This window comes from Medicago sativa, chromosome 2 (genome assembly GCF_051527215.1).
Source record: "Medicago sativa cultivar Bolivia chromosome 2, Bolivia_mono, whole genome shotgun sequence".
NCBI classification, from domain to species: Eukaryota; Viridiplantae; Streptophyta; class Magnoliopsida; order Fabales; family Fabaceae; genus Medicago; species Medicago sativa.
In genome coordinates, this window is record NC_140750.1 from 56067502 (window position 1) to 56139590 (window position 72089).

At 32.4% G+C, this 72089-nt stretch overlaps 5 protein-coding genes, 1 long non-coding RNA gene and 1 pseudogene across 12 annotated transcripts in view; 4 read left to right on the plus strand and 3 right to left on the minus strand.

Moving 5' to 3' along the window:
* Nucleotides 1–7747: 7747 nt before the first annotated feature.
* Nucleotides 7748–8469, plus strand: LOC146949125 (cysteine proteinase inhibitor 5 pseudogene; annotated as a pseudogene).
* Nucleotides 8470–15439: 6970 nt separating this feature from the next.
* Nucleotides 15440–16904, minus strand: LOC146949126 (uncharacterized). Its single transcript, XR_015025381.1, has 3 exons — nt 16572–16904; nt 15961–16307; nt 15440–15646 (listed from the first exon to the last, which is right to left on the minus strand). It is a non-coding gene; the product is annotated as an uncharacterized LOC146949126 (long non-coding RNA).
* A 3074-nt stretch (nt 16905–19978) lies between these two features.
* On the plus strand, nt 19979–33057 carry LOC146949127 (S-adenosyl-L-methionine-dependent methyltransferases superfamily protein). Of its 6 annotated transcripts, none has more exons than XR_015027147.1 (13): nt 19979–20124; nt 20213–20308; nt 23534–23617; nt 24492–24566; nt 24738–24818; nt 26189–26328; nt 26657–26896; nt 27387–27561; nt 28483–28559; nt 30478–30655; nt 31086–31291; nt 32023–32235; nt 32512–33057. XR_015027147.1 is itself a non-coding variant. In XM_085745219.1 (13 exons), exons 3-12 carry the CDS (start codon nt 23582–23584, stop codon nt 32224–32226), a joined length of 1419 nt encoding a protein of 472 aa, XP_085601345.1. In that variant the 5' UTR covers nt 19979–20124; nt 20213–20308; nt 23478–23581; the 3' UTR covers nt 32227–32235; nt 32512–33057. The 6 variants fall into 6 exon arrangements, 5 of the variants coding, with proteins under 5 accessions (XP_085601345.1, XP_085601341.1, XP_085601343.1 ...); XM_085745219.1 differs by having other exon boundaries at nt 23478–23617; nt 28476–28559; XM_085745215.1 differs by having other exon boundaries at nt 28476–28559.
* A 6091-nt stretch (nt 33058–39148) lies between these two features.
* LOC146949128 (uncharacterized) lies at nt 39149–40126 on the minus strand. Its single transcript, XM_085748485.1, has one exon. The coding sequence runs from the start codon at nt 40124–40126 to the stop codon at nt 39149–39151; it is 978 nt and encodes a 325-aa protein (XP_085604611.1).
* A 2876-nt stretch (nt 40127–43002) lies between these two features.
* Nucleotides 43003–44655, plus strand: LOC146949129 (uncharacterized). Its single transcript, XM_085745221.1, has one exon. It carries the CDS (start codon nt 43061–43063, stop codon nt 44414–44416), a length of 1356 nt encoding a protein of 451 aa, XP_085601347.1. The 5' UTR covers nt 43003–43060; the 3' UTR covers nt 44417–44655.
* A 12217-nt stretch (nt 44656–56872) lies between these two features.
* Nucleotides 56873–62339, plus strand: LOC146949130 (NAC domain-containing protein 21/22-like). The gene is made up of 3 exons (XM_085745222.1): nt 56873–57121; nt 59985–60259; nt 61211–62339. Exons 1-3 carry the CDS (start codon nt 56956–56958, stop codon nt 61691–61693), a joined length of 924 nt encoding a protein of 307 aa, XP_085601348.1. The 5' UTR covers nt 56873–56955; the 3' UTR covers nt 61694–62339.
* Nucleotides 62340–64285: 1946 nt separating this feature from the next.
* LOC146949131 (DExH-box ATP-dependent RNA helicase DExH12-like) overlaps nt 64286–72089 on the minus strand; it is an 8426-nt gene continuing 622 nt past the window's right edge. Inside the window, exons 3-8 of one of the 2 annotated variants that reach the window (XR_015027148.1) lie at nt 70204–71715; nt 68867–69256; nt 67480–68620; nt 65246–67334; nt 65108–65144; nt 64286–64580 (exon numbers count right to left, since the gene is read on the minus strand). Coding sequence is in view for 1 of the 2 variants with exons in the window: in XM_085745223.1 (XP_085601349.1) it covers nt 65272–67334; nt 67480–68620; nt 68867–69256; nt 70204–71715 (5106 nt within the window). In the remaining variant the exon portion in view is untranslated. The remainder of the gene's footprint in view (nt 64581–65107; nt 65145–65245; nt 67335–67479; nt 68621–68866; nt 69257–70203; nt 71716–72089) is intronic. The other variant, XM_085745223.1, reaches the window with a different exon arrangement.

Genomic DNA, 72089 nt, shown 5'->3' on the forward strand with positions numbered 1-72089 from the left:
TGAACTTTTGTGGCTATTTTCTATTCCTTACATACTGCTTATGATTTTACATGACTATGATTTAGTTTTTGGATTATTATGAGATGTTTTGATGAGGCCTTCGTGTCAAGACTAATTATGTTGTTGAATTAAAATCCGCTGCGAAGTTTTTGAATATTTATGCTGACCAATTTATGAAGGATGAATTGTTATTTATTCCATTTATGATTTTTAAGAAGTGTAGCATTCCGTTTATGTTGAATGACTCTGATTTATATGTGAAATTTTTATGTTGGGAAAACGGGGTGTTACACCCCCCTCAAAAAAAAATAATTTATTTAATATAGATTCAATGGAAGAAATTATACCTGATGGAGCTTTGAAGAAGGACTGAGCATAGACAGGATGTGCAGTCAGGATGGACTTTAGAAAAACCAAGCGACCACCGAAGAAAATAAACCGACTTTGCCAAACAAACAATCTAGTTTTAATAGGATAACGACAGGCTCCTAAAACGACAGCCGACGCAGATTGCCACCAATAGGCAGCCCCATTTTATTTTTTAGGGACAAAAATAAAAAATTCACTAAATTTTTAGGGGTAAAAAATTTATTTATCCCTTTATTTTATATCGTTAATCACAAGGTACCGTGCCAATTAAATATATACTCCATCTGATCATATTTATAAATAAATATTTCTTTTTCAAATTTATTGAATGATCAATGTATCTGCATAGTCTAAATATATCAGTTATTCAATGAATCTGAAAAAAGGATATTTCCTTGTTAATGTGATTGAATGAAGTATTTATGAGATGGTGGTAAATTGACTTAATCTCCTAACTCTTAAATTTTGATTCAGCTTATCATAAATATCATAGGTTTAGTAGCGTCTATAATTTGAATTAGGCTAAAAATTCTTACCCAAATACGTAGGACACATATTTGCCCATAAGAAATTTCTACCATCTACTTATTTTAGTTCTTTTAATCTTTCGGTTATAGGTGGAAGGACATAGTTAATTTAAAGTTTGGTTGTGAGATAAGTATAATCTAGTGAAAAGTTATTTCCATCAGGAATTGAATTAAAGTTCTCCTAAACGATTCACCATTTGGTTGAACTTATTGTTAACTACTTGATTTGACTTATTTAATAAGCTTATGATTAAATGACTTATGCAAATAAATAGTACACCTTAGGATCCGTTTGAATTGACTTATTTTTGGGCTTTTGAAAAATAACTTATGCAAATAAATAAACTTTTATGTCAATTTATAAGTTTTCATTAACGAAAATTGTATCTTTATAAACTGTTTTTCCACAAACCACACTGACAAACTTATGAATAATACATAAAAGATTATTTATTTGCATAAACTATTTTATATAAGCTCAAAATAAACATAATCTCATCAGACCCTAGTTTTATCATATATTTGGGACAAAAATGAATTTCAATTTTTTTAGTATATATAGGCCAAAGGTAGTAGTTTCCACCAGGGAGGTCCTAGGAATTCTCTAGATGTTACAAGGAATAAATTTCTTCCTATAGAACATCACTCTTTCTGTTTTTTTAGGTGGTCATGGTTTGAACTCCGAACCTTGCATATGGTATGCATTGTCCCTATCAAATGAGTTAAGCTCATGAGAACAAGGGTGAGACTTTAGCAAATAAAATTTAGGATTAAATATGTTTTTGATCCTTATAAATATGTTAATTTTTCATTTTAGTCCCTCTAAATATTTTCTTCAAATTTTAGTCCTTCAAAAGTTTTTCATATTGACTTTTGGTCCCTCTTTTAAAGTAAACTCATATGTAGAATTCATATTTTTTAATAAATTTTTTGCAAAAACATTTATAATCTCTAAAGAAAAAAATTAGAATTTTTTAACAAAACATGAATTAAATGAGTTTTTATATTTTTTGAGGTTACAAATTCATATTTAATTTATGTTTTGTTAAAAAATTCTATTTTTTTAGGAGATCTTTTTACAATTTTCTACACATTTCCGAATAATTTAATTAAAAAATACAAAATTTGACTTAAAAATAGGGATCAAAAGTAGTGATTGAAAATTTTATAGGGATTAAAAGTTGAAGGAAAATTTTAGAGAGATTAAAACGAAATTTTTTTGTATATTTATAGGGATCACAAACATATTTAACCTTAAAATTTATTTTAAAATAAATGTTATTCTAGTTTTTCAATGTAAAATCAATTTTTTTTTCCCCAATGTGCCATCTAATTATTATTAGTACACTACTTTTATACTTTTCTTTTACATTTGTGATGATGGAAAATCCATTAAAGTTAGTTTAGCAAAAGTTCCATGTCTTTTGAAAACTTATTTATAGTTTTTAATTTGTGTATAACAATCTTAAACTGTACTCATTTTAAAACGAATGGAAAACTCACAAATAGTAATGTTACACGAACACTTACTTTTCTTTTTTAGGTAACGAACACTTACTTTTTGTGCACTCATACAATATCTGTTTAATCACTTAAAAAATGTATTCAATTTATTTGAATAGATCATTAATTCAATTCATGACTCAAGTTGTGGCTAATTCAACCACATTAATTAACCATAATTTTCAATGTGAATACCATATACTCAACTAAATTAATCATATTTTTGCCTATGAGTAATATGAAAAAAATGGGTGTGCGGCACACAATTTTGTCTCTTGAACCTCCCCCAACTCGCCTCCGAAGTCCAAACACAAATACAAGAAGACACCACTCACTCACTCACTCTTATCAAATTCAAAACCAACTTTTCTATCATTTCATTTTTCCCTTTGTTAGTTTCTATCATGCTTCTCAACATGATACCAAGTCACGACGTCGATGTCAACGAGAACACTTATTGTTTACCACTGCAACAATATGGTCATTTGATCTCATTGCAATGAAATGGTTTAATTGTTCACCCAAAGTTTGTAGTAGTGGTGTTACGAGGCAACCTTGCAGCCAACCAAATGGACCACACTGTCTATCAAGTGGTCTAAGAGGCTCTTAGTATGTTTGACTATAATGTGGGATATGCCAACTAGCTATTCTTTAGTTATCAATTCCATGAATGATGCAATAGGTTGAGGTCTTATAGGGGCTAAATATTCAAACTGACCAAGTGTGCAAGAGATAATAGGAAATTAACCATTGAACACGTTGTAAGATACTCATGATAGGTAGTGTAAAAATACGCAACATAGATATTAACACGAGTACATGTAATTATCCGCAAAAATGACATGTAATTATCCGCAAAAATGAGCAAGTATAGGTACATTAGTTGCCACCATGTCCCATGTGTGTATGTGTGAGCGAGAGGATTTTTGTCCCAAATATGTCAAACTTAACACAATTACACTTCTAATAACCGTGTAAAATACAAATTTCGCAAATACAACCAATAAATCATGTTTAATTATCTTGAAGTTTTTTAATTTATTTAACGTGTCTAGCTAAATTATCATTTTTTTATTCTTCTTGTTTCTATCCGTATCGTTGAATTAAAACAATATTATTCATGGTTTTTTTTTTTAAGATTATGATCATGATTGATGATCAAGCAAAAAACATTATATTTGTGTTGTTTGGACTTTATTCTAAAAAAAATTGATGAATTTATTATCTGGATACTTACAAATTTAATATGTTTTAGATGTTAGGTTAATTAAATAATTAGTCTGTGGTTTTAAATTATGACTCAATTTTAAAATGTTTTGAATGATTTTTTATTCAGTTACAATAATATTTTATTATTTATATTATAATTTAAAGTTATGGTAAGAGTACAGGTACTTGGTTTGTAAAAAAAAAGTACAAGTACTTGGATATATCCAATAGGTATTTTTTTTTGAAGGAGGATATATCCAATAGGTATTGAAATTGTTATCAGCGCGGGTACCGGTTTGTGTACACTAATCACTTAAAATTTCATTTTTATATAAGCAAAAACTTATCAATTGGAGTACACGAGATGCTTGAACCCATATACACGTAAAGAAGAAACTAAACAAGAAATAACACCACGCCATGTGCCAATTTGGGTGAGTTAATTTAACTTCTTTAAAATAAAAAACACTACTCTGCAAATTGACTAAAATGACATTCTTTTCCCCACTTAAAATTTCATGAGAGTAATATTCCTCTGGTTTAGTGTAATATATGATGCAGTGATAGTTTGGACGAGTGAGTTCTACCAATTCTAGCGGATTTATTTGGAAAAATATTCATTGTAAATTTGTCTCTTATCAGCTACAATATTCATCGTTTGCTTATTAAAAAAAAAAAAAGTTACAATATTTTTTTTGGACAAAATTTACGAGAATTTTTAATTATTGTTGGTTTGTGATCTTATGAAACAACAAACCGACCATAATTCAGCACTGATTATTGGAATGTACAAACCAGCATAATATACATATTTAATAATTAATTGACAGTGTATGTGTAGTGTACTACTGTCTCAGTTTATAGTAAATGGCAAAACACCAAGCTAAAGGATTTTACGTCTTCAATAAAAATGTTGCCGAGTTTGGGAGAACTGAGAGCAACAACTAACTAAAGATAAGTACGATTCGTTTTCTAACATAAAGAAAAGCATGAAAATTTTGTTGGTGATCTTTAATCTGATGACCAAGGTAACATAAAGAAAAGCATAGTACATTTGCCTGTTTTATTTATTGATGTTCTAAATTTAGTTTGGTAAGTGCAGCAGCTTGCAAAGATATTTGATATGTTGGACGTTATTGCCGCATTAAAATAGAGAAAAATAAAATAAAATAAAGTTTACGTAAGTTGAATATGAGACTCACCAAAAATGTTCAAAGATTACTTTATAAATAATTCACCAACGAAAAATTTACATGTTGAATGTTGAACTCATGTAATCATCTCATTTAAGTGTTCAGATTTTATTTCAATTAAGTTATTTTGCAATTACTTTTGACTAGTACCTTTTATTTTTACAAACATTTTGCCTACTACTTGTCACCATTCCCCCCTATAAAAATGTTAATGTCGTGCGACAATTCAATATGAAAGTTCGTAGACAGCATAATTTGATGAATAAAACAAGACAAATCAACATTCAGAAAAACATATTCATGAGAAAGAATGAAAATGAATACAGCCAACATAGTGTTGCAACTAGTGTTCCAGCATAACATATGATGATGCATGCTTTAGATATTTAGAGATATACGTGAAAGAAAATTAAAAATTATGAATACAAAAGTGATACCGACAACGGAAACAGTGATAATGCAAAATATTGATGTTTATTTAATGAACTTTTACGTGACATTATTCCGACAAGGACAATATTTATGCCAAATGGACAGCTGAAGAGTCTCTTTGGCGTTTTATCTAATAATATAATCTATTTGAGGTAAAGAATCCTCTCATGTCTAAATTTATAAAGAGTTTTTTTCACCATTGAAAAATTAAGAAAAACACATGAGAAATTTAAATGAGATGAATTTGAATGATGAAATATCATACATTTTGTTTAATCGATAAAAGATCGCACTTTACTCGTTCATGTGCTAATTATAAATGAGACGATTCATTTCTCCATTTGAGCAATATACATATATGAGGGACGACAAATATTTTTCTTTTTTTTTTTTTTGAAGGAATGAGGGACGACAAATATGATAATTATACATGAAACGATTCATTTCTCCATTTGAACATTATGTACATATGTGGGACGGCAAAAAAGGAAAGGTTTTTTTACAAATATTTAAAAAATAAAGTAAAGATTTTTATTTTTTGAAATCCTGCGTAGTTAAGACATTCAACATTGCATCCACCATAGTAGCCTTTGGCATCTTAATTAGTTGGGACTTCAGTGTAAAAGTTAAGACATTCAACGTGATTTCTTTTCTTATAATTTATATGAGATGTTCTATGAACTTTTTCTCTTCAATAATAAAAAAAGAATGTTAAGCACACTTTTCATTGTTCATTTGATTTGTTTTTTTTTTTCCTTTCTTTTTTTAGTCTACTTTATTTTGTTCTCACACATGACGCATAAACAAAGCATAACCGACATACAATAAAAATAATTGTAAGGTTTAAAGATATGTTGCTTTGTGATTAGGGAATGATACGAACCCAATCTTAGCTAGGTCCAAATTAGAGCTTACATAGGTTTGGCCCAGACAGCATGAATAGAAGCATAATAATTGTGGTTAATTCTCATGGGAGGACCTAGCTTGAAGAGGGTGACCATGCTGCCACGACAACACAACTTTAAATTAGAAGACTCATCCAACAGAACAAAACTAGTATTAACTCCTTAGACATTTGTTGAAGAATAATACATTAAGCTAAGAGACTAGATGTGCATTGAATTAAAGCCAGATAATTTTAAAGGAAAACATTTTGAAAGATCTCAACTGAGTTTTTACATTGAGACTGACATTCTTCCTGCAAATGTCACATATCACAGAAAGCTGCAAGAAATATGGCTATCAAAATCATAATGCAAGATGACAATGCATTATAGTAATCGAATTCTGTTGGATTTGATCAAAGTGAGTGGATTGATATGTTGGTAATGGCATGCAAATTTGTAACAACCATTCAATTTAGCCCCTAAATATTTTGAAATAGCATGATAGGATTCTCACGATAGGTTTCAGATCAAGAAACTAGGATTCAATTTGTGTAAATCAAATCAAGAAATAGCACGATAGGATTCAATTTGTGTAAACTAGGATTTCACGATAGGTTTCAGATTAAGAAATTTGTGTAAACTAGGATTCAATTTGAAACTAGGTTTCAGATCAAGAAATAGCACGATAGGATTACCAACGATAGGATTCTCACGATAACAACATGATCGATGTGCCTAATAACAGCAGGATTCTCACGATAGTGTAAATCAAATCAATAAGAAAGATAAGTCACGATACCTGATGTGATTTTGGAAACAACGGCGATTCTCACGATGTCTGGAATCAAACGGGTTGCAGCGATTCTTACGATAATTGGATTGAACAATCAAGATGGGAAGAAGAATGAAGAAGAAATTGCAGGTTATGTCTGTTCTAGGTTTTGGAATGGAACAAAATTTATGAACGTATTTGATGTGAAATTTTAATTCTTACAAGCCCTATAGTGTAAATTAATTAAGATTGTATATTTGATGTGAAATTTTAATTCTTACAAGCCCTATAATGTAAATTAATTAAGCTTGTATACCTAAATATAATTAAATAAAAATTAAAAGTTACCTTAGGATTAAAATTGTGTTTTTTATTTTAAAATAAAATAAAATTTGACTCATTTATTTGACATTAATGTTACATTTCTATATTGCATTTTGATTGGTTGATATGTTGAAAGGGTAAAATACCCTCTATACAAGAGAGGGTAATCTAGTTCTCACCCATCAAAATCAATCTAATAATTAATTGTTTAATTTTTTACATATTTTTACAAATATACCCTTATAAAAAATTGTGGTATCCTTATTTATTAATTTTGTTACGTCTGCAGCAACTTAACCTAATTTTTTCCCGCTCATTTGCTTTATTAGGTTTACAATTATTTAACCTAACAAATTTCATCTAAAAAAATGCATTGCACACAAATTTCATTCCTATCCGCTTGCTTTTTTTTTTTTTTGAATCAATAACAAACTATACTAAATCAACAATGCAACAATTTATCTATAAAAAAAAATGTAACAAACTATACTAAATCAACAATGTTGTTACCATAAAGTAAGCTTAGGTTGTTACTACCAAAGGCAAGACACACACATATTGAGTGTATATAAATACTTGGAACAGCAATACAACAATCGTAACCTATTAACATTCAAACTCTCATACCTACCGTGTACAACACTAGCGTACCCTTATCGAATTTTTGAAAAGATAACACTAAAGTCATGAGGATCCAATTCCTTCTCCTCCTCCTGGTTGTTCTAATGGCCTCAGCGGCTGCGTGGGAGCAATGGGAGGAATTTGGGTTAGGTGGTTATAGCCCCATCAATGACATCAACGATCCTCAAGTTACCAAAATCGCCAATTTTGCCGTCACCAGGTACAACAAGCGAAGTGAGACGAAGCTGAAGTTTGAGAAGGTCATCAAGGGTGAATCTCAAGCGGTTGGACTGACTAACTACAAACTCACCCTTTCCGCTAGCAACGGTTCGGTTTCTAATACTTACGAAACTGTTGTGTATGAGAATTTATGGGGGGACTACGTGCTTACTTCCTTTGCACTTGTTCATGCTTGAATTATCAAATGTTATTATGTGATGATATCTTATAGCATCATTCACCTCTATGTCTTATTATTTTATACCAATAAAACTTGATTTTGACGCCATTTTGAACTTATTTTCATGGAAAATTATGAAGTTGATTGTAATTATTAAGTATGATTGTCCCTTTATTTTTGTGTGTATATTTCTATTTGACTATTGAAGTATCTTGTTGGAATTTATGTTTAATATATTGATTTTCAATCTTCACAATAGCGGTTACCTCTTATCCGCTATACCAATTCCACTATAACATTTTTTGGGGTCGGCGTTACCCGCCACTATATGACACTAACAACATAAATTTGACTCGCATAAGACTTCTAAAATTTCAACGAGTTGAGTATGCTATTAAACTTATCCTCAATTTAGATTTTAGCCGCACATGAAAATCCTAACCCCTTTCCAAAGGTGTGTTTTGCGGGAATCTAACGTTAGTCCTTACACTCACAAACTCATGTGTGTTGATAATATTCATCGTTTGCTTATTAAAAAAAAAAAAATGTTACAATATTTTTTTTGGACAAAATTTACGAGAATTTTTAATTATTGTTGGTTTGTGATCTTATGAAACAACAAACCGACCATAATTCAGGACTGATTATTGGAATGTACAAACCAGGGCCGTCTTAACAAATTCATAGGTCCGGTTTTAATTTTATAAGGGATGCAAAAAAAATTAAATTCCGGGCCCCAAAAAAAATAAATAAGCCATTTTAAAAAAAAAAAAATTATAAATCATACTTTGGTGGGTCTTGAACTCTTGAACACATGACCTCACACTCAACAAAAAGTGGCCATGCCACTAAAGCAAGCTGTACAAACTGAAATAATTTGCTTTTATTAGATATATAACCATTATTTTCGTGTCTTACATATAAAAAAAAAAAAAAATTTTGGGCCCCAAAAAATTGGAGGCCCGGTGTCGTCGCCCAACCTCGACGGGCTATGGGCCGGCCCTGGTACAAACCAGCATAATATACATATATAATAATTAATTGACAGTGTATGTGTAGTGTACTACTGTCTCAGTTTATAGTAAATGGCAAAACACCAAGCTAAAGGATTTTACGTCTTCAATAAAAATGTTGCCGAGTTTGGGAGAACTGAGAGCAACAACTAACTAAAGATAAGTACGATTCGTTTTCTAACATAAAGAAAAGCATGAAAATTTTGTTGGTGATCTTTAATCTGATGACCAAGGTAACATAAAGAAAAGCATGGTACATTTGCCTGTTTTATTTATTGATGTTCTAAATTTAGTTTGGTAAGTGCAGCAGCTTGCAAAGATATTTGATATGTTGGACGTTATTGCCGCATTAAAATAGAGAAAAATAAAATAAAATAAAGTTTACGTAAGTTGAATATGAGACTCACCAAAAATGTTCAAAGATTACTTTATAAATAATTCACCAACGAAAAATTTACATGTTGAATGTTGAACTCATGTAATCATCTCATTTAAGTGTTCAGATTTTATTTCAATTAAGTTATTTTGCAATTACTTTTGACTAGTACCTTTTATTTTTACAAACATTTTGCCTACTACTTGTCACCATTCCCCCCTATAAAAATGTTAATGTCGTGCGACAATTCAATATGAAAGTTCGTAGACAGCATAATTTGATGAATAAAACAAGACAAATCAACATTCAGAAAAACATATTCATGAGAAAGAATGAAAATGAATACAGCCAACATAGTGTTGCAACTAGTGTTCCAGCATAACATATGATGATGCATGCTTTAGATATTTAGAGATATACGTGAAAGAAAATTAAAAATTATGAATACAAAAGTGATACCGACAACGGAAACAGTGATAATGCAAAATATTGATGTTTATTTAATGAACTTTTACGTGACATTATTCCGACAAGGACAATATTTATGCCAAATGGACAGCTGAAGAGTCTCTTTGGCGTTTTATCTAATAATATAATCTATTTGAGGTAAAGAATCCTCTCATGTCTAAATTTATAAAGAGTTTTCACCTATGAAGCCCGGATACTCCAAAATGGTGCCGTACCCGTGTCGGATACGTATCGGATACCGATACTCCGCGGATACTCCCGGATACGTATCCCAGAAGTATCCAAATGATTTAATTTAATTTTTATTTAAAAATATATTGGATACCTTAAGGATACGTTAAGGATACTCCCGGATACGTATCCCATAAGTATACGAATGATTTAATTTAATTTAATTTTTATTTGAAATTTTTATTTGTATTTTGATCACAAGTATTAATTTTTGTAAATTGGGATCATTATATTGACCATTACTTGAAAAGGGTGACTATCTTCATACTACCTTAGTATCATCATGGTGCAGGTTGTTTATATGGTATGTTTTGGTTTAAAGGATGCTATCTTAGTTGGTGAATGGTCCATTGTATTTTGACTTGGTGTAATTAGTTTTAAGATTTCACGCTATTTATTTTTTGTGCGTTTATGTCTAATATATATATATATATATATATATATATATATATATATATATTAAAAAAAATTGTAAACGTATCCAAGCCGTATCGTATCCTAAATTTCAAATTTTTGACGTATTCGCGTACCCGTATCGTATCGTACCCGTATCCGTATCCGTATCGGGGCTTCATAGGTTTTCACCATTGAAAAATTAAGAAAAACACATGAGAAATTTAAATGAGATGAATTTGAATGATGAAATATCATACATTTTGTTTAATCGATAAAAGATCGCACTTTACTCGTTCATGTGCTAATTATAAATGAGACGATTCATTTCTCCATTTGAGCAATATACATATATGAGGGACGACAAATATTTTTCTTTTTTTTTTTTTTGAAGGAATGAGGGACGACAAATATGATAATTATACATGAAACGATTCATTTCTCCATTTGAACATTATGTACATATGTGGGACGGCAAAAAAGGAAAGGTTTTTTTACAAATATTTAAAAAATAAAGTAAAGATTTTTATTTTTTGAAATCCTGTGTAGTTAAGACATTCAACATTGCATCCACCATAGTAGCCTTTGGCATCTTAATTAGTTGGGACTTCAGTGTAAAAGTTAAGACATTCAACGTGATTTCTTTTCTTATAATTTATATGAGATGTTCTATGAACTTTTTCTCTTCAATAATAAAAAAAGAATGTTAAGCACACTTTTCATTGTTCATTTGATTTGTTTTTTTTTTTCCTTTCTTTTTTTAGTCTACTTTATTTTGTTCTCACACATGACGCATAAACAAAGCATAACCGACATACAATAAAAATAATTGTAAGGTTTAAAGATATGTTGCTTTGTGATTAGGGAATGATACGAACCCAATCTTAGCTAGGTCCAAATTAGAGCTTACATAGGTTTGGCCCAGACAGCATGAATAGAAGCATAATAATTGTGGTTAATTCTCATGGGAGGACCTAGCTTGAAGAGGGTGACCATGCTGCCACGACAACACAACCTTCTCTATCACGTCTTAGTCGAGTGTATTTCTAAAATTTAGAAAACTTAACTCTCACGATGTGGTCTTTGTTGACCAGTCAAGTCTTTTTCATTCAAGTAGAAAATGATGGTTTCTAGTTTATCTTTAAAACACATCATCACGATTAGAAAAGTAGCTGGGGTTCGTCGTATTAACTATTATCAATCACGCATCATCTTTGGTTAGCATAACCCTAAGTTAATTTATTGAGATGGAGGGTCCACTACATAAATCTCAGAAGTTAAGTAGAATTAGTAGAGCAAAACCAAAGACTTTCAAGAGCTTTAGCGTGTGTTAGGTTTCGCGAAAAAAAATTGTCAAATTAATTTTGTAAAATTATTTTAGATTAAAAGTGGGGTGAAGGTAAAGTGATATATTCAAATAAAAGTGAATTGAATACTAAATTTGAGCCTAAAAAACAATTATAGAATAAAAAACTTCAAATTCTAGTTTCAAGTTAGAATCAATTATGGATGCAAAACGGACTCTCTTCGAAAGCAACAATTGAACTTGTCCAAATCAATCTTACATTATTAGTAGAATCAAACATACAACATCTAAGAGTATAGGAGATGTTTAATGGAACTACTTTCCATGTTTAACACCAAACTAAAACCACATTTAGGTGTTAAAAATTTTTATTGTAATTTTTTTTATGTCCAAATTTTTTATTGTAATTTTTTTTTTGGATCAAGTTGCATAGTAACTAAATTCGCACATTAAGAAGTGAAGAATCTAAAGTTCAAACTCCAACCTTTACAAATAATGATTGAGTCCAACTCGTCCTTGAATTTGCTATTTCGATAAATTGAAGAACGAATTTGGTTGATCCTAGCAAATTCAAGGATGAATTTGAGTATTTACTCAATGTTTATGATATTTTGAATGAATTGCCTCTACTCTCTTCCTCATGCGAATTCCACATGGAGTTGCTTATTGAAATATATTGATATGAAATTATTCCAAAAACAAATATTGATATGAAGTTACCTTTGAGAGTCATTGTACCAATTTTTTGGAGGGTCTTAGTTGGAGTACTAGTGATATGCACGCCAATAATCATCTGATCACTCTTTGTTTGTTTCTATTTCTTTCTTCTTTACTTATTGGTCTCACTCCTCATTTTTTTATCTCTTTTTTGCAACGTTTTTAATGTACACTTTTAAACTGCAGGATGAGACCCCAGTGTTCATATAAATTTTAGCAGAAACGTGTTTGACTCATAGAAAATTGAAGACAGGCGTGACTACTATTCACTGTAATAAAGAATTTGTACATGCACAACAGTGCAGCGAGACAGACAGTAAATAAACCATAATCGAATTAAACACGAGTTGGATGTGACAGGCACGTAAACAATACATCATCATACATTCATACTAGTTAATTTAATTTCGCAAAATAGTTTTAACCCCATTGCAAGTATTATAGGCTTGTTGGCAGTAAAATTAATTTTATCTCAATGAGATATTATAAGATGGAGTCCAAAGTTATTATATTTAATTAAATGTTTTGGATTTGATTTAAGGGTAAAACTAGATCGCCGACCCGTGCGCCGCACGGGTCTTATGAGCTGAAATATTTTGATACTCAATAAAACGTAATATTTTGGAATGGAACTTAAATTATTAAACTACGTAAAGAACATTACCAGAGTCACAAAATGTATCGTTTGGTGAAATATCATATCGCCAACCAAGAATGTTACAACAAAATACATAATAGGAGGTATTACACATTTCAAAATACTTCTTCATACATGACGTTAGACTGGATGCACGGGAAACTTTAGTATTAATTAAATTAAAAATAAAATATTTTATATTTAAATTTGTTTGATGGAATTTAAGATAAGATTGGTAAGTATATTATAAACTTGAAATTTCAAACACATCACATCAAAATAAGATAATTTTTAAGCTCCATGATGTATCTAAAATAAATTTAAAAAGTCATAGCAAAAGATGTGTAAATAATAGGGACGATAATGATAATTGTGTTCTATAGATGTTGGTGTTCAAAGATGAAAATACCTAATGCATATAAATTGGAAGGGAGAAAGAATGATCCAAAAGCACAACAGAGAAAATCAAATACATGTACGTACTTGTTGTATACATTAGAAGTTATGATACAAACTGGAGAATTGGTCTACAAATGCAACAAATTTACTTTCCTAGAACTGTTCAATGAGACATATTTAGCAAAAATGTCGAAAGAATTAGGGCCCACACGTTAAAATATTGCATGAGAATTATAGTATCAATCAAGTGAGTTGTAAAATATATTCTTCAAGCAAATAAAAACATTTTTTTTGGGGTCCTATAAATGTGAAATTTATAGTAACTCTTGCAGAAGATAACAGAGAAATTACTCCTGCAACAAAGCAATACAACCATGATTTTTCGTTACAATTTCTATGTTCATAGCTCTAAAAAATGTGACTGTCCAAAACCAAAAGTTAGTAGTTAATATATATGAAAAATGCAAAATCATAAAAAGTTTACCTATATACAAAGAGATACTCACAAACTAAGGACAATGCCTAATGAAACTATCCATGCAAAAAAAAAAAAAACAAAACAGAAAATGACAATTATATTGATAAGCACAAAGAGGAAAAAGTTTAATGTTGTAAAAAAAACAAACCACCGATGTTGATATGTGAGGATTTTCATACAAATATAATGCTCAAGCAGCCAATTATAGAAAATTGAATCTAAGATTTCTGAAATTCTACTATGTGGTCTCATGATGATCCATTATACAAAGAAGGTAAAGAGTTAAAACATAGTAGAGTGTGGTTGCATGTGCAAGTAAGTAAATAAATAGTCACTCTTTAATTGAAAATAAAAACACCAACCTATGATCATTATTAATCAATACCAAAAAAAAAAAAAAAGGAACCGTAGTCACATATAGATGCTTCCAAAAATAGTTGCAAAACCCCATTGCCATAACAGTTGGAGATAAACCCAGCAGATCTCTTGCCCAATTTTTCTGCAAAACATACACAAAAGAACTTACTAACCAAAATAGATGTTGCATATGATGCGGACTATGCAAAATATACACAAAAGAATTTATATAATCATTAATCTCCATGTCCAAAAATGCACTGAACTATGTATAGTTGACATCAGATCAATTATAGTTAACCAATTATACATTATTTTCTACTGTCAATTTCTCTTTGATCTCCTTCAATTTTGAAATTCCATTAGTTGGAAAGCTGCAGGTACTTCAACTGTTGAATCCCTTATTTTAGGTCTAGAGCAAGATCCATGTTTGGGAGCTTCTCAAATACCTGACTTCCATTAGGAACGGAACCCACACTATCAAATCAAATGAAACATAACAGAATTACAAAGTATACAAAAAAATCATATGTTTTCATGAACTGAAAAGTCAAGCACAACTCAACTCACATTCTTTTTCGGGTGAAAATAGAAGGATGAAAAACACAACATCATGAAAAAATAATTATCTTTTTCGGGTGAAAATAGAAGGATGAAAAACACAACATCATGAAAAAATAATTATGTATTGTCTTATTAGATAAAAGTAGAGAAGAATACAAACATAAAAACAACACTAATATTAGCTTATTGCATGCATTCTTACAACATTATCATGCAGATGCTCAAATGAACTATATAAAATTCTTTTAAGAGAGTTAAAATACCTGTTATCCCAATGAACAACATCATTCTGAACTTTGGTATTAGAATATGATGAACCACCATGAACTTTGGAACTTTGATCTATAGAATATGATACTGTGAAACCCAGTTGCTTAGTTTCAGCAGAAGCAGCAATATCACGTAAAGGCAAGATGCCAATCATCCCTTTCTCTTCTCTTTGCCACAGTTCTTGTTCCACCAACTTCACACTACATTCATTAAGGAAACAATCTCAGAATCCACTATTACAACATTTTTCGTGAACAAAAAAAATCACTTTTTTAAACAAAATAATCACTTTCTAAAAACTTTTAATGCCCTTGATACATATTTTCCACAAAAATATCAGATATGAAACAGAAAGATTCATAATGTCAAAAATACAACGACAAATTTTACTAAAATTGATATTCAATAATTGTATGAAGTAAATTAGCATAACTAAAAAGATAAAAAAAAAAAAAAACACAACTATATCAAATTCATCAATAAGCAGAAGATTTTATTTTTAGAGAAACCATACCCAGATGGTTCAAACCATGATTAATGAATAGCTGCAATCATGAGAAATAAATCTCCATGAATTACAGACAACACCAAAGAATCCAGACCGGATTGCAGCAAAAAAATCAACCACTTTCCTCTGCTTTCTCATCTCAATTGAACAATCACATTGACATTCACAAAGAGGGACAGCCACCGTATTAGCTTCCTCAAACCCAGCGATCAAGAAATATGATCAACCACACTCGATCTCATTCATTTTAGCTTCGTTATGATGTCAATTCATTTTCAGCCATGCAAATCGCAGAGAGAGAGAGAGATATGAATATAAAAAATTTCAAAACCTAAACAGATCGGTGCATAACCCTGCAAAATCACGTTTATTCAGTTCAATCTAATTACATAAACAATCAAAATCGAAATGAAAAAAAAAAATTGAAAACAAAATCTTCGAATTGAAGAACACACTTATTCAGTTCAATCTAATCACATAAACAATAAAAATCGGAATTTTTTTTTGAAAAAAGAATATATCTGAATTGAAGCTACATGAAGAACACACATATTCAGTTCAATCTAAATGCATAAACAATAAAAATTGACCAAAAAAGAATCTGAGAATTGAAGAACCTGAAGATTATTGGAACTGCACCAGTCGAAGATTTTTCGGAAGAAATCACGGAATTGACCGAAAGCAAATAGCAAACCGTAATTAAAATATGTTGTGAGATACAGAATTGCTATCATCTTTGCCGGAGAGAGGAGGCGGTGGTTCGCGGCGGCTCGCGGCGGCGGTGAGGGATCGTAGATCCGAACTCGAATTGGTGAGATGGTGGGAAGGATGTGATTGATTTCATGCAGAGAGAGGAAGTGAAGAGATAATTTGGGGTATGGATAGATGGAGCGATAGCTCTCTTTCCTCACATTTGATGAGAGAGAAATTGAGCATTGGAAACTATCACAGTAAACAAAATGCTAAAACCAAGTTTAAGTTAATAATGGCAAGGCAAAATTTGAAATTCAAATATAACAGAAGGAGGGAAGGTTTTTAGGGTTAACCTAATTGGCAATTAATGCAGCAAAATTAGAGGCAAAGTTGTAGGGTTAAGCAATTGCAATGCGTAACAGCTTTTAAGAATAAGGGATTGATTTATAGTAATATTTTGAATTATATTTTACCTTTCCCTAGAACCAATTTCTATTGAAAGTGTAAAAAAAAAAATTAAAATATTTAAACGAGTAACTATTATATTTTTCTATATCATATTATTAAGTACCTCTTAACCAAATTTTAGATTGTCGGTGTTAACCTCATCTGAGAACATGAGAGTTAACACAATTTTTTTTTATTAATTTTAAATATAATTACACATTTCCTTCAGATATGAGTAATGATAGCTACACATGAACAACAATAAATATCAACTAAAAATAAATAAAAAAAGTTTACTGATAAAAATGGTTGGCATTGACATGTGTAAGACACATGATTCAGGTTCTTTTGGACGGTGCAACTCGTAAAAGGAAAAAAATTTTGTATGTCCTTTTTTACTGACAATAGAACTACTACATATTATATTACCGTGCAATAAGAAAGTCCATGACCGACATAATCATCCATTTATCTAGAGGTGCAGACCCAATTCCATCAGAAGTCAGAGTGTTATTAGCCTGGTTGAATCATTTATATGTTCCAATCAATCGGAGACAACGATCAAGGTCACTGACTAGCTCTCGTGAAATATCAAGATAGATAATGTGACGATCATCAACATACATATGACTACTTGTAAGGTATTATCCTAACCTGTAAATACGGTGGTGTTTAAGGCATTATCAAGTGTTGCACGTCGTTCCACGATGAGATGTCTCTTGAGGTGATGACATGATCATGTGATGCATCATGCAATAAGAGTAGGTGTTCACCTCGGTGGACTTGGATATGGTTCGTTAAGTGACCTTAATGTCATATTCTTAAGATGATTTCTTTTTCCATCCTACTGGTTTCTCATGCGACCCTCTTGTTTCAGATTATATGATATGAAAAGTGTAAAAACTCACTCTAAAACCCTCCAATTTTATAAATTTCATAATACGAAGTAAGTTTGAAGGGTGCAAAAAGAAATTTTGTATTCTTATGAGCTTTGTTATTGAATGACACAAAGAATGATTTGGTCAAGCCTTTTAGGCCCATACCATTTCAAACCAACTATTACTTTTCCCACCCTATTTGTTTCACATGCGCCCTATTTTCCTCCCAAAATACCCTTTGTTCGGATTATATAATCCAAACTGTGTTCGGATTATATAATCCGAAACTTTGTAATTCTCATATTTACATAACATCATTGACGTATAATATTAAGAAGTCATAATTGAAAATGACAAAAAATGAATCAATTTCTCATTTTATTAATAGATCATATCTTTCATAATACATTTACATTAACATTGATGCTTATTATACAACATTATTAACACCTAACGTTAAACTTGTGGTGCAAGAAGATGGAGGTGGAAAAAAGTTGAGGTAAGGCTTATTTCCTTTCTTGGAACATCTTCCCTTTCATCATATCTTATGCTATTTACGTTGTGAAATGATGTTGTCTAATTTTTCTTGTGTCGTTTATTTTTTTTATGTGTTATGCACCATGCAAAACCCTCCAAACCTCAAGCTTCAACATAGTTTGGGACGATTCATATTATATAACCCGAAATGTTTTTGACAATTTCATCACCGCCTTTCCTTTTTCTCTTTCTCCTTCACATCCAAATCTTCCTTCCTCAATGTAGCATTTGGTTATGGTGGTGAGTAGATGACTTAGACATCAACATCTCCTCTTGTGCCGGATCTCTCGACATCGATTTGTTCTTGTGGGAAACTGTGTCGTCGTCCGCGGTTGTTGTTTTGGGCGTTGTTTCGTCGATGGTCTAATCTGGTTTGGGCGTTGTTGATCGGTGGCTCAAGCCTCGGAAGTTTTTCATTCTTGTGCAGGTTCGATTGGATCCAAATCTGTTTTTTTTGTTCTGTTTGTTTGTTGTTGTTCGCAGGCTTGCAGGTTCAAGGTTGTGGGTTTTGTTATGTTTGGAGGTCCCTTTTTTTTGGCTTGTTGAAGTTGTGGTGTTTTCCTATGGCCTTTGGCAAACTTGGTTGGGATCTCCATGCTTTTGTGTTTCTGTTCGGCCAACTTTGTTGCGTTTTCCTGTAGCTCTGTTGGTTATGTGTTTTATGTTATTTGTTATGTTGTTGCTTATGAGATTGGGCGTGGCTACATGTTTGTGACCTATTTTACGGTGGTTGGATTCAGAAATCCGAAAGGGTCTGGTTCGTTTAACCTGAAAGGGTCTGGTTACTTACATATTGGACTCATCCCTCGATCTCAATTCTTACGCGTGTTTGCTGTTGTGTTTGGTGATATGATTTTTTCGATTCAATGATATTCCAGATTTGTTAAGATATGTAGGTTTCGAGGGGTCATGTCTACCTTCACTTTGTCACTGCTCGAAAGATCTTTCTATGCTTGCTGTTGATCAGGGAGTTGTTGGCACTTGAATTTTGATACCGTGTTAGCGGTCGATCCGTTCGCCATTTTTAAACTCTGATTGTTCTTTACAAACGTTTTCTTTTCATACTTTTTTGTAACTTAGTTTCGCGGCCGAACACGAGTTTACTGGGTTACGTAGTGAATCTTGCTAGGATAGATTAGAGTTGATCTACCGAACTGATTTATCACGATATATATCCGTTTGAGTTATTCCCCAGTGAGGTCCATGCCTCCATTTTGCACCTCTTTCTTTTTATTTAATTTAATTTCTATTTTACTTAAAAAAATCCAAACCAAACCAATCACAACTTAAAGAATGAAATTTCCTTAAAAAAACTAAGAAAAAAAATTTACAAAAATTAAACTCATTTTAATCTTCAAGTGAGTCAATTGAGATCTAGTGTAAAAATGATGGGGATTAGTTTTAGCTTGAAGTGAGTAAAGTGAGTGAATTAACCGTGATAAAAAAAGAAAAAGAAAAATAGAGTGAAGTTCCCGTTGGAGCGGCAATGGGCGATGAGCGCAGGTATTCATGCGAAACAGCAGCCGATACACGGGCATGGATCAACGACATCATTCAATTCCTCACTCCTTACTTCTCCTCCTTCATCAACCCTCACGTCGTTCATTTCTTCAAGGTTCCTCCTCCATCTTCTCCCAGCTCAAAAAAAAAAAAACTCTGTTTTTATAATTACTACAATTTAAACCAGTTTGTTATGATTTCAGGATAGACTTTGGGAGAATGTTAATGCTGAATGGATCGATTGCCTCAGAAGAGAACCCGTTCAAAATCTTCTCTTAATACCTTCTGGAGTACTGCAGGTTCCTTTACTTTACTTTCTTCTTCTTCTTCTTCTTCTTTTATTTTCAATGAATTTTTTCCATTTTATTTAGTTATTCATGTGGAATCTGCATTTAGTGTTTAGTTATTCAGTAAACCGTTATTTTGATCCTGAATGTATCAAGTGGTGTCAATATAGTTGTAAGCACGGACACCGACATGCCGACACTGATAAATTTTTTAGAAAATGACATCGCTTTTAATTACACTTTTAATTCAATGTAATCACAAGTGTCGGTGCAACATAACTCGTTGAATATATAAAAATCATTGGATGTGTGTTTTTTATTTATTTTTTGAAGTTACTTTCGTTCTCGAATGTGTTTATTGTTAGTTAGTTTGGTCTTCAAAGGATTATAATGATATCTTTTCGCACATTTAGTGACAAAAATGACGATTTACTCTTAGTTATTATTTGCTGAAACGCCCCCCCAGTTGGTTTGGTTTGGGTTGGTTTATAGTTGTAAAATGAAGTATGAAGAGGTAAACAGTCATTTTTGTCCTTAAATGCGTGATACACTATTAAAATAGTCTCTGAATGTATTGAAACTACAAAAAGCATTTTTGAATGCGTCTTTGGTAAGTCAGTTTGGTCCTCGAATATGTCTTTCGTTAATTAGTTTGGTCTTCGGTTGTGTCTTCCGTTGGTCAATTTGGTCCATAATGTCACTAACACAAAATGCACCTGGGTTCATTTTTGTAGTTTTGATACATTCAAGGATTTTACGATTATAGTGACTGTGTCTCATATATTTATTGACTAAAATGATTATTCACTCGAAATATGAATAACTGAATAGGATTTGTGGCCATTTATTATTGTCCTGCTTTTGCTAGCTTCTGAACTGTGAAGAGCTAGCCAGCTAGGGTTTGTTATTTTACGTTTGCTTAGTCTGCCCTTGTACGGTTGGTACCACAAGAGCTGAAAAATTAATGCATCGTGTTCTAATAATTAGGATTTGGTAGTGACAACTGAGGGCCTGTTGTTTCTGTTTATATTTTATGCTTTTGCTTTTAATTTCAAAACTGTCACCTTGTTGTCTATTTTCATAGATTTGTACAGGCTACACTAAAAATAGAAAATTCTGTTTTGAGTGTTTCATGCAAAAAACTTCGAAAACATGGCAGTGGTTTGTAATTAAAAGTGAAAACTAGAAATGAAAGTTGGAAATATTTTTTCAAAGTAAACAAGCAAGTTGGTGTTGTGTACTTGTGTTTGGGTGAGCATATGTCAAATTTGACTTTGTGAATTATTTTGATTTTGTAAAATTTATTTGGTTAAAATTGAGTTTAAAGTGAGGTGATCTGTATTTGGATGTTTTTACTCTAAAAGCATATTTGCTGTAAAATTTTAGTGTGAATTTTGCAACTCATTGCAAAATCCACTTTTTATCACTTATTGTCAAACCTAGGTTTGAAGGTGGAATCCGTTTTTTTTTGGGTGTAAACTGGGAATCCTCCGCGCGCGCAAATGCGGAGACTAATCCCTCGAGCCTTGTGGGATCCAAATGGGCGGCAAACTCTCCCTAAGAGTTACAGTAGCCAAACACCCTATTTTTTTTTTTATTAAATACCACATTTGCTAGAGATAAATTCAATTCTAAAAATTTCCACGATGAAGCAACACACACTAAGGCTTTGTTTGCGAGTTTGGAGGGGAAGGGAGGGGAAGGCTTGGGAAAAAAGGAATGAGCAAGTGGAAGAAATAGAGGAAAATGGGAGAGGAGGGCTTTGGGGGGTTAACTTTTCTTCATAATACAAAACCCTCCTCATTTGGAGGAACTAAAAAATTGTATTGGAGAATGGTTTTGGGGGGTTATGGAGGGTTAATAAGAATTCTTCAAATTTAATTTATGTTGTTATAATATTTTTAAAATTAAAAATAAAGTAATCATATGCATTAATTTATCATTCTCTAAAAAACTACTCTTTTAAAATTTTTGTAAGATTTCTCTATTTTTCTTCATATTTTGCACCCCCTCAAAGTCTTTCCTTTCCTTCCCCTCCAAACTCGCAAACAAAGCCTAAGTGAAATAATTGTCATTTGACACGGTGTTGGAAAACTTTGTAATTGCGCTGCGAGTTATCATATTGGTGATGGAAATACTAAATTGTGGCATTGTATGGCATTCTTAGACACAGTTGGGCAATTCCATGGTGGCCTTGGTTTGTTACTTAATTATTATATGTTTTTAATTTGTATTTCTTGATGGTGAGATCATAACTATCTCATCAGGTTTGCTTCCTTTTATCCTCTGGTTTGTCGCGTATTGAGCACGGCATTGATTCTTGATTTTGGCCTTGATAGGATTCATAGACCCGTGGTTTTCTGTCTTTACGTTTGTCCTTATTGTTGGAAGGAAAACTTATTTTCTTCCTTAGTTTGATAGATTTTGTTCAGTTAACTTCTGATTTACACCAAAAGGTTCGGGCTTGGGATCCTTCCCCGTGTTGATCCTTGCAACTCTCTTCTGTTTTCGTTATTTGCCTTGTGAATTGGGGGTAACTTCTTTCTTTTGGATCCTATTTTGATAATTCAAGGTTTTTGCCCTGTGTCTTGCTCTATTGTTGTGAATGCGATGCTTCTGCAATCCAATCCTTTGCTTAAAAATAATAATTCATTTTTTTTTTTTTTTAATAATTTTGTCTTTAATTTGGACCAATATACTTAATTGGATCATTAGTATAAATTACTTTTGCATTGTGTTTTGTTGCTCATAAAGTGACTGTCATTTACTCATTTATTGTTAAACTGTTAAGTAGCTTGGTGTGTTTGATATAGTCTTCTTGGCTTGTTTGGTGAGTCTAGGTGGTCTCCTGCAACATTGAAGTAATAGGTTTTAGAAGTATCAAGGTGGAAAATGCTCTATTTTGTTGTGCTTTGTTTGTCCCATTTTGTGCATTTTACTGAGGTATTAGGCTGGATTTTAAGCTGAGGTTTTTTACCATTATGCTTGTTACTAGCAGAATAGTTTATTTGGTTTTTATGCTATCGGTCAATTGCTGTGTTTAGACGAGTTCTTAGAATTATATGCCAGCTTATTGGAGGTTGTTTTTTGTAATTAAGTTATCTAAATTTTATTTGTCGTTTGTCTACTGTTCTTCGTCGGTTTGGACTTTGAAGGACACCTTATTTTCTATCTTTTATAGGTATGTTTTGCTTTATTGATAGTATATGAATTCTCTACCGAAAATCTTGGTGGCAGGATCACTGGCCTACTTCTCTGAAGGAGTTTATCCTAAAATTGAGGTCTATGGTGTTTTGTAGAGAACAAGCAGATATAAACACGGTATATAACATTTACCAAGTCGACCTTCATCCTTGTGAAATCTGAGAAAATCTTGAAAGCACTTGATTGATAATAATGATGAACAAATGCTATAACATTCTATTTGGTCTCAGACAATAGTATCCATATGACAGTTCACCGTTGGCAGTAATGCTTATTCTTCATTTGTCCTGGGGTACTTATACCATGTAGTAATATCAAAATCTCAATTAGCATAGTTTTGTTTCGCGACAAGACAACAACGTAATCTTTCAGTTGGTTGGCTATATCAATCCTTAATGAGCAATTCTTCATGTTTATTACCTTTTGATATTTCTTTGGCCATTTGATTGGAGGTGCGTTTATTTTGGCTTAAAAAAATGATGATTTTGTTTTGAAGTAATCTAGAGATTTTTGATAAAAGTTGAAGCTAATTTCCGTTTGTTTACTATTATAAAAATCATTTTTTTTTTTTAAGATTTGAAGCTCTTACACTTAAGTTCTTTGTTTTTAGAAAAAATAGATTTTGTAAAAGCTACTAGGAATAGCTTTTCATTTTGAGGCTAAAAATGAGGTTTTTAACTAAATGGATTTTTTTTTAAAATCTGAAACAAACCCTAGAAAAATCATAAAAGTGATTTTTTGGTTATAAAAATAGATTTTTTTAAAAGAAATTCAAAACAAATGGGTCCTTAGTATGACCTCGTTTGGCCTTTATTTTTGCTTGATGGCAATTTATGTGGGTTCCTAATATTTGTGAAAAGTTTTTTTTGAACTTATAAGAAAGACAATTTGAAGGCTCTATACATTTCGTTTGCAAGATACATTTATCTGAAACTTCTGTTTTGAAGGTTTTGCATTGAGCAGTCTTGATATATTTGTTTTGTACTTGCAGGCATTACCTGGTGTGCAGATGACTTCAATTAACAGAGTTATTGCCCAGGGCATGAATGGGAAGAAAAGGCATGAAGTGAGTCCTTGATTATCATATATTTGTAGTTTTGCCTTCTTTATATTACAAGATGTTGCTTTGGACCTAAGGTTTTAGCCAAGCAAGTTAGGAGTCATAGATTAATTTTCTTTTGCATCTAGAAATTTATTGGCCTTCAATATCTCAGATAGAAACATTTCTTGTGTGCAGGTAGAAGCTCTTTCTGCTGTTGTAAGTACAGTTGCAGATAGTGTGAGAGCTGATGCCATTGTTGATGTTGGTGCTGGTCAGGTAGAGCTTCATTTTCTTTTGATTACTGTTCTGTTAGTCAAGTTACCGAAGCAGGGTCTTCTTGGCACGTTGAGTGGACATTGCATGGTTGAAATTTTTTCATTTGAATCTTAGGGTGGGCCGTAGTTTCTTTATACGACATGTAAGAATAAACAGTATTAGTCAAGATAATGGATGTCCGTTTATTTGGTGACACTTAGAGTATATGAAGAGGATTTCTAGTTGATAGTTATAGTCAGGCAAAACAGTTTAATTAGCAGAAGCAATAGAAGAAAGGCACTCAGGAACTTAGGTGTGATTACTGAGTAAAGGCTTTTTTTTTTTTCTCAAAGAAGATTTTCCAACTTCATTCTTGGTATAAATGGTTCATTTTTTTTGATTATTTCTTTAAGTTTTCCATCTTTTTCACAATCGAATCCCTCCCGACACACATACACACGAGATCCAACACATTCATCCAAATTAATAGGAATCCATGAAAGAGAAATTATTGAGGGAGAGTACTCAGAGAATTTCCCCTTCAAATAAATGATTTCCCTTGTCATGCAAGAATCTAAGCTAATTAAATGACTCCCTCCATTCTGATTACCCTTTTTTATCGAACTATTCCCCTCTAAGTAACTGACTAATTGTTCCAGTTGTCCTTAACTACCTTCCACTTACCTTTTCTTCTAACATTGCCTCAATGTCAAAAATGGAAGTCCGTATATTGGTTGAGCGTGAGCATAAGTTATGCCTTCCCTTAGAATTAGATCCCTTTGTCAGAATAGAAAGTCTGAATATTGTTTGAGCAACTAGCTTAATTTATAATATCTTTTTGTGATATGCTTGTCTTTGAATATACTGCTCTATTTTTGAATTACCTCTCTCAATATCAGAGATGAAATTTTTATATTGGTTGAGAATCCAGCATATATTTTTTGCCTTCACTGGTAACCAGAGTCGAACCTTTCATGCAAATGGGGTAGCCATTCTTTTATTTGAATAATTTAGTACATTTTGCAATTAGCTACCCCAGTAATATCTGCTTAGCTTCCACAAATGAGTTTATTTGTCAAAAACTAGTAGAAATAGGAAAGCTTAAAGATATCCACTTGTTTGATAGATGTATTTCGTCTTATTTTGACACTTTCGATCTCTTAAACAACTACAAAGAGAGCTTTGCTAACAGTAAAATTTGTCCTTATTAACACATAAAATATATTTTATTTATTTATTTAGATTTGGCCCCCTTATGAAAAACTGGCTAGCTTTGCCGCTGCTAGTAACAATCTCATTGTCTGAGTATACTTTTTGTTTGCTTTTTGAAACAAGTAATGTTTTCATCTAATTTTAGTATGTCCGAGTATCATTTTGTGCTATATTTTTAGGGTTATCTGGCACAAGTACTTGCCTTTCAATATCAGCATCCTGTCATTGCCATTGATGCATGTTCTCACCATGGGATGGTCACCGATGCACGGGCAGAGAGGATTAAAAAGCACTACACATCAAAGATGGTAAAATCTGGGTATGTTTCAATCTTCATCTTAATCACTGTAATGTGACCTTGTATAGGGAGTACCTACCATCTTCTTAAGGATATTTGTAATGACCGAAAAATATATGAGCAGGCAAGAAGTGAATCTTTTAGGTGTTAGGAATTCCAAGCATAAGTTCTAAATTATCACACCATGACTTTATTGTTTGAAATGAAAACTATGAACGTGAGGGTTCTTGTATGCTTATGTTTGGGCGAGGAATTGCAATTTGAATATGCTTTGGTAATTGTTCAAAGTTGACCTTGTTGTTTTTTCGTCATTAGGATTCATTTATCTGTTCATTTGTTTTTGCTCTAGATCAGGTATGCAGAATTTGAATGTGCCGAAGACAATCACATGCCGTGTGTTGTCCATTGAATCTTTGAAAACCTTGGTTGAAACATCTGTGCCTAGAGATGATCATGAGCAATCCACATTAAAGGGGGAAAATCAAGAAGATAAAGGGAAACTACATTGTCCCAATGACGCAAACAACAGGCCTTCAACCGTTCTTGCTGGGCTTCATGCCTGCGGTGATCTTTCAGTGATTATGCTGAAGTGAGTTTCAAAATATGGCGAAGCTTCTTTTTCTCTACCCTGCTTTTCAACTCATATTAGTTGTTTTTAATTTTTCTACCATGCTTAAATAATATCAGAAAAATGGTTGACAAACTCTAAACTACTGCTAAACAGTAGACACTCTTAACAACTCTAAACCACTCCAATCTAACAATATCTTTGGAAACTGATAAATAGTCAACCAAGTTGAGGTAACTTAAGCCACTTAATGACTTGAAATCTTGTACTTTTGCACAATTATCAGTAGGATATCATAGTCGAATTACATCCGAGTTATTACATTGTTCCTTATGTCGAAGTCACATCTTTTCCTTGCATTTAATGCATTATTAACTTTATTATCATTTTTGTCCATATATAACTTGTTAACTTCCTGTTTTATATCATTGGCATTTTTCTGTGTATGTTTCCCTATTACTTACTATCTGCATTCGGCAGTCTTGTAATTGTTCTAATCCTTTGTCTATAGGACTTTCTTAGGCTCAAGGGATGTTGAAGCTGTTGTTAGTATTGGTTGTTGTTACAATCTACTATCTGAAGAAAGCATTGGCGATGGTGAATGTCAATGTGGATTTCCAATGAGTCATGCTGTGAGATCCACTGGCTTGTCACTTGGAAAAAGTGCACGTGATCTTGCTTGCCAGGTACATGATCTTGCTGGTCCTCTCTCCACCCTCTATTTACAAGCATGGCATAGGGAGGAAAAAATAGTTGGAAGAAAACTGCTAAATTGTCACTTATTTTTAACATAACCCCATTAGGAGTCTTGGGGATTTACGTAACACGGTAGAATGGGCTCCTTTTATAAAAAAATATAAATTAAGTATCAAGATTTATATGTTCATCATCATCTCAATAGCACTTGTTAAGTATTACATTTTCCATATGATAATGAGTTTCACAAAAAATAACTTAGCGACATCATCATACAATTTGAACGCTATGTTTCTTTACAAAGAGATTCTAAAACAAAACGATGAACTATTGAACTATGTCTTTCACCTTCAATCCATCCATGTACTGCCCATAAGATTGACTTAAAAAGAAGAATCCAAATGCTGAAAAGGATCTAATCAATTTAAAGCCACTGCCCTTCATCTATCTACTACCAAAAATATTGAAATTTTTGGTTCCAACCTTGTCCCTTTTCATGTCCAGTCGAATGGTAGTGTCTACTAGGTGTTGGACCATATACAAGCATGCCCTGAACGTGTCACAGTCACGGTTGGGAAAAAAATTGTATTTCGAATCTGACTGGAATGGTGCTGAATAGGCTAGCTTACTTAATTAACACAAATAGAATACAATCCATAGCCTACCATTAATTATGTTTTCTGCTGCTCCTGCACCACTTAGGGTTAGGATGAGGATTACCAAACTACACTGGCTCATGTAGAACAAAAGACATTTTCTACTCAGACAGAAATTAAAGTTACTGGTCCTGACTTCCCTGCAATAATTTTGTTTTAAATTTATATCTTAGTTTTTACTGTCTAAGTTTCAATGTTTAAGTCATGTGAGAGAAATTTACTGCATCATCTTCATTTTATCTTTTTAGAGTGCAGAGAGATGGAGTAGCCTTGATATGCATGCTGGCATTCACAACTTTGAGTTACATGCTTTTCGTGCTGCCTTTCAAATGGTACCGAATTATAACTTAGTTTTATTGCATGCTAAGTTTTAACTTCCTTTACAGCAAGCGGCGTAATCTTGCTCTTAATATAAAAAATATACATAACTACTTAACATTGCTTTTGTTGCTGAACATTAATAGTCAAATCAAATGTACTAAAGTCCCAAACTATGTAATTAATAAGACCACGAGATCCAATTTATCCAACCAGACTAGATCTACTTTGCCAAGTTTATCAATTTTTTGACCGTATGGTGGCTAGGATAAACAATGTTGTCCAATTTTTAGTCCAGTTTTTGCTGTTTCAATAGACTCGGATAAGCTTATTCCGTCGGCATTGGGTTAGAGATGAGTTGGACAAGTTACAGATTTTTCTCCCTTTATATCCTACTCTCTTCCTTTCTTTTCTTTTACTCCCTTTCCCCACTATTGCTGCCAGTGCCCTCCACCAGTGCTCCCACTTCCTGACAACCTCCACCTTCGCTGTCATTGTCATGCATAATGAAATACAAAATTCATTTTTTTATCTGATAGTTAATCATCTCATGTTAATAGTTTACAAAGAAGAAATTCACAATGTTTCTGATCTCAATTATTGCTTGAATCCAAAATTTGCTGTGTTGTCTTTTTCCCTAATTTGCTTTTGATTTTTTGTTTTTGGAGTATATTAGAAAATGGAGGATTTTTTAAGCTAGAGTTCTAACCATTTTTCTGTTTAGAGAGGAGATGATCTTACAAGTTCCTTAAGACACCAGTATTTTATACAGGATTTCTCTGACTGATGTTTAACTGTAATGGTTTTTCTATTGGTTTCTTCTCTCTTTGTTTTTCTTGTAGGCGTATGCCTTGTTCTTCTTCTAGTATTTTCATTTTCTTTTATGCCCTCCCCTCCTTAAACGAAAAAATTATAAAAATCTTTTACCCACTTTTTTATGTTTTGAATTTATATCATAATTTTTAGGCAAAATTACACTTTTAGTCCCTTAACTTAATTTCAGGTAACAGTTTGGTCCTTTATCTTTTTTTTAACAATTTTGTCCTTTTGGTCCATTTTCATATGGATTTTCAAGCTTCAAATCTAATATTCTTATGCAAACATAGATGAAGACCATAAGTTTAAAGATTTAATGTCATAAGAAAATAAAACCATGAATTTGAAGCTTGAAAATTCACATGCAAATGGACCAAAAAGACAAAATTGAAATGAAAAAAAGATAAAGGACCAAACTGTTACCTAAAATTAAGTTAAGGGACTATAATTGTAATTTTGCTCAACTTTTATTTGGTTGGGAAATGTTATTCTAGTTAATATTCAATGGGATTTCATATTATGATTTTGTTTTGATTTTTTTTAATTGAATAATTTACATACAGACATGCAAAAACTTGTTGGTAAGGGCTCAGCCATCTTCATTGTACTTGATATATATTAAGTGAAATAGCATGTATCTGTTCTCTCTATTTTATTTTGGAATTGTGCTATCTTGAGACAGTACAACTTGGAAATTGGAAAATGACAATTAATTGAAATGCAGTAGATGATATGTGGAGAAATATTTACTGTATTATAACTCTTATGTATTGTATCCTACAAAATATAGGGCATTGAGACCAACATCCTTCTCAAAAGTTACCCAAATTAAAATAGACAAACACAATGCATACAAACACCAAAAGATCACCATACTGTAGTTCATTATACTATTGCATTCTCCTCCAGGAATTGGATATAACTCCTTTTCTAGTACAATGCATACAAACACCAAAAGATCACCATAATGTAGTTCATTATACTATTGCATTCTCCTCCAGGAATTGGATATAACTCCTTTTCTAGTGGTTCTTCACAAAAGACTCTTTCCCTTCCCCCGCTAATTTACATCCTCTCTGCTGTCAATTTATATATGTACATTTTTTGCCTCTAAAGGTTCTTTCTAAATATCATCCGGAAGTTGCGATCAGTACTCCTTCAATTGGGCGTCAAGGGAAGGCTCTGCGTAGGCGAAACCAAAGGAGATCTGCAGAGTCTGAGCTGCACCTTAAAGGAAGTACTTGTCACACGAGACAAAATTTCCCTGCTGGAGTGCCTGCTGAACCAAAAGCTGGTATTGAAAATCCCTTTTCCTGTTTACCTTCTTTCCAACACCTAAAAATGATGGAATAAACAAAAAATTGAGATGAATAGAGATAGGTAGTCATGATCTTAATGGATTTTGAATGGGGCTTCTTCAATGGATATGCAGAGTTGCTTACTGCATTTGTTTAGTCTTGATTGCCCAGTTCATTTATTTTTTGTTCTCTTTTAGCAGGACACCTTTTTGTTTGATATTGTACTGTGTCTCTTCTTGCTAATAACTTTTATCTATTTTCCTAAAACACTAGGTAGATCTTCCTGCTGCTACAAGCAGACTTTAAAAGTTGATATGTGTGACAGGATATTCATCCACATGTTTAATTAAAATAACTTTTGATCTGATGATGCTGGCATTTGAATCACTGATATATATATGCTTAATCTTTGTCAATGTGTTGCAGAAGGGACTTTCGGCTCTGCATCAGAAACACAAACCTTATCTGGTGAAATTTCTTCCAATGAAAGCGCTGAATATGAAGGGATTCAAATTGATAACAAATTCTCAAATTTTGAGAATTTCTGCCAGTCTGGATTGTCTCATCTTGGACTTACACATTCACATGATGTAAACCTGCAAGGCATATGGAAGGAAGTAGAACCATTTTCTGTATGTCAATTTCAATTTCAATTTCTTCTATTTTTTCGAACTATTATCATGATAGTGCTCATAGGTTCTATTTTTACTTTGTCTAGGATTTTATTTTATTTTAAACAGTTTTTGCCTGTTGCTTATTTATGGTTTCTTTTGCTACTTTTAAATTTTAATGCAATTTTAAAATACTGTTTATAATCAGTACTCAGTGGGATTTGAATTTTAAACTTCATGCGTCCCTCTGATTGAATTATTTTGTTTATTTGGTTGGAAATGGGTTCCTTTTGATGAGAGGAAACAACGGTTGACTTTGAGTGCATAGCTTAGTTTAATGACTTAGTTTACACATTCAGTTTTGACATCAGTATTAAGTTGTTTAAGCTTGAAAATATGTGTATGTAAACATAAGAATTGAACTTTCTTGTGTTGAATGAGATGTAGCGGTGGTAGATTGATTAGATGCTTCATTGCATCTTTATTGCATTCTAACAGTCATTTAGGATAAGATATAATTGTTTAAATGACATTTCTATCCATTGGTAATTCTTTCTTGTCTTGTGTTGGCATGTCCATATAGTTGTGTTCATAAAATAAAGTTCTCTGCAAAATTAAAATAAAATTGTTATAAGTTATAACTGCATTTAGAACAATGTTAGCTAGAATTCCGAAAAAAGCAAAGTTTTATGCTGTAATCCAAGTAAAAAATTGAACTATCTTGTACTTATTGATTTTGCTATTCTTTACAGGACCTTATAGGACCATATTGGTCTCTCAGAGCTGCTTTAGGGCCTCTTTTGGAAACTCTTATTCTACTTGATAGGTTATTGTTTCTTCAAGAGCATGGTAATGCATTGGAAGCCTACCTGTTGCCAATATTTGACCCAAATATATCTCCCAGAAATGTGGCTATAATTGCAAAAAAGATTGACAAAGATTCAAGATCATCCTGACACTGAAAGGTAATATGTCCACGTGCATCATTTATGTGTATCTCCATCCCATACCTAATCACATTTCCTTGAATGTCTTTTACTTCATTGTTCTGTTGTTGCATTACTTTGTAGCAGAATATAACCACTGTTATTTTTTTGAAACAAAAGAAAAAGGCGTGAAGCATCTGTCTTCAATTATAAGTGACTCATCATCAAAATGATTTTTTTTTCCTTTTCTCACATGTTGATAGTATTAAATCTCTTAAACAATTTAACGTACCAATATTCTCCATATCCTCTTAGGTGAAGAATGTAAATTCTTGTGGCACAAGGTCCTGATGCTGCTGCCATGGTTCAATACCCCACTATCTTGATAGTTCAGTTGATTCTCAAGATCATATAGGGTGAAGGTCAGGTTCATAGGGGACAGGGCTGCAACCGCAATCGTGCTGTCATCATTCAATCCCACTACTCCCCTCTAAAAAGGGTGTAACTCAACTCAGGTTCCAGTTGGTCTCACATCACTAGAAGTTACTTTGTAATCATTATTCATATGTAGTCCCATAATAGCTAGCTTGGCAATTAACTAAAATGATACAAGCTTATAGAGTATTTACGCCCGTTTTATTTAGTTATGAAGTTACTGGAGTCTTCATTATTTTTGTTGCCTTTCCCTTGTGGTCATAGGGTTTTGGACTGATTTTTTTTGAAGTATTGTGCATTCTCAATATATATTGCTATAAGTAGTTTTCATGGAGAGGATCTTTACCCGTTTTCATGGGCTGAGACTATGTAATAGATGCAGGGGTCAAAGTGCCTAGTTCTTTGAGAAGCTGAAAGTTTAGCCAACACTTTTGTTCAGTGCATCTTCATTTATTTTTACAGTTAGTGTGACTTCATTAAAACCATGTTTTCCTTCAGTATCCATATTTTCTAGAAGTATGTTTGTTCCTGTTGATTCACTTCAGCAATTGATTGTTATATTTGGTTTGCAATATTTTTCCTGATGGTTTACAGATACTTTTAAGAAAGACCTAGAACATTACTAAGAAATATAAGTTATTTATGATTTGGATAGAAATATGATATTTGATAGAATATTATGTCGCCGTTTGATCCATGTACTCGATTTCACTTAATGGGATGATGCTTGGTTGTTGTTGTTGATTGTTGTTATACAAATACTTTTAAACCCTTATTCTAGTTTTTTTCCCCCTAAAACTAGAAGGCCTACTAAAGTAATGCGTTCAGTAGCAGAAATACTAGCTTATTATAATTTAAATGTACAATGACAAATGATTTCAAAGAGGGTGGACCTTCAATCGGATGACTTTGACTCTGTATGATTAAGTTTGAAATAAGGATATCGAAAGAAAAGATGGTTTTAACGAAGTTACTTGTAGTAAACAACAATTTTGGCCAACCTATCATTTTGTAAGGATTTTTAGTAAAATATGGTTTGAGTATTGCCAGCAACATGCTCTCTTTCATTGGTAAAAATTTGGTTCGACCTACATACTTTTAGACAATAAAAGAGTGTGTGTTGAAAAATATGTTCTTTGTTATAAAAATATAGATTAATGAAGAGAAAGAGAGAAAAGTGAGAGAAGTTGTATTTTCTCTTGTGTCTGTTTCTATGTATTTTGTAATAGAAACAGACACACCCGTACCGGATAGGGAAAATAGAAGAGCATGGTAAGTATAGTGGGTGGACATCCACTATAATATATTTATAACACCCCCTTGGATGTCCACCGAAGATATGCCTCATTAAAACCTTACTAAAATAAAAACCCAGTGGGAAAAAAAATTCTAGTGAAAGAAAAAGAGTACAATATCCTTTTAAGTGTGAACTGCCTCGTTAAAAACCTTACCAGGAAAACCCAATTGGGATAAAACCATGGTGGAGGGAAAAAGAGTGCAGAATACATTTATTTCTCCCCCTCATGAAGACAAATATCTCTAAGACGGCGAAGACCAATTCTTGATACAAGTTTCTCAAATACATTTCTTGAGAGTGACTTTGTAAAAACATCTGCAAGGTTATCACACGAACAAATTTGTTGAATGTTGACCTCACAATTCTTTTGAAGATCATGAGTGAAAAAGAATTTTGGAGAAATATGTTTTGTTCGGTCTCCTTTAATGTATCCTTCTTTCAACTGAGCGATGCATGTTGTATTATCTTCGTAAATTATTGTTGCATCCATTCTTCCGGAGAATAAACCACAATTCTTTTGGATGTGCTTAATCATGGATCTTAACCAAACACATTCTCTACTTGCCTCATGTAATGCTAAAAGTTCCGCATGATTTGATGATGTTGCTGTTATTGTCTGTTTCACAGATCTCCATGAAATTGCTGTATCTTCACTTGTAAACAAATAACCTGTTTGTGATCTACCGTGATGGGGATCTGACAAATAACCTGCATCTGCATAACCAATTAATTCTAATTTGGATACTTTGGGGTAAAACAATCCTATATCCATTGTACCTCGAAGGTAACGAAGTACATGCTTAACCCCGTTCCAATGTCTTCGTGTGGGTGAAGAACTATATCTTGCTAATAGATTGATAGAAAATGATATATCGGGACGTGTATTATTAGCAAGATACATCAATGCACCTATTGCACTGAGATATGGTACTTCAGGACCAAGTATTTCTTCACCTTCTTCTTGAGGTCTGAAAGGATCTTTCTTCACATCCAGGGATCTAACAACCATTGGAGTAGATAATGGATGAGATTTGTCCATGTAAAAACGCTTTAACACTCTTGTTGTGTAAGCTTCTTGATGCACAAGAATCCCGCCATTTAGGTACTCAATTTGTAATCCAAGGCAAAACTTTGTCTTTCCTAAGTCTTTCATCTCGAACTCTTTCTTTAAGCAATCTATGGCTTTTGAATGTTTATGTCATCAACATAGACAGCAATTATAGCAAATTCATTTCCAGATCTTTTCATAAAAATACATGGACAAATGGAGTCATTTTTATATCCTTCCTTCAGCAAATATTCACTGAGGCGATTGTACCACATACGTCCTGATTGTTTTAGCCCATAGAGAGACTTATATAATTTTATGGAGTAGTCTTCCCGAGAACCTGAACTATTTGCTTCAGGCAAATTAAATCCTTCAGGGAGTTTCATGTAAATGTCACCGTCAAGTGAGCCATACAAGTAGGCTGTAACACCATCCAACATGTGCAAATTGAGCCCTTCATGAACTATAAGGCTAATTAAGTATCTAAAAGTAGTTGCATCAACTACAGGTGAGTATGTTTCATCAAAATCAATTCCGGGTCTTTGGGAAAACCCTTGAGCAACAAGTCTTGCTTTATATCTTGCAATTTCACCATTCTCATTGCGTTTTCGGACAAATACCCATTTATATTCAACTGGCTTCACACCTGTAGGTGTTCGGACAACAGGTCCAAATACTTTTCTCTTATTAAGAGAATTTAATTATGCTTCAATTGCATCTTTCCATTTTGGCCAATTTTCGCTTTGTCTACATTCTTTTATAGACCTTGGTTCTTGATCCTCGTTATCATTTATTACATTTAGCGCTATATTATATGCGAAAATATCATCAACGTTGACTTCATGTCGGTTCCATTGTATTCCATTGGTGACATAATTTATTGAGATCTCTTGATTTTCATGTATTTCAGATATCTGATTAGGTTTTTCTGGAACTGAAATATTGATTATGTCAGAAGACTCTTTTAGAGTTTCTATATCCTCGTTTGGACCATCTTTACTTTTAGCTCCTTGTCTTGCTCGAGGATTTTTATCTTTGGAACCGACTGGTCTACCACGCTTCATGCGTGGTTCAGACTCATTTGCAATTTTAGATTGTCCAACAGGGACATCCATTTTTATTGGAGCATTAGCAGCTGGTATATATGATTTAGTCACACTTTTTGGATCAGTGAATGCATTTGGTAATTGATTTGCTAAACTTTGCAAATGAATTATCTTTTGAACTTCCAGTTCACAATGTTTAGTTCGAGGATCAAGATGAGATAATGAAGATTCATTCCAACTGATCTCTTTAGTTTTCAGTTGCATTTTCTCTCCCCCTAATATTGGAAAGTTTGATTCATCAAAAAGACAATCAACAAATCGAGCTGTAAATAAATCTCCTGTTGTTGGTTCAAGATACTTTATAATAGATGGGGATTCATATCCAACATATATTCCCATCCTTCGTTGAGGACCCATCTTAGTGCGTTGTGGTGATGGAATTGGAACATACACCGCACATCCAAAAATTCTTAGATGGGAAATATTTGGTTCTTGACCAAGAACCATTTCTAAAGGAGAGGAGTTATGATAACTTGTTGGCCTGATGCGAATCAATGATGCAGCATGCAAAATTGCATGTCCCCAAGTGGAAATGGGCAATTTGCATCTCATGAGAAATGGTCTTGCAATTAATTGTATACGCTTGATAAATGATTCTGCAAGTCCATTTTGTGTATGAACATGTGCTACAGGATGTTCAATGTCAATCCCAATGGACATACAATATTCATTAAATGATTGAGATGAGAACTCAGCGGCATTATCAAGTCGTATTTTCTTGACAGGATAATCAGGGAAATGAGCTCTTATTCGAATCAGTTGAGCTAGCAACCTCGCAAATGCCTGATTGCGAGTTGACAACTAACAAACATGTGACCATCTAGTTGATGCATCAATTAAAACCATAAAGTATCTAAATGGTCCACATGGTGGGTGTATTGGCCCACAAATATCACCATGTATTCGCTCTAAAAAATTTAGAGATTCACTTCCAATTTTTGTTGGTGATGGTCTGATTATCAACTTCCCTTGTGAACAAGAGGTACATGAGAATTTATTAGATTGAAGAATCTCCTGGTTCTTCAATTGATGACCACAAGAATTATTAATTATTTTTCGCATCATTATAGACGCGGGATGGCCCAACCGGTCATGCCAAACAACAAATTTATTATGATTTGTAAACTTCTGGTTTACAATCACATGTGCTTCAATTGCACTTATATAAGTGTAGTACAAACCAGAGGAAAAGGCAGACAACTTTTCCACTACACTTATTTTATCCAAATTATGTCTCGTTATATAAAGATATTCAACATTTCCTTCATTTCTTGTTTCAATATGATATCCATTTAGACGAATATCCTTGAAACTTAATAAATTCCTATGAGACTTGGGAGAATATAATGCATTCTCAATGTTTAAATTTGTTCCTCCACACAATATTACATTAGCTTTTCCGGAGCCTTCAATTATTTTTGAACTTCCAGATATAGTACTAACACCGGTTTGTTGCTTTAGAAAAGAAGAGAAATGTTTTTTATCTTTGAAAATTGTATGAGTTGTTCCACTATCAGCGAGACACATATCTCCATTATTGGGGTTAATGTTAATACTCATTCTATTTAAAAATGAACAAATAAGAGATAAGTATGAATATAAGAATTACTATAAAACATTTATTATTATTAGATAAAAACATAACATAAAATAAATAAATACAACATAAAACTGTAAAACTTTTATTATCATCAGATAAAAATATAACATAAAATCCTTTTATTATAGGAAAATAAAAGGTACTCTTAAACATTTTATTGGTGGGGTTCTATTCCTGGATATTTTCATCTCTAGTTAGATGATCAATCTTTTCATCAGGATCAGCAAAGAAATCAGCAGCGTCTAAGTGCGTAATATCGATATTACTAGGGCTGGCAATGAACCGAACCAACTCGAAAATAGTTCGAAACTCGATTTGACAATTAACTCGTTGAACTTGGTTCATGAACCAAATGAGCTGAACTTGAGTTCAAAATGAAGTTCGTTAACTAAACGAGCCGAACTTGAACTATATATAGTTCGACTCGTTTGATTCATGAGCTGACTCGATAATATATATCCTCTTAAATATACATATATATTGGAAGTAGAAAAGTATTTTGAGAATATTCTCAATTATAGTTGCTTAATTATGTTGATTTTATTTGTGCTAGTTCTTGTGTAGTTTTAAGTTTCTCCAATATCCTTATTTTCCTTACTCATAACATCCTTAATTAAAACCAATTTTGCATGAGAATTGATATAAATTTGGTAATAGGATGAGCCAAATTAGTTTGACGATGGATGGATGATTTTATATGAGCAATGCTATTTATCAAGAAAGATTTTATCAAGAAATTGTCCCGAAATTAATGTTAGCCAATAAAATCTCAGCCTGGCCGAAAATCATGGGGTGGTGGGTGTTATGTATTTTTTTTTATGAAACTTTAATAAATAAGATTAAAATCTAAGGGTGATTATTCTGCCATGTCATTCTTGAATTCATCAAGAAAATCCATTCTTGATATCTAGCATTTTCCATTTTATATTCACATCATAATTATGTTTTCTTTTTACTATTCCAATAACTTTGTTATAAAAAATCATATTCCTGCAAAACAATTAAAAAAATAAACTGAAAGTAAAAGGAACTCAATATAGTCTAGTCTTCACTATGAGGTTTGCAAATGTAATATACATAACTGATGTCCCACATCGAAAGTTTAGTAAGTAAAGGAATGAAAATTGGCTATAAATAAAAGCAAAGAAGAGAGTGCAGTGCATTGGTGGAGTATTTGGTCTTATAATGACCAACTTCCCACAATCAAATGCAGTTAATATTTTTTTGGGACTTGTAGTAAATTATGTTACTATTTGGCCTTTGAATTGTGAGGCTCTATGTTAAAAGCTTTTAAATTTAAATGAACCTAACGAGCCGAACCGAGTTGTTCGTGAACTATAAACGAGTCGAACTCGAGCTAAAAAAAAGGTTCGTTTTGAACTCGAGTCAAGTTTCGAGCTGAACCAATTCTTATCGAGTCGAGTCGAGCTCAGATGAGTTCGGTTCGACTCGACTCATTTCCAGCCCTAGATATTACCATAATCATCTTCATCATTTTCACATGCAAAATGAGTTTCAGCCTTTCTATCTTTATTCTTAAGTGATTGTTGGTAAAGATCAACAAGATGTTTTGGCGTACGACAGGTACGACTCCAATGACCTTTACCTCCACAACGATAGCAAATACTCTCATTACTTTTGCTGCTTTGACCAATCTCATTCCTTCCAACATTTTTCATCTTCTGGTGAGAAAATGTGTTTTTGTAATCTCCATTGTGATTACGATTAAAACCATGACCACGTCCCCGTCCACGACTATGACCACGTCCACGTCCACGACTATGTCCACGGCCACGACCACGACCACGACCACGAGTTTGTCCATGGTGATCATGCTTTGCTACATTCACTTCTGGGAATGGAGCACTACCAGTGGGACGGGCCGCGTGATTTTTCATTAAAAGCTCGTTATTTTGTTCTGCCACAAGCAGGCACGATATCAAGTCAGAATACCTTTTAAAACCTTTTTCGCTGTATTGTTGCTGCAGGATCACATTAGATGCATGAAAAGTGGAGAATGTTTTTTCTAACATCTCCGCATCAGTCACTTTTTCTCCACACAATGTCAATAGAGAAGTGATTTTAAATACAGCCGAGTTATATTCGATTACAGATTTAAAGTCCTGTAAACGCAAATGCATCCATTCGTGACGAGCATTAGGAAGGATGACGGTTTTTTGATGGTCAAACCTTTCTTTTAAATTGTCCCAAAGAACTTTTGGATCTTCTATGGTAAGGTATTCATTTTTTAGATCCTGATGAAGGTGGTGACGAAGGAATATCATGGCCTTAGCCTTTTGTTGTTCAGTTGTTACTTTTCCTTCTTTAATAGTATCTCCATGCCCTTCGGCATTTAAATGAATTTTGGCATCAAGGGCCCAAGCCAGATAATTTTTTCCAGAAATATTAAGAGCCTCAAAATCAAGTTTTGCAAGGTTCGACATGATTCAATCTATAATACAGAAGAGCATAATCATCATTCATATATATATATATATATATATATATATATATATATATATATATATATATATATATATATATATATATATATATATATATATATATATATATACTATGACAAAAATAAAAATACCATTTTATTTAATAGCAACGATTAATGACAATATAATATTTTAATCTAAGCCTCCACGAAAATAAAAAGTAATAATACAAGCAAAGACTAATAATGGTAAAACAAAAATTATAGCTAATAGTACAAAATCTTCTCCTAATTCTTCAATATGAGTGAAAAAGAAGAAGAACACAATAACCACAAATAGAGTGATGCATAGGAAAAGGATTTTAGCCATTTTGTAAGTATGGGTAAATATTTTGAGATGTAAAAAATATGAATGAAGGTGAGGTATTTATAGAGTGAATTTTATAAAAATGACCGTTATTGTTACCGTTAAATCCACTGTTCATAGCCGTTAAAAAAAAACTGTTCATGACCGTTGAAATCACTGTTCATGAACGTTAACATCACTGTTCATGACCGTTGATTTCACTGTTCATAACCGTTGAATAATGAGAAAAATATTTTAAGTGTTAAATATCATCTAGGTTAGGACATGATTTTGTTTTTCAAATGGTCTACAATACCATTTTTAGTCCAGTCAAATGCTACAAAAAAAAAACTTCACGCGGACAAAAGAAAAGAAGTAACAAACAAGGAAAATTGCAACAGTCAAAAAGGAAAATTGCAACAAACAATTGTCAAGTCTTTTATATAGTGCATTAAATGCATGGCTTAGTTTTTCCTTTGAAATGGTTTAGCTATGTATAGATTATTGCAGAGAACACACATAGCTTGCGGTGGAGCAGTTTGAAAACATGACATAAAATATAGTTTTCACACATTAAGGACATGATTTTGGTATGAAAGGATCGCATAACTTTGGTTAGTATCACTACTCGAAATTATCTTTCGTGATAATATAGTATATATGGGGTTTTAGACCACCACTTTAAATAATAATATCCATACTTATTATAGATCACTTGACGAGTTGCCAGTTTTCTATAATAAGAGGTAAAGTAATAATAACAATAATAGCCACTCTAGTTATAAATCACTTGACGAATTGCCAGTTTTCTATAACCGGGGCAGATAATAATAATATTAAAATGATAAAGATAAATGATATACATAGTAATATTAAGTAATGATATTAAAGTTATGAGTAGAGGTAATATACCTAGCAGTAGTGTAAACCCTTTGGTAGAAACTATCGTGCTGATAACATGTTATAAAAATATAGATTAATGAAGAGAAAGAGAGAAAAGTGAGAGAAGTTGTATTTTCTCTTGTGTCTGTTTCTATTACAAAATACCCTATTTATAGGGAAAATAGAAGAGCATGGTAAGTATAGTGGGTGGACATCCACTATAATATATTTATAACATTCTTAACATTATTCATATGGTTTTAATGAAAGATATTAAAGGAAGATCCTTTGAGAAACTGATGGCTTGTAAAACAATGAAAGGAGTACTAGTAGTTGCATATAGATTAACACTCTGTAATGGTATAAGCTGTAGTATGACTGATAAATAAACTCGTTTTCCAAATATCAAAAACTAGAATGTGATGTTTCAAGTCTAACAAAAAGCAATATTATCATGTAATAATAATGAGATGATAATTTTGTCAAATAAATAATGAGTTATAATAATACTAATTTTTATAACTCTGCCTCTTAAAAGACTTAGTTCTATTCTACTCATATTAGGTAATTGAAATGGTAAGAATTGATGTTTATAAGGAGACGAATTTAAAAGGGAGAGTTGTTGTCTTTTCACCTTGGCCTTGTCTTCTAAGTTTTTCATATAACTAGCTAATCCCTCCCTCTCCGGTCTTCATTAGAGCTCAACTCTTCTATTATAGGTTCTAGCTCTGTTACTTCACTGAGCTTTTGTTACACATTTCTATTTTATTTTGGTATGCCACGCCCCGTACTTGCTCTCATATCGGCTTCTACCTCATTCCACTCCAACTTGATACTACGCACGAAATAGTGCTGCTCTTAAATCAGATATCCAGACTCAAATTTTCATCACAAAAGTTCACTTCAATTATGATAAATTATAGAGAAATGTTAGTGACACACTATCTTTGATTGATTAAAATCTACGCGAGACTTACTAAATTTACATGGGATCCACACGATTTGGTGTGACCCATATGAATAATTAATTGAAATGAAATGAAAAAGTTAACATAAGTTGTTTTGCCTAAGTCTTTTTTTTAGTAAAAATCACTTTTCTTTTTTAAATATTTAAGTCTTCTTTAGAGATTTCATAAAAATTTAAATTGTAAATGTCAATTTCTGTAATGTTGAATTATTGTTTTTTTTTAAGTCAAACCAGTCCATTGAAATTGACACCGGAGAGAATAAAATTGAGAATATTAAATTTTAATCTCTGGTGTATTGTTATTGAGTTTGGAATTATGATGTACTCAAAATAAATGACTTTGTTTGACTGCATGCATTATTCACAAAACATGTTTTGACCATATTTTTCTACTATTATATAAAGGCAAATGATATCATATAGGACGTCGTTGGAATTGTTTCGATAAATATTTTCACAATATTAAATTTTTATTATTTAGTTGTGAATTGATCTAGAAAGAATGGGTCATAGAATGATCGAATGTATTTGTAGGAACGATAGTTCATCTGAGTTGTTTGTGAGTTGTGAGCAATCCTAGGTGTCTAAAGAGCAATTTTCGAATCTAGTAACTGGGCTTTGCTCCAGACAGAAAAGCCCAAAAGCTAAACCTTACACCGCTAAACCCTAATTCCTCTTCTTGAAACACGTTCATTCCTCAACTCAAAATTTCTGCCATAACCACCGAAACTCAACCTATCATGGCCACCGTAACCAGCAACGCCGACACCGTCGCAAAAGCCGTAGACTCTCTTCTCAAATGGCGTAAATCACGATTAGAAACCGAAAAACCCAAACTCTTTGACGAAGACGAAGAATTCGTTTACCTCATCCTAACCCTAAAGAAAATTCCATCAAAAGGTCGCGTTAACCCTCACAAAATCCCAATCCCTCACTCTCTCATCTCCGCAGCATCGGAACAGTGTCTCATCATCGATGACAGAGCTAACAAACCCTCTCGTATCACTAAAGATGAAGCTCAGAAGAAAGTTCAATCGGAATCAATTCCTATTTCGAAGATTCTTAAGCTTTCGAAGCTCATGACGGATTATCGTCCGTTTGAGGCGAAAAGGAAGTTATGTAATTCTTATGATTTGTTTTTTGCTGATAAAGCTATTGTGCCGTTGTTGCCGAGGTTATTGGGGAAGCAGTTTTTTAAGAAGAGGAAGATTCCGGTGCAGGTGGATTTGCAGAAGAAGAATTGGAAGGAGCAGATTGAGAAGGCTTGTTCTTCTGCTTTGTTGTTTTTGAGGACTGGGACTTGTAGTGTGGTGAAGGTGGCTAAGTTGAGTATGGAGAGAGATGAGATTGTTGAGAATGTTGTTGCTGCGATGGAGGGTGTTGTCGAGGTTTTACCGAAGAAATGGGGGGTTGTTAGGTCTTTTCATGTTAAGTTGTTGGAGTCTCTTGCTTTGCCGGTTTATCAGGCTGTTCCTGATGTTAGGTTGAAGATTGAGGGGGTTAAGGATTTGGAGGATAAGTTGGTGAAGGATGAGAAGAAGGTGAAAGACGCGAAGAAGAGTAAGAAGAAAGGGAGGATTCATGAGATTAAGTATATGGATGATAGAATGAGTTCAGATGGTGATGATCGCAGTGTTGATATTGATCTTGATGATGATATCGATGATGATTTTGTTAGTGGTGGTGGTGATAAGGTTGATGATGATAGTGAGATTGGTGAAATCGAGAGTGGAGGGTTGGTGAATAAGAAGAGGAAGAAAGGAGTGAATAAAGAGGATTTGAGTGAGTTGGGAAGTGTGAAATCATTGAAGGGTTCTGCTAAGAGGAAGAAGAAAGATGGGTTGAATGTGAATGCTGCAGAAGAAGGTTCGATTGAGAAGAGTGAAAAGAATAAGAAGTCATCCGTGAAGGAAAAGGGTTCAAAGAAGAAGAATAACGAAAGGGGGGTGGCTGAGTTGGCTGTGAAACATGCTCTTGAAGAAGTGCTCATGTTTAGCGGAAATGAATCATTGGTCAAGGATGAGGGTTCGGACAAGAAGAAGAGAAAGACGGCAGATGTGAAGGTCAAGAGTAAGAAAAGTAAGAAGGCTGTATGATCTCTGACTGTTGATGTTGGAGAGATTTTGTTGTTACAATTTATTGCTTGATGTGGCTCTGTGCAATGGCAAATTTTGTTTTCTTAGAATGTTATCTTATTTATTGTATTTTATTTTGGGTTATAATGATGTTTACTATTTCAAATGTACTCTGTTTAAGCTTTAGAATGATTCTCTACAGTCAAACTCAACATTGTTTCTCATTTTACAGTGATATTAAGTTATTTTAGTCTTTTCAATACTGTCGCTGCCATAAATATATGAATTGCGTGAAGTAATTTTCAACAATTTCTACTGAAAATGTGGGATCATAGGTATGTGGATAGAAGTGTATGGTGTCCTTTGCTTGTTCCAGATTTTTGTTGTGATATTGTTGCTTGTTCATGTTATTCTTGCTTGTTCCTGCTAAATGTATGTTTTCCCTAATCTTTGCTTTTAATTTGCTTGCCTGTACATTGTGTTGTGCTGTATGTTGCAATGGCATCGGCAATCATGTTGCTTCAGATATACATTTTCAATTCTGCTTATGTTTGGAAATATTTCCGAAATTTTTGACCTCCAATACAAACATAGGAAGATGATTTCAATCAGCAGTAAATCATTTTTCTGTCAAACGAAATAGCTCCATGATGAAAACTGAGTTTAACAAAATCTGTCTTTCAATTCTTGTTTGTTTTTGTTAGCCTTGTTCAGACTTTCCTTTGACTGCAATTTCTCATTTATTCCAATGAATGTATAAATGATCTCATTCCTGTAAATGTAACGTACATCCTATTTGAATTTGTACTTTGTTTGATGTTGCGGTGATTTCATAATGTGGAAGATATTAGGTATTTAAAGAAAGGCTCAAAAGATTGAGAAGTCATGATTGTGATTTCAATTTTTAAACTTTCTCTGATTTGGAATTCACTGCCACATACATCGTTTTCTAGCATATATATTTGTTTTGTTTTGTTCTGTAATATCTTTTATGGTTGTTTCTGTGACGGATTGATAATATTGGTAGTAGGGTCAGCACCTCTATGGCCAATTGCTACTCAGTCGTAAAGTAATAATGAGATAATTTTGTCATTGTCAAAGACGACATGAATCTTTGGTAGTTTTGTGTAAATGGAACTGGAACTGTCTTTCAGATTTGTCTTCATCTTACCTTCTACTCCCTTTCAAACTACCTATATGTAAAATTAGCTATTTGAAATGTAAATGCATTCTGAAGAAAAGAGGGGCCTTCGAAGAAAAGAAAGCGAGGGGCTTGGCTAATTTGGCATGCCGTCGTTTGGGTGATTTGGAAGATGCGAAACGATTGAATCTTTAACAACATTGTAAGAGAGGTGGATGAAATGGTGGAGCAAATCAAGGTGGTCTCGTGGCATTGGAGTATGAATAGATTGAATATAGCGTCGTGTTTATTTTATGAGTGGTGTTGGAAACCTTGTGATTGCTTGTGTAGATATAAGACAGTGCGGAATGCCGGGTTTTGTGCGTGTTTTTGCCCTTCTGTTTCTGCATTTTCTGTCATTTGAGGGTGTTTGACAGGTGCTGCTGCTGTGTTTAATATTCTGTTCTGTGTTTGGTGTTGTTTGTGGGTGTGTTTTTCTTAGGTGTGTTGCGTGTCTTGTTTTGTGTTAGGCGTTATTGGTTTTATCTGGTGCTGTAAGCCTTTTTGGCCCCTCTGTTACTAGTCCTTCCCACCTTGCTTTGTGGGATGGCTTTATAATAATATTTTGATGTTAAAAAAAAAAATTGCATTCTGAAATGCAATACACTGTCCCGTATGTTGCAATGGCATTTGCAATCATGTTGCTTCAGGTGTACGTTTTCAATTTCGCTAGTGTTTGGAAATAAATGGTTCATGGAAAATACGTAGTTTGGTCATGGGTATTTGGGCACTCTATTTAGACACCCACACACTTGAAAAAAGTTAGAAAGACAAACGAATGAACATAGTATTTTTAAAATAATTAAAGGATATATATTTTTGTGTTTGTGCACTCAAAATTCCATGACCATGCAAGACTTCTTCATGGTTAATCACTTTCTATTCTACTTACCTTTGAAGATGTTTTTTTTCTATCAAGTAGTGTTATTTTCACTGTTATTACAAGTGATGATCAAGGCAAATAATTTTGCGAACATATTACAAATGACATATTGGCACGCAACGATTTGGAAGGAAAGAAATACATGGATTTTCCAAAATCATGCGAAGGAGGTAGATGAGATTGTGGACGAAATTAAAGCGGTGTCGTGGTTTTGGGTTTTGAGTAGGCTTAAGATTGCTTCTTGTTTTTATTTTTTTATTTTTTATGAGTGGTCTTGGAATCCGAGAGAGGGGTGATGATAGGGACTGTTTTGTGCGGGCATTTGGCTTTGGTCTGTGACAGGTTCGGTTGCGGTATTACAGTGAGCAGGGAGGGTATGTTGTTATAGGGAGAGTACCTGTTTCTGTTATTTGCTGTTATTTTCCTGCTTTGCTGTTTCTGTTTCTGTCATTGCAGTGCTGTCTCGGTTTGTGAGGGCGCAGGTTTTTGATGGCTGTTGTAGTTTTTAGCCTTTTTGCACTTCTTGTGCTAGGCAATTTCAATATATGCTGATTCAAAAAAATAATAATACTACATACGACATATTTTTAGAAGAGTCACCGTAGCGCGGCAATGGCATGGTGTGAGCGCTATAAGTTCATCCTCTATCAGTTATCTTATCGGTCATCTACTATTTTTACCAAATAAAGTTTTACTGATGCAAGCAATACACAAATTTTACCTTAAACGCAGTTGAAAAATTTACTTGACTCTAGATATAGATTCTTCTACTGATTTCTATTTCTCTGCTAACATATGAATTAATGGATCTGTTCTTATATTCCAAATTTGGTATACTATAGATATTCCAAGGCTAAGTGGAATTATCTGCAATTTTGTCATGTAGTAATTTAGCAACGATGATAATATTTTATTGTCCTGTAACTTTCAATATACCAAATAAGATAAGACGTGACCAAGTAGCTCAATACATTCTGAATATTCTGGTTTGGGGTTGCTATATGCCACGAAGCATATTCCTTTTAAACTTGATCTCAATCTGATTCACTAACTTAAATTTTTGACCAGTGGAATCTGTTATTGTTAGCGTCTTTGTTTTAGTCAAACATTAATATACTAGTATTTTATTTTTCATAAGGATTAGAACATGATATTTAAGCTTTAACTTAAATTAGTTGAACTACCAAATACTCTTATTTATGCTCGCACGTTGATTAACCACACCATGATATTTAACCTTTAACGTATCTAGAAATTGAATCCGAGTTCTTCCAAAAGATACATGTAACTCATTAACTATTTGAGTCTAATCACGTAGTTAATTATTATTATTATTATTATTATTATTACCCATTTTGGTTTATATGACATCTCTTTCAGAAAAGCCGTATTTAGATAGTTAATGATAAGAGTAACTTTTTTTTGTCAATAGTGGTTATAATGTTGAAAACGCTGTGTTTCATCTTATACATGAACATGAACCAAAAACCTTTGTTATCTTTCAATTGTGGGCGGCTTTAGTTCCACATGTAAGTACCTTAAGACATGCCACGTGATGTCTGTTAAAAGATATTTGTCGTTTTAGAATTTTAATGAATGAATCTTCTTCCTTCCATTTTGATGTCGATACTTGGCAAAATGACATGAAATGTTGCCATCAACAAAAAGAAGAATGACTCAAACTATTGTATCTGAGATGCATTAGATACACTATAAAACCAACTCTTTTGTGGTTTAAGATAGGCTTAACATCATTCTCATGAGTTTTCTAGTCAAAATTCATCATTTTTAGTTTGAATGGAAAGTAACCGTATTTGTATGTTACAAAACAAATTTCTTTTGGTCCTTTTACGCTCTGGTTTGTAAGAGAAAATGTGTCATGATAATCTGAAGTTCGACGGAAAAGTTAGTAAATTATGACCGATGATTGTTTCAGTCAGATTTTAAAATTGTGTTCTCTCAAACAGTTCTACTTTAATTGAAATTCATTAAGCACTTGAGTCCAACCGATCACACAATGTGTTTAGAGATGCGCCGAGTGTATTAGACTTTTCAAAACTATATGTTATTAAGAGTTTTTCGATTTGGACATGATTTTTTTGATCTTATCACATCCCAGATAATTGTGCACTGTTTTTCCTTTAAAATTGGACATCATTTCATAACCTTTAATGAAAATTATTTCAGGTTGAATACACAAATAATGCATTGACTAGATAGATCACTATGAAATCAAATTCATAATTATAGGAGTTTAGTTTGTCTCATATTGTTGTGTCGGCACTGTCACACTCCAGAATCTAGATCATGCATAAACTTAGATTATTTTGGCCTAAAAGCATGATGCTTTTGTATTTGATGGAAGTTTATGACTGGCTTAGCTTCTTATTTTCTTAACTCTTCTTTTGGCTCAAAAGCATGATGCCTTTGAGTTTGACCCCAGTCACCACACACCTTGTGTATTGGAGCTCACTAAACCATTAATTATTTATTGCAAAAAGAATAATAAGTGAATTTAGATAATACGTAAATAGTCAAGAATATTATAGATAAAAGCAAATAATGACATCAAAGTTAAAAACATATTATTGCTTTTATTGTTGTGTAAATAATCTTAAAACGACAATATCAATAGTACATTGATCTAAGTGAAATTGAACTCATATATCTTAAATAAAGTATCGGGTTCGAGTCTTGTAAATGAAAAAATTATGGTTGAGATGGAATTACTCAGCTCAATGTGGTCAACCGGTCAGATTCTTTGGTGGAGATTAGTCATCAACAAATTTCGTACTAATGTCATGGTTATATATATAAAAAAAAAAAAGTTTACAAAATCAATTGAAAAGTAACAGATGGTATACTAAATAATGGTAAGTTTTGATTCGCATTATAGATTGTGCATGGTTCCAGAAAGTGCAGAAAAGACCTATATGGATGTATCATGCATGTATGCCTGCTATGCTTGTGACTTTAAAGTGGTAGGACCAGGGCCGGTCTAATGTATTTTAAGGTCTAAAGCGAAATTTAAACAGAAGCTTTTTATATGTGTTTAGATAGAATAAGACAAAATTAAGAAAAGAATTCCATAAGTTCCTTCAATCGAAAGTAATTATATACGATGTGTGTCAGACACTAAATAAATGAGTATTTTGTCAGCTAGAAATCAAACTTTGGTTTGTCACATTGTGAGAGTATAACCTCTTTCGCTATAATATTTAATATAGACATTATTTACCAATTGTTAAAAATCTTAAAATAACAAAATAATATTGAAATAATACAAATATAAATTAATTTTTTACTTTTACAACTTTTGATTACACACTACTTGTCTTAATATATTTTAAAAAAATAACATCGAATTAGAATGATAGGAATATGAGACCTAAAAAAATCGAGGGCCTAAAGCTCTTGCCTTAGTGGCATCCCCTTTAAGCCGGCCCTGGGTAGGACAATCTTTAGTCTTAGATTAACAAAATTAAATAGGTTAAATTATATCAGGGGTCCTTTAAGTTTTAGGTTTGTAACAGATTGGTCATTTAAATTATTTTTGTCACACATAAGTCCTTTAAGTTTGAGGTTTGTAATAGATTGGTCCTTTAAGTTATTTTTGTCACACATAAGTCCTTTAAGTTTGTGGTTTGTAACAGATCAGTCCTTTTGACACATCATTGTTTTGGTTAACAAAAGGACTAAATTGAAAACATTTACAGACTTAAAGGGCTTATGTGTGACCAAAATAACTTAAAGGACTAATTACAAACCTCAAACTTAAAGGGCTTATGTGTGACAAAAATAACTTAAAGGACTAATCTATTACATACTTCAAACTTAAAGACCTTTGGTGTAATTTAACCAATTAAATATTATAATGTTGAAATTGCTTCATATTTTTCATACAATTTTACTTCACGCTGAAAATGAAATTTCTAAACCATTGTAGAATGATGGTTTAACTAAACCATTGTGGCTCTAGTTCTGTCAATGGTGGAATTTCTAAACCATTGTCACAAACACTTTCATACAATTTTGCTTCTAATATGTGGAATTGTGAAACTTTAATTTCTAAATCATTGGTCTTGAATCTATATCTTTTTGAAAATGAAGTTAATGTTAATAATTTCAGATTAGCTTTAAAATATTGGGGTGGATCATCACATTCATCTAAAAAAACAACCATATAAATAAGTTGAGAAATGATATTTTGACAACCATTTTTTGACAACTTTTGGACAACTTTCTCTCTCATACTCACATGATGTTATTATCCTCTCTCTTCCCTTTTCTCTCTCCATTGTTTTTGACCAATAAGAAGTGGGAAAAATAAGGTTGTCAACAAAGTTGTCATCAAAATGAATGTCAAAATATCATTACTCAGATAAGTTTGATCGATGCATCTTAATATTGACTTTTCCATCAAATGTTACTCTTTCTCACTCTTGACACACCAAAAGTTTATGCATATAATTAGAGGACATGCATAGTAATACTCGTCCACTCTATCCAAAGAAATTGACGCATTAAATCTGAGAATTTTAGTTTGACTTAACTCAACCATATAAAACTGGAATGTAAATTAATAATGCTGAGGACTTAATATTTGGAGTTTGACTCAAGTAATCTATAGTGATGATCTACTAGTAGATGTCCTAACAAATCTTTGACAAACTCTTGTATCATCTTAACATTTGAATTGAATTTATCTCAAACCACCCGCTCAACACCCCTACTTATCTTTTCCCTAAATTTATATTCCGATTATATCTCATTAAATTAAATGTGTAACTTTTAATATCGTTAGCTCCCTAGTGAGCAGAATTAATGTATACAAGATTACTCTTTCGTGAGAGGTTCTTCTTGGAACCCTTGCTAAAAATAAATCTCTTAGAGATGGGTCCTATTATTAATCTGTCAGTCTAAAAAATAATGCATCCTCTAGGTATACTTAATTTTTTCGATCAATGTTGTCCACTAGTACAATTAATGCAAAATTACCTAATTTCGGAACTTCATATGGAAATAGAAAAAATCAATTCAATCTATGTCAGGTTCAATCCAGCACTACAGACAATTAGTGCTTGACCAAGACAATTGCAATATTAGATAGTCACTCCTTTTTTTATAATCTCTTTTAATTAAATATAGATAAAAACATTGTTGAAGATGATTCTCTAACAAAAAAATATATGAGTTTCCAACTGTATAGTCTAATTTCACTATATGATAAACTGCATAGTTATTTTAACACACATAACACTGTTGTTTAGAACACTCAATGGAGCAACAACATGATCACTATGGAATATTAAAATGTTCTATGATTGAACTTTAATTGAAGTCCCTGCAGCAAAACAATTTTCTTCAACAACAAATTGTTCCATCAAGACATTTATGATGCACACGTGATCCCTTCACCTAAATTCAAGACCTAAAATTGAGGAACTAGTGTTACCTAACATAAAAAAATAAGACGAAATTGTCAAAATTTCCACCAAATGCCTTATTTTTGCCAAACCATGTCAAAATTCCATAATCTCACTGTTCACTTTTTTCTTTTAAAATATGATTGTGATGGCACACATGGATTTAGTCTACTTCATGAATATGTACATCTTTTCAAAGTTCAAATTATTGGTATTAAATTTCAAACTATATGGAATGTGAGGAAGTCGATAATGTATAATATATAAGTACTTGTAAATGTTTTTTTATTTTATTTTATGGTTTTTTCGGGTAAAGGAACCGAAAAAATCCAACCACCTTGGGCCTCAAATTTTTCACTAATTTTATGACTAGTTTTTTTTTTTGACAAGATTTTTATGACTAGTTAATTCCGTAAAAAATTGATCAATCACATCAATACATATAACATTTACAAGTATAAAGTAAAATTTTATTTAAATTTTACTTTAAGTCTATAGATTTGTTGTGTTCACTTTAGTATTTTTTAACCGGATCAACATTTGATATTCATTTCCATATAAAAACATATATCATCAATTTCCTTTTTTTTTTTTTTTTTAAATGGATATACCTATTCTTTAGATGACTTCTATTAGTATTATTTATAAAAATCCAAACACAGTTTTCTTTTCTCTATGTTAACGCATTATATTTGAAATTATGGTAGTAGGAAAATGTCAATTAAGTTGACTTAGAGGAACACAAAAATTAGCTGCATTGACTATCTGATTCACGTGTGGCTGGATCCACCTCTGGCCCATATACTATGTGCTTATCACAATTCTATAGCAAATGTAGTTTGAGCACATATACACGCAGTCACTTTTTGTTTGGTTTGATACTACTACCCTAGCTAGTGAATTATTGTTAAGTTGTCACTTTTGATAGATCATATAAATCCATTTTGCTGTGGTTTTTCCCACGTACCAGTTTTGTGCAACTGTAGTAAGTTTGATAATTGTAACCTTCATAGGACCAAGTTCATATTGAATTATCTAGGAAATTAATATGTGTGTATAGTGCACATAACTACTCACTACTCTGTTCACCAAAGAAAAATAAAAAAATATGATTATTTCACCTCATAGCATAATGAATTGAAGGAACTCAAGCCCCTCCTAGAATAAAATATAAGATCCGAAATGAGTTTATAAGACTGCCACTCCAATTTGTTGTCTTACTAAATGTAATATGAGATGAATAATTTTTTGTATATATTGAGATGTATGGACACATGTGCAAGATTTGTATAGTAAAAAACGCAAATGATTTAGATTTAAGTGCACTCACAAATGATAAAAATAGAATCCCTAAAAGAAATGATAAAAATATAAGAGAACATAATTAATGTATTTATTATTGTAACTATTATTAATATCGAGCTAATAATATTTCATTTTACACTTTTAATCATTTATGTGTGGCACCTAAATTCATAACCTTCTTTGTGACCATACAAGTCTTGCTCTTAGATGTATTTGGGTTAGAGTACTTGTAGTACTTCCTTAATAAAATATTTGTTTATCTAAAAAAAAGGAGTGTCACTCCTCACGTTACAAAATAGTTTTTGAAAGATGAATTATGTCAAGTATAAAAATCTGATATGATAGCAGGATAAATGTTGTTTGCCTCCTAAGGTCGCTGATCTTCAAAAAATTGTTGATCGAAACCTAAGGTTCTGAGAGATTTTATTGGTAAAAATGTCGATCGGAGCTTATGTTTCTACATATTTTCTCCATGAGCAATGCTATATCTCTAGAAAAATAACATCAAGAATTCTTCAAGAATAAAGGATAGCCAATCACAATGCACTATTTGCCACAATTCAAGGAGGTGTGGCTGAAAAATAGGAAGTGGACAAATAAATCATCCAATTAAAATTTGCCAACTATTTCTTGAAAAATTCTTGAAGCTATTTTTCTTGAGAAGTAGCATTTTCCTTTCTCCATTGAAAACAAACTTCCGATAAATGAGCAACTTTTCCAACACATTCGAGATATTAAACAAAAAGTATCTGATACTAGAGCTTGTTGATTCGGACCATCAACTATGTGTATCCACGCGCCAAGCCAATAGCTTTGAATTTATGTAAAGATGAATCCAATACAAAAACTGAATGCAACAATATGATTAACATTTACAACATGTTAAAATAAAATGGTAGCATTTTATTTTTAATTACTTATCATTCATTTCTTTGATTTTTTTATCATAGATATTATTTAACAATTAGACCTTTTAATTTTATATGTATGCAAGAGTGTTTGATTTTATATGGTTTGGTTATTATTTTTGTTTGTGCTGAATAAATGAATATTCAAAGGCAAAAGATTCTTATTCAGAGAATGTTTTATTGTATTAGGAAAAAAAAAGAGAGAATTGGAGCTTATTTTTGTTTGTTGCATTTTTATTTTAAAAAATTGTGTCCATAATCTTTGCTTATCTTGAAATCTTAGTACATTGTTTATATGTTTTAAATGGAAATGAAAGGTTGAAATTCACCCTCATGGTGGGTGAATGTTTGAGCAAATTGGAGCTTATTTAATTTACCGAATAAAAGGGGTTTTGTTTTCTCTCTCATTCCAAAAAGTTGCCAAATGTTTCATGTAGAAATCTCACCTTTCTATAGTAAAAAAATATATATTGTAGAGGATAAAATATGTTGTAGATTTTCTTTTGAAAGAATGTCGTTGTAGTTAGTGATTAAAAATTAATTATTAGAATTTAAATTATATTCTTTTATAGTTTTGAGGGGTGATCAAATTAAATTAGTATATTGGCCCAATGAGTTATTTTGATTTGATCCATGTTCCAAAGTGAGTCTCTTATCTTATGAAAGCATGAACTACCCTTCTTTTTCCTAATAAAGGGTCAACACATATGAATGATATATGGAGACTGATTTTTTTAGTTGATAAAATTATTGAGAAAACAAAGATTTTAGTTAACAGTTTAAATGTCTGTGCATTGTTTGTCATAATATTAATTAAGTTTGAGACCACTAATTGAATCAGAAAAGATCCACATTATTTCATTCAATTTCTCTTGGACTATACTCTCTCCAACAATTATTATAAGAAAAAAAATTCAATTTTTTTTTAGATTTATCAAATAACTGATGTATTTGATTTATAATCATGAGAAATACATTAGTTATTTAATGAATTTAAAAAATATTATTATTTTTCTTATAATATTGACTGAAAAAAGTACAATTTATATATTGATCACATATTTCTAGCATTATTTTTCTATTGATAGCTACTCCCTTCAATCTTAAATATAAGATAAAGTTTGGTCAACAAAAAGTGATGTACTATTTAGCTTAAAATTCGGACTAAATGAATAAACTATGTTGATAAAATTTTCTCTTTTATTTTAAATGGAAGGGATTATAATTTAACATTTTTTTAGAGGATTATAATTTAACATGTTATCCGGTAAAGGCTGGACAAGGGAGTATGAAATTATGGGACTCCACTTTGGTGCCATAGCTTGTGTGCCATTGGTGCCATAGCTTGCATCTCCACCACACACATCACACACACATCCCCACACACATCCACACACATCAATGTCCAGGATTTTCCCAATGGCACCAATGACACACAAGCTATGTCATGGAAGTATTTTCCGAAATTATGAATAGCACTAACTATTCACCAATGTACACCAAATTAAAAGTACGTAATAGTTTATGTAAAAAAATGTGCAATAGTTAATTTGCTTTTGTTAAAATATATACTCCCTCCGGTCTTAAATGTAAGAAACTTTTCACTTTTTAGATTCATCCAATAAATGATGTATATGGTTTATAATATAGACTACATACATCATTTATTGCATGAATCTAAAAAGTAAAAAGTTTCTTACATTTGAGACCGGAGAGAGTATATATTATGTTAAAAAAATAGTATGTTATAGTTGGACAAAAAAAAAAGAAGTAATCATTTTCAACTTATGGTTAATTATCAAATCATTATGTTTACCCATTTGTTAATTCTCATGACGAAAATTGATCACCTAACGTCCTAACTCCCCTACTCTCCTATCAAATTTCAGCACAAAATACTCTTTAGGCTATGTGTTTCTTTACTTTGTCCCCATCAAATATAAATTATTCACAATATCCCATTAAATTAATAAATTGACTCTAATAGTTTTGTTCTAAATAAAAAAAAAGGTCATTCAAGAAAATTCCCATGGATGCCAGCTTATCAACAACCAATCTGAATGCAATGCATAAAAAAGTAACAGAGATATTTATTGCTAGTTTTGAGCCAAGCATATGTAAAAATTATTTAATTCGTGATTAAAGATTAAGCAATTAAACAAAAAAAGAAAGATTAATTAATGGAAAGGAGAGAGATCATGCACAAGTGGACAAAACAAAAAAAATAATGTCTATGTCATTACTCTCATCACCTAGGGTGCCCTACTTCTTTGATTTGAGTCTGACTAGGGCTGCTTCATGTGCCAACTCTCTAATTATTATATTTTTTTTTTGTAAATTTTTATTAATTTCAATCCAAACTGATCTAATGCACATGAATTTTCTGTAGAAAAAACCAAAGAGAATCGGATATAACAAAGAGACTAATCTAATCCAATATGACGATTTAAAAAAAAAAATGTTCATATTCAATATCTAATAATACATCGAATAAAATTATTTTCGATTGAGAGAGCATATCATAAATAGAAGAAAAAAATTAATAGAAAAATAAACAAGATGCTTAAATTAGATGTACACATCACTATATGAGCCAGTTGGCAGCTAATTGTTTGTGCACATCATCATACATCTTTCTAATAACAATATAACTATGCAAATATAAAAGTTAATTACATAACTACCCTTCCTCATTCAAAGCAATTACATGTTGACTTTTCCACTTGTGTTCCCACTCTCATTTATATATATACACATTTCACCTCCACCTTCTCTATAATTAATTCCATCTTAAAAAATTTCTCACTTGTGAAGTTTAAACTTGTTTCTTTCTCTTCCATATCTTTGTTAGAAAAAAAATGAGTAACATAAGCATGGTTGAGGCAAAGCTACCACCAGGGTTCAGATTTCATCCTAGAGATGAAGAGCTTGTGTGTGATTACTTGATGAAGAAGGTGACTCATAGTGATTCCTTTCTCATGATTGATGTTGACCTTAACAAGTGTGAGCCATGGGATATTCCTGGTTAGTATTAATGCTATGAATCTATAATATCTGTCCCTTCATTATCATGCATTCCTTTATATACACATGACATGTTTCTTTGTATATATATAATTATGTTATTCTAAGTTCAAAATTTTCTCATAAAGAAATAGGATTATGTTGTTAATTGTGTAAGATTCTTTGAATATATGCTTGATCCATCAATTTTTCAGTTTGCTATTGCCATTGATAAAGTACAAATGAGTTGTTACTTTCAATTATGTTAATTAATTCTTGTTTTTTTTTAAAGTAAATTAATTCTTGTTCTTTATTAAATTTTGATAAGGGTAGATTGAGGTGATGATAGCAACTGTAATACCTATAATCCCCTGCATGTACAATTGTGCAGTGTGTGCTTTGATATGAAAATCATGATTGATACTTTTTTTTTTGTACAAATGATTGATAGTAGTATCAAGTTAATTTAATTTCCAATTAAGGTAGGCTATAATCTATGATCGAACTTGACTCTTTGATTTAGTGTCTTGAAAATATGTCATATTAGAAGAGTCCATAATCTTTTGATCCTTGAACAATGGTTACAGCTATGGCTAGCTGCTTAATTCATGCATATTGATAAATGAAAGAGCCTAATGGAAACTGATATATACTCAAATTTCCATTTTTCTAATTGAATATGCAGTGTAAGAAAAAGTTGCAATATATAACTACGTAAATCAAAGACAGAAAAAAATAAATTTGGTCACCAAATTTGAGATGATTTTTGTCTTTTTCCGTCTCTAAATTTTCGTAGCTATTTCAATTTCTTTTATAGTAAACGTTAAATTTGTATTCCTTTGTGAAAAAATTAGATCGAACATAACATTATTTCCAATCTGCATTTTTTATGTGGGTCATAAGTTGACATAAGCCTTTGTATTTTAATGTATGGCATGGTTATTATTAATTCCTAATCCCAGGCATATATAATAGAGATAGGTAGGTACAGGTGGCTGCACTCAAGTACTATATAATAAATAAAAATATATTGGAAAATAATATTATTTATACTTAGGATAAAATACATTGGAAAATAGTTTATTATTTAAAAAATATATTAATACCATTATTTATTTATAAAAAAAATTATTGCTATAAAATGTTTACACGAATTCATTCATATACACATACACGCACCATGGAAAGGGATGTAGACAGTTGAGGTTAGCATCTTTGAACAGTTAGCTCTAAAAATCATATACTTTCTAAGATTATTTGCAAGATATATATCATCACCTTAATTAATCAAAAATATTTTTATTTGGAATAAATTGACACACTGAACTTGTCCTATTATAAAGACTTTGATAGTGATTTTCATGATAATGCAAATAATTGTGTACAATGCAACAACACGCCTACACATAAACGTGATTAACTTACATGTCATACAGTAAAGTGATTGAACTTTCGAGTTTTACATATTGCTGGACCAAACTAAGTCTATGTCCATCTTACTTTCATGTCAAAAGAAAAGATACAAAGTGCTGAGAGAGACTTATCATTAGGAGGGTAGTCAAAATTGCATATATAATGTTTTATATGCATGGTCGTGAGGATAATTTAATAAAAATATTTAACCATTATATTTGTGTTTAGAAAGAGTTATTAAGAAAGTAATTTACTACATATGAAAAACTAAATATAACTAAGATTAATTTTCTTTAAAAAAAAAACTAAGAATAATTTGTACGAGCCGATGATATACTTTTCTTTTATCAAGACATAATTTAGTCTCATTATTTAGACATGTCATAATATTTTTTTCTTAATTACATACATAAATATGTAAATGGTAAAATCTAATTGAATGCATAAATATGTAAATGGTAAAATCTAATTGAATGCATGTCTAGAATATTTATTTTACCTATTTGTGCATACAAATTAAATCCAATGGTTAATCCACTTGTATTATTTTATATCTTCAAGGCCAGCAAAAAAAAAATTTCACTCTTGAAATATTTATTTTAAATTTAGTTTTTTTAACTAATTATAAACAATTTTGTCAATTTAAATAGTTATGGAATTTTTTTATATCAACAAGGGCAAAATAGTTTTTTAGGCTTGATATGATAGGTCAATACTGAAGCTTTTATAAAGTAGGCCATGTGTTTGTATTTTAATTATTTTGAAAATGATTTCTACTGTTTGATTATGAAATCGCCATAACTAGTTTTGGATTTTATATAAGCATGCCATCATGAAATGAAAAAGAAACTGTTAGGGGTGGCCAAATTAGAAGACATCTCAACAATTGATGGAAGAGGATATGTATATTGGGTCTATATACAATATTATATAGAGTATATAATAATAAATAATACTAATAATAATACATTTATTTTCCCTGTTTTGCCATAAACAAAATTATTACTGTTCTAATAATTAAGACAAAGGAAAAAAAAGTCATGAGCATTTAATCAAAAGGATTAAGTAAACTCAGGATAATATTGTTAATGAGGACAATTGGTTTTAATTTTAACTAGTCATAGTTGACTTCAACACAAAACTTATTTCTACCTTTTATTGATCTATAATAACTGCACATGTTCCTCATCTTACTTAAATTCACATATCATATATACTAACAAAATAAAAAGTCTAACACCCATGTTCCATTTGATATATATTTTTTTTGAAATATTAATTTTGTTTTTCTATTATACTCGTAATTATTTATTGCTCTAACCCTTTAAAAAAAAACTATTTGTTACTCTATCTTTTTTCTATTTTTGTGATTTTTCTTTCTCATACAAATAGTATTTTTCTATAGTTATTAAAATAAACTAGGGTTTCTTAATTCTTAGTCTAATTAATGTAATGGAAATATATGGTGCAGAAGCAGCATGTGTGGGAGGGAAAGAGTGGTATTTCTATACACAGAGAGACCGTAAATATGCAACAGGGCTACGCACAAATCGTGCAACTGCATCAGGTTATTGGAAGGCAACAGGAAAGGACAGAGCTATCCTTCGTAAGGGCACTCTTGTTGGAATGAGAAAGACTTTAGTGTTCTATCAAGGAAGGGCACCTAAAGGGAGAAAAACTGAATGGGTTATGCATGAGTTTCGTATTGAGGGTCCTCATGGCCCTCCTAAAATTTCATCTTCTAAGGTAAACATGTTTATTTAACTTCTATACACAAAAAGAAACTCATTTTTTAATCAAGATATTTTTATAAAGACTATTTTAAAGGAGAAAGAAATAAGTCAGGTCAAACAAAGTATAAATAGCAATTTTCTTTTTTATAAATATTTTTGGACAAAAATGACTATAGGGCACTTGGTTTTCCATTTTCTTTACACTAATTATATTGGTATCATCATATATAAAATATCATTTTGCAACATATTTTTTGGTAATAGCCTTGTATTACTTTCCTGGTATGAATGAGGGAGGCAACTTGAGATTGACAAATAAAAATTAAGGACTTTTGACTTTTTGGAATATGTTTTTATTTGTACCGAAACCAAATTTGTCTCACATGGCTATTGGCTACAATGTGACTTCAAAAATATATTGGGTAGCTTACCTAAGTAGATCCTCTCTGAATTTTTTATTAAACACTTATGTAAGCATATGAAAGTACCAAATTCTCCTATCTACAAAACAAATAACAGTTCAAGACCTTTTGATATTTGATTGGATAACTCGGATGTTACTTTCAAATAATTGTGTTTAAAATATTTATAAAGTTCATTCGAAGTTAGAGTTATTCAATCAAAATCGATCGGTTTTGAGTTGTTGACTCGATGACCTTAATATGGGGTGGTGGGATTTCTAACAATTAAGCATTGTCATAGTTTTGCAATAGCAACCATATATGTTAAATTAAATGGTTTAAATCCGAATTTTCCAACCAATTTAACTCTAAGTTCAAACCAGTGGAACATTTGTCCCTTCTTTAGATCCCTCCGAATAGTTAACAATTAACGAAGACAATATTATAACACTTATTCATTTATTTATTGTATCTCTTAATCTATGTCAAAAAATCCTAAACTATGACACTTGTTTTGAAACGAATAGAGTAATAATAATTTGCATAATCTTGTGTATATACAGGAAGATTGGGTTTTGTGTAGGGTGTTCTACAAAAACAGAGAAGTTGCTACAAAACCTCCAAGCATGGGTAGTTGCTATGATGACACAGGCTCTTCATCACTTCCAGCATTAATGGATTCTTACATAAGTTTTGACCAAGCTCAATTCCATACAGATGAATATGAGCAAGTGCCCTGCTTCTCCATGTTTTCTCAAAACCAAACCAACCCAATCTACAACCATATTACAACCAATATGGAACCAAAATTACCTCTAGCCAACAATAACAACAATGCAAGTACATTTGGAGGAGCACCTTATAGCTTAGACCCTTTATCATGTGATAGAAAAGTGTTGAAAGCTGTTTTGAGTCAACTATCAAAAATGGAAAGAAACCCTATTAATGATCAAAACCTAAAAGGGTCATCACCAAGCTTAGGTGAAGGAAGTTCTGAGAGTTACTTATCTGAAGTGGGTATGCCCCACATGTGGAACAATTTCTAATGTGGTATACTCCACTCCTATTTAAATTTTCTTGTTGTGGCTTTCCCTAAGTTAAAGAAATTGGATCATCTGCATCTAAAATGTGGTGCTGCGACGATAGAGGATTCAGGTCCGGACTAAAAAGGAATCTGAATCATCTACCGTTGTAATATGGTGCTGAAGTTGTAGAGGATCCAATTTCGATGAAAAGGCGAACACAGTAAAAAAATAGGAGTACAAGGGAGAAGAGAAGAAAATCCATTGTTTTAAATCATGTTATAGTATCTATATATTTTTGTCATGGTGTTAGTTATTGATATATGAATATCTATCCACATGATATGTCCCGGTATATTAGAAAGATGGGGCTTTGTAATTGGAACTTATGAATTTGTAGTTCATTTTAGTTGGTGGATGGAGATTTTTTCATCTTTCTTTTGTTAAAATAGATCATTGTGGGCCAATTTAAAAGTGAAACAATGGATATTTAGTTTTAGAGTACAAAATATAATTTGCTATTAGTTTTAAGGGTTAATTTTTTTTCATCCTCTAAATATATTGTCCTTTTCATCTCTCAAAAAATTTCTTTCGATTTTTTGTTCTTTTAATTTTTTGTTTTCAATTTTAGTATCATTATTTATTCAATAATTTAACTATTTAATCTTTATTAAGTCATCTATAACATTAAATTAAAGAATAAATTGTTAAGTTTATGATTTAATAGTTAAATTATTAAACTAATGATATTTTATGGTTTTATCAATGATACGTTATCTAAAGAAAATAATTGTTTAGAATATGAAACATGAACTTGTCTAAAGAGAGACTAAAATTGAAAACAAAAAATTTGAGAGACTAAAATTGAAAACAAAAAATTTAGAGGTCCAACAACCAAAAAAAAAAAATCATTTAGAATACAAAACATGAACTTTCTAAAAAACGAGAGACTAAACTTGAAAATTGAGTGAAATTTTCAAAGCGATTAAAACTGAAAGTTGATATATAGAGGGATTAAAAACATATTTAACGATAATTTTAATAAAGTAAAAAATGTTACATATATCACCAAAAAGACACAACCTAAAACACAAGAATGAATTCACTCAATTAGAATCCTCTCGATGATTTCACTCATTGCATCTCAACCATCAAATTCATTCTCTTATTTTTTATAATTTTATTTCTTATTTTCTCTTTCATGTTTAAACTTTAAAATGCTACAACTGAAAACAATTGAGAAGATTTCAATTGAGAGATTTCATTCCCCTTAAATACATATATTCATGACTATGTTTATCAAGCAAAAATTCATACACACGGATAAAGAAAAATACTCTACACCTTTCAAAAGAAAAAGTTGAGTCTCATTCATATGTGGGACTATTCTAAAGTGAAAAATAATCAAGAGTTATTATTTGAATAAACATGTAATTTGTTATTATGTCCACGCAATATTTTTATTAAATGAGTTGTAATCTCAATTTTAAAGCTAACTCAACTAATGTGAATGTCCAAACACATATATTCAACAACCCAAAACTTTCGTAATGTGAAACTCTAATACAATCCAATAACATTGACATTTGATTTATTAATCTATAATTGATAATAGTCACTTTATACTCTAAATTGAGATGCTAACTTTAGAGCAACTAGTTATGTATTGTATTGCACCTAAACATTAAAATTCAGGAGGTTTGAGACAACACCGTTCGAAGTTATCTCACACTTGAATTAATTTATATCATGTGCTGAAATATTAAGTACACAAATTTATTCTGCTATCTCAAGAAAAAGAAAAATATAATTGCAAATTTTCTGAAGGAGTGTTTTTTTTTTTGTTGACAACTTTTGAAGGAGTAGCTATCATGTCATGTATGCCACATGTCAAAGTAGCAGAGAAATCTCTTCTATTTTGGTGAAAAAAGTTTGCATTAAGTGCAAAGTCAACACATTTTAAAAAAATAACATGAAATCAAAGTTTACTATTAAAACTGTGTATGTAGGGCTATTAGCAGTAAGAGACAAATGCAATGAGAGAAGACTAAATCTGTGTGACCTCAGCGTAAGGATTCGCTGACTTGTTTGGTCTATTTTGAATTTTCTTTCTGAGTTTTGTATATACATACAATGATACAAATCTCTCTCTTTCTCTCCACTGTTATTTTCCTTCTTAGTGTTAATATTAGTTTCTCCTATTTCAAAAGACTATAATCCGTTGTTTGGATCCTTTGCTTTCTCTACATCATCTAGTAGTATGTAATGCAAAATCCAAAATTCAAATGTCAACATAATACAGTGGGATTATGCATGCACATTATGCCTTAGAATGAAAACATAATTTGACATCATAATCATTAGAATATGTGAGCTCAACACAGAAGTATATTAATTTTTTAACCTCTTAACCAAACTGTATTAAAAAAAATAAAGTTTATCTATACTTAATTTTTTGTTTTTTGACATCTTATACTTGTACTGTTATACTATTGGAGAATTAGAGGAAGTTGTTTTTAGGCTTTTCATTTTCTTTTATGATGAAAAGGGGGTCACCCCAAAAACAAACTAACAACCAATCAAGAGTACCAGCTCTATTGGCTAGCAATACAGTAGTACAAAAATTAGGAACCAAGCATATGCATAACTAGTCATGGTATCATAGAAAGTGAAAAATCAACAAAAGCCCACATGCAATATCGTCAGGTCCTAGGTCCTCAAGAATGAGATATAACCCACCACTTGTGTCATATAACAAATGTCACAATATCTCAGACACATAAAACAAGGGCATTCCCACAGCAGTTCCAACCAATAGTATGAAAAATAAAACATGTATGTAAATTCTAAAATCACTTTGAAAAAAGGCTCCATAATCAAGAACTCCTCAGCCACCACCATAATTGTCCATCTGCATTTCATTACAATCACAATTTCACAGTCAATGATTGGTACAATACAACACGGAGAGAATGCAGCCAAAAAAAGTAATCAGTCAAAAAACTGAGTAAAAGTAATGACTTTCAAATTCAATTCACAGTGTTAAAGACAGAAAGAAACCTCACTTTGCTTCAGACCATAAAATTTGTGTAGCAATCATCAAACATTTCAACATACACACACAAGTGACAACTAATTAAAGGGCATAGAACCTAATTTCAATCTTAGAAAACCGGACCACTATTCATATAATGAAGTGCACACTGAAAAAACTAATAAAGAAACTCTAACTATCATATAAATTAAAACTAACACAACAGGCAACATATTCCACCAACTAATAATGGAAAATAAGCCATGAAGTAACCAACAAATAAGGTAAATAACACAAATGGAAATTACCCATCAAAGTATTACCAACTATAGATTCAATTAAATGTTCATTCACATCAATTAAAACATTCCAAATTACTATTTGATGGGAAAATAGAAGTATACCTTGTCATCTCGTTCAAGAGACCCGTGAAATGTGAACCTGAAACACATGCATTTAAGTCAGAAATATAGATTAAACTGATTTCACTGTAAAAGATTTAAATTGGACGATAAGTCTTTCTAAGTTACGCATAAAACAACCTTCTATCACTCACCACTGATTGATTTCACTGTAAAGCTTGTCCATTGCTTAAAGACCACCTTAATACCAAATTCTTTTGCCTTATCCTGAATTCATCACCTTTCACTTCCATATAGAGACGGCCAGGAGGTGGACTTAAAGCTCTGTATCCATTACACTGAAAATAAATGTCATAGCATGTTGTTCTTCCTTCCTGATTAGGAGTAGAGAATTTCATGATACAACTTTCCCCAGCTTGTATGGATTTCAATTGGAAAGGATAAGAAGGATCATCTAGGTTACAACAAATAGCCCACCATCTTTTATTCTGAATAGTTGGAAAAAAAGGAGCATGAACAAATTCTCTATCGCTTTCTATCTCAAATTTTATGCTTACCTCTATCCTTTCGGAGTTTATATCTACTTTTTTAACCTTATGCAAAAATTCAGGTATAAAAACGTGTCTGAAAAATCGATCAATGTCAAGTAACTTTGAACCTGACATGTTCAACATCTCACGCCTCTCACTATGTTCCATTTCGACAAAATCTTCAAGGTACTTTATGTCCTTCTCGCCACATTTAAGAACTAATTCCTTTGTTAGGTGTGGGACCTGGAGTAATACATCTGACTCATATTCCCATGTTGCTTGTATTAGGAATTGGTTAAATGAGATAGCAAGGAAAGTTGGTTCCAACCAATTCTTTTTTGCTTGGAGGAGTTTAACTGCAAAACTTAGCACATATCTTTGACCGAGGACAAGGTTCTGACTAATAGATTTTCTTGACAGATGAGCTTGGATCAAAGCGTTGGCTATGACATGTGGATCTCTAACTATAGAGTTTTCATAAGGAAATCTCTGATTGTTAAGGAGCCAGCATATCTCTTTTTCTTCTTCTATTCCAAGTCTAATTGGCAGTACATCGTACTCTGATGCATTGGATAAAATATTCAAAAGATCCTTAAAGTTAGTTGTTGCTGGTGTCAAAGATGCAGAAAAGCTTGCCATGGTTTTGTAACTGATGCAAAATTTTGAAGCCATCTTTCCAAGTTCAGTAGTAAAAAACCTATCAATGCCACCAACACAGTTTTTTGCTTGCAAGCCAGTCACCGTATCATCTCCTAACTCGGAGAGGTGAACACTCATATCTGTGTAACTAACTCCTTGGCAGCCATAATAACTGGGATTCTTTTTCATGCGCTTGTACATGAAGGTGTTTCCAAGACAATCTACTATTGCATTTGCCTTATCGTAGGTACGATGTGGTTCAAGTTGACCAAGTAAGCTATCATGTAAAAAGTGTTGAATAACACTTTCAATTGGAAATGACCCACACAAAAATGTCTTGTAGTACCTCTCACGAGGTGCATGACAAAGGACGACAAATTTTCCACCGTTGTCCACATGGCTGACATTGCCCGCCATTTGCAGCAAATCAGTGATAGGGTAATTTGCTTGTGTGTTCTCTAGCCCATCATAGTATTGTGTGCCCATCACAACCACCAAATGAGTTGACAATTTTACACCCCAACACATGGAACTGGTTATAATGCAAACTTGAATCCAACCATTTTGGAATAATTGTTTCACCATGTCATGATCAAGAGCGTTCAAGCCTTCATGCAAGTATCCAACCCCTTTACGTAAAGTGGTTTTTAACATTTCATCGTTAATCCTGTTAATAAAAGGTTCAAGCTCTTCTATGTACTGCTGCAAAACAGGCTTCTCGCCATTGTCTGCACCTGAGTATGTAATCAAATCCAAAGCCACCTGTGGAGCATGCTTTATTGTAGGTACAAAGACAATAGAAGGTTTCCCATTATTGGCATGTTGAGCAATAGAAGTGTAAGTTGCTCTGGTCATTGCCTGCATCCTAGCCTCAAAATTTGCAACATCTACCCCCTGAATGTGAACTTCCGATGAATTATCAAGAGGAAAGTTGAAAACACCACCGGAGGTAGCTCCAATCCATTCTCCCAAATCCTCTGCATTTGCAAGTGAAGTTGACAAAGCCACAATTCGAATCTTTTCATCAATCTTGTCCTCCAGATTATTGGAAGTAGCTCTTATCCTTGCAACCATGGTCTCTAAAACATGACCTCCATGGCCTGCAATTAAGTGGAGCTCATCAATGATGAAAAGACTAACACTAGATTCCTGAGAATCACCGGGGGGGGGGGGGGGGGGGGGGGGGGGGGGGGGGGGGGGGGGATAAAGCAATCCAGTTCTCCAATGTACTAACAATAATATTACCTTTATACATTAATTTCTGATCTGTTTCTTCATTTCCAGTTAACTTAACTACCTTCAGATTGAGACCGCCCCCAAATTTCTTCTCCCAATCATGATAGAGTTCATTGGCAAGAGCTTCAATGGGTGTAATATAAACAACACGCATGCTATGATCATCCTCCATCTGAAACTGACTGACACTGTCAAAATAATCCCTCATCTGACTGACACTGTCAAAATCATCCTCCATCTGACTGACATTGTCAAGATCATCCCCCATCTGACTGACACTGTCAAGATCATCCTCCATCTGACTGACACTGTCAAGATCATCCCCCATCTCACTGACACTGTCAAGATCATCCTCCATCTCACTGACATTGTCAAGATCATCCCCCATCTCACTGACACTGTCAAGATCATCCTCCATCTGACTGACATTGCCAAGATCTATCTTATGATTCCTCAAAATTGCAAATTCTGCACATATAGTCTTGCCACTTCCAGCTGGAGCAGCAACTAAGACATTGTCATCGGAATTATACAGAACTGGAAAGACTTGTGTCTGTATAGGATTAAAATGCTTAAAACCTTTATAAAGAGCTTCATATGATTCACTGCTTAAGGCAGTCACAGGCAGCGGTGGCAGATTCAATAGTTGGGTAGGCGGAGGACACTCTTCTGGTAAGATTACATTCGTGAGAGGAAACTGTAGAACAGTTTGGGAGTCAATCCATCTACTGGAAACAACACAGATTAAGTATCTACGAGGAAGAGGCTCACATGTTGCCACGGTGAATTTAAGAGTCTGCATCTCATCAATGTATTGCTTTTCCAACACAAACTTTTCATGGTGAATAATCTTTTTGCTGTCATCATTCACTAGGATGACCCAGAACGGCTCAGCAAGTCCATGGACTGCATCCACCCATCTAAAATCTGGAGTGATTCTAAGCTCAACCATCAGAGCAGTGCGAATAATTGGCTTTATATTCACATCAAGTTTCAGTGTTGGAACTAGATGAATCATATTAGTTGGAGTTTGGACACTCCACGTCCTCTTGGTCACCCTCTTGCATAAGTTCAGAGCCATCTCAGCCAATTGTGCCCAACCAAGTTTCAGAGCAATCTCAAAAAGAGCCCATAAAAGGCGTCCAGCACTCTAAAAGAGAGAAACAAAATACATGAATCAGCTAAAACAAATATGAGAGGAACGCCACTTACAATCAACTCTTAAAGGTAAGAAACAGAGTCATAAAAGAAATATAATACTACTTCCAGTAATTTCTCAGAGGAAAGAAAACAAGAAATATAATACTACTTCCAATAACTTCTCAGAGGAAAGAAACAGAGCCATAAAAGAAATACAATGCCACTTCAAATAACTTCTCAAAGGTAAGAAACAAACCTGGGTTATAAAAACCATATCGGATGTCATTGAGAGCCCTTCAAGCTTTAATTGTGAAATGTATGCTTGCAGTAAAACATTGATTTTGGCACTTGGCTCTTCCAAACTTTCCTTGATGGGGATGCGAACACGGTCCAAGAGCTTTGCCAGCTCCATCTTCTCATCCTCCCTTACTGTTACATGCTTGAATTCTTCACTCAATGAGAACAATCGACAAAGTTCTATGTCTCCCATTGTAGGCTCCAAATGCTCGCTATATGTGGATATGGTTCCGTGGGTTATATAATAGTAACTTGCAATACGACCCAAGTCGGTGGCCTGAAAATATCCACTCTTCTGATCATACTTCACCAAATTATTTTTGTCTAAGATGGTCGCAGCTGTACAAATCTGTAAAATTAAAATAGATCAATGTCAGACAATAAATTGATAATACACAAGACGGTATGAATAACCAATATCTGTATGCATCTATTGTAACCCGCTGTGCATTCAAATTGATCAAGAGAAACATTCCTTTCGCAAATATTCTGTTCATATTTTATGAAAATCCATTTAGTAAATATCCAAAGGAGATATATTAAACTATCATAAAAAGAAAAAGAGTTCATGAACCTATGTATAAATAGAGTGAGTAATTTTCATAACAATGAAGACACAATTTCTCAATGGTGTCTACGACCAAGGCTGTGTTTGGGGAGCCATGAAAAATGATTAAAACAGTGGACATGAGGTATGGGAGCTGGTAAGGGGAGTAAAAGGATGTTTAAACTAAGAAATAGAAGTATATAAGTGGCAAGAGAAAGAGGATACAGAACAACACAGTGCATACAGGAAAAAACTTTGGCTGAAAACAACTCAACAAGGCCTTTGTGCATATATGTCCTGCAATTACATTGTGTCTAAACTATTTAATTGTGTGTAGCAGCTTGTAGGTTGGAGTTGAGAAGTGGAAGCAGTTAGAAGTATCGATCTGTCATTGCAGGGGAACATTTTAATTGGTGCTTGGATAATATATTAATCAGAATTTTATTACCAATGAAAAGATAGGTGTTAGTGTAGCGTGCAATTCTATAGGAATATACCAATGACAACAACAGACACTACCAAAAAGGAACCTATAGTAAATAAACCAAAACTAAAAGGGTTATTCTCAAAGCCATGAATGAAAATCTAATTTTCTTCTCATGCAACTCTACATAAATAAAAAAATCACCAACAAAAATCCAATAAAATAATCAAACTTCAATAAAAGTTCACAAGCCCATGTTTTACTAGATTCCATGAAGTTCAGGTAATAAAAACCAAAAGATAAATTAGAGTATCGAGATGCTTACCAATTCAACCCTCTTATCTTCCAATGTTATATCTCTGGATAGGACATCCGGTGCTAACCCGTAAAGAGAAGGGTTCTCCAACATATGAAAATACAAGCAAGTGTATCTAATCCAATTGGAGGCTTCCTTTTCATTTTGAACAGTACCGAGAACAATCTCTGCATTCAGCTGATCGGCCAGCTTGGAAATAAACTGGCTCTCAATAGGAAGCTGCTTGGAAATAAACTGGCTCTCAATAGGAAGCTGCTGGTTCATTAGAGAGAGGTAATACTGCAACTCACTGTGGCCAGTAAGAATAATCCCCACGCCATAAGAGTCATATTGAGGCCTTCCGGCACGACCCAGCATCTGCATAACGTCAAGTGGACTCAGTTCAGTCCAAGCTCCCTTTTCAGGATTGTAAATCTGTGTCCCTTTAATTATAACTGTAGGTGCGGAGAGATTCACACCCCAAGCAAAAACTTTATCAGATACCAATACTTGCACATGTCCATCAGCAAACAGTTTTTGTACAAATTGTTGATCTGTCACCGTCATACCAGCATGATGAATAGCAAAACCGTACAGAAGAAGATCTTTAAGGTCCCTGTTGTTCACAAGATGACTATGAGTACGAAGAATCTCACGGCTTGCACTATCTTCTTTAAGGAACCTACCAAGAGTATTATTTGCAAGTGCATCTTCTTTGATCGCTCTAGCAGTTTTAATAATTTCCTCTATGGACTGAGCAAATATAATTATCGGGAGTTTTCCAGATACGGCCACAACCTTCTTATAGCATATACGGTGCATTAGAAGCTCCGTCTTTTCTTTTATTCCAATACAACACTGAGAAATTGGGACATTTCTATAACTATGATCAAAAGGAAAGAAGCCACTTTTTACATCAACATTCAAGAATTTTGCCACATCTTCATAGTTGGGGAAAGTAGCAGATAACCCCACCAACCGAATGCAGTTCTTTGCATGCATAACTGTTCTTGCTATGATGCTTTCAAGAACAGGACCTCTGTTGTCGTTAAGAAAGTGAATTTTATCAATTATGATAAGTTTCAATTGTTTTGTGTAGGTTTGATGATGTTCAATTTTTCGTGTAATAAGATCCCATTTCTCAGCAGTCGTCACCATAATTTGAGTCTCCTTAAATTGTTGACAACTTATTGAAGGGTCTTCACTTAGTTCCCCAACCTCTACACCATAATCAATGAAAGAGGTCTTCAAACTTTGAACAAGCTCAACTACCGCTTCTTCATGTGCCAGATAAAGAATTTTATATGCACTGTGGTCAATAGAACCATCATCGGGATTCCTATGCCGCGCAATCTGTTGAAGGATAGTAAGAACAGCAACATTGGTTTTTCCAGCACCGGAAGGGGCACAAAGCAACAAATTATCAGGTTTAAAGAGAGCAGTTTCATAAACTTTGCTCTGAACTCTATTCAACTGTGTCATTCCTTTGAAAGCCGGTTGTGTCCAATCAGGCATGTCAGAAATATTCACAAGTTGGTAATCCTGACAATAAAAATTATTTATTTATTAATAAGCATGGTAATAGTTAATAAATGTACCAAAAAATCAATATAATAACAAGCCATTGGTAAAAAATAAAAATAAAAAATAGTATCAACAAATCATTCTCTTGCAAAAAAAATTAATAATAACAACCATTTCCCGAAAAAACAAAATTTATTAACAAATCATTATCTTGCAAAACGATAACATACCAGATTTTTTCACTTGTAAAATAAATAACAAACCATGTCCCCAAAAAAAAAATATTAACAAATCATTCTCTTGCAAAACTATAACATACCAGACTTTTTCACTTGCAAAAAAATTAAAAAATAACAAACCATGTCCCCAAAAAAAATATTAACAAATCATTC

Excerpts from the sequence above, each read along its gene's own strand:
- LOC146949128 (XM_085748485.1), bottom strand. The coding sequence starts at position 40,126 with ATGTCGAACCTTGCAAAACTTGATTTTGAGGCTCTTAATATTTCTGGA.
- LOC146949129 (XM_085745221.1), top strand. The coding sequence starts at position 43,061 with ATGGCCACCGTAACCAGCAACGCCGACACCGTCGCAAAAGCCGTAGAC.
- LOC146949127 (XM_085745215.1), top strand. The coding sequence starts at position 19,996 with ATGGGCGATGAGCGCAGGTATTCATGCGAAACAGCAGCCGATACACGG. Across the intron at positions 20,309-23,533 it reads TACCTTCTGGAGTACTGCAG|GATCACTGGCCTACTTCTCT; the intron begins GTTCCTTTACTT and ends TCTTGGTGGCAG. Across the intron at positions 30,656-31,085 it reads GCCTGCTGAACCAAAAGCTG|AAGGGACTTTCGGCTCTGCA; the intron begins GTATTGAAAATC and ends AATGTGTTGCAG.
- LOC146949130 (XM_085745222.1), top strand. The coding sequence starts at position 56,956 with ATGAGTAACATAAGCATGGTTGAGGCAAAGCTACCACCAGGGTTCAGA. Across the intron at positions 57,122-59,984 it reads TGAGCCATGGGATATTCCTG|AAGCAGCATGTGTGGGAGGG; the intron begins GTTAGTATTAAT and ends TATATGGTGCAG. Across the intron at positions 60,260-61,210 it reads CTAAAATTTCATCTTCTAAG|GAAGATTGGGTTTTGTGTAG; the intron begins GTAAACATGTTT and ends GTGTATATACAG.